The 72,089-nt window shown below is 39.1% G+C and overlaps 3 protein-coding genes and 1 non-coding gene across 4 annotated transcripts; 2 read left to right on the top strand and 2 right to left on the bottom strand.

Annotated features, from left to right (window-relative positions):
* The first annotated feature begins 16,145 nt into the window (after positions 1-16,145).
* Positions 16,146-18,774, top strand: ACRALDRAFT_1041022 (uncharacterized protein). Its single transcript, XM_071015206.1, has 3 exons — positions 16,146-16,449; positions 16,506-16,673; positions 16,738-18,774. Exons 1-3 carry the CDS (start codon positions 16,332-16,334, stop codon positions 18,603-18,605), a joined length of 2,154 nt encoding a protein of 717 aa, XP_070878270.1. The 5' UTR covers positions 16,146-16,331; the 3' UTR covers positions 18,606-18,774.
* Positions 18,775-25,108: 6,334 nt separating this feature from the next.
* ACRALDRAFT_2018162 (uncharacterized protein) lies at positions 25,109-33,796 on the bottom strand (the record flags this gene model as incomplete). Its single annotated transcript, XM_071019924.1, has 3 exons — positions 25,109-25,119; positions 32,855-33,069; positions 33,744-33,796. The coding sequence occupies 3 exons, from the start codon at positions 33,794-33,796 to the stop codon at positions 25,109-25,111; spliced, it is 279 nt and encodes a 92-aa protein (XP_070878269.1).
* Positions 33,797-41,946: 8,150 nt separating this feature from the next.
* On the bottom strand, positions 41,947-43,900 carry ACRALDRAFT_1069314 (uncharacterized protein; the record flags this gene model as incomplete). The annotated part of the gene is made up of 6 exons (XM_071017657.1): positions 41,947-42,171; positions 42,299-42,350; positions 42,400-42,704; positions 42,758-42,844; positions 42,879-42,897; positions 43,884-43,900. The coding sequence occupies 6 exons, from the start codon at positions 43,898-43,900 to the stop codon at positions 41,947-41,949; spliced, it is 705 nt and encodes a 234-aa protein (XP_070878268.1).
* A 5,606-nt stretch (positions 43,901-49,506) lies between these two features.
* On the top strand, positions 49,507-49,581 carry ACRALDRAFT_t89. Its single transcript has one exon. It is a non-coding gene; the product is annotated as a tRNA-OTHER (tRNA).
* The last annotated feature ends 22,508 nt before the right edge of the window (positions 49,582-72,089 follow it).

Genomic DNA, 72,089 nt, shown 5'->3' with positions numbered 1-72,089 from the left:
GCCAGCGATCTATAAGCTAAATTTTAGATAGTGTTTCCATTCTGCTTCGGTAGGCACTACTAGGATAATAGTACTGCTATTAAATAAAGGGCTTAGGCGGCCTAGCCACCGAGGCTAGCCTACGACCTTAATAGGGTTAAAGGTCGTAATTTCGGTGGCTATATAAGCTAGGCCTCGGCCTAGGCCGGAACGGAGGCCCTAATTCTAGGGGGCGTTAGAAGGGTCCTATTCTTTGAAAGGGTAGACCGGGACGTGTTTAATAACTAGTTTAAACTAGCGTTAGTGGGTTAAGGGGCCTAAAAAGGCAGGTCCTTTAGCTCTTTAAACCACTGATTTTATGATTCTAGGAGCTATTTGGCAGTATATTTCGGGCCTGGAGTTAGGATAAGATTCCCCTTAGTCGAAGAACTAACTACTACGACTATAGGGGTTTTTAAGACCTTATTAATCCTATTTCGTAGCTTAAGAGGGTCGATTTCCCCGAGGGATTATCCTTTTGTAGGCTAGAGCACTACTCTTCGCATCTTTTTCGGGTCTTTTAGAGTAGTAGGGGGGGGAGGGGCAGGCCCTGTAGAGCCCGTAGGCCCTATAGGGCCTGTGGCTCCCGAGGGGACTTAAGCTCCTTTAGCGGCAGCCTGACTATAAAGGGGCTGCTGCTACTACTACTAGTACTGTTATTCTATAAGTTTACGAATAGCCTAAGCTAGTTCGTTAACCTTCTATTTAAATGCGGAGGTAATAGGGGCCACGGGGGGTACGGGACCAGTAGGGGTTCCTTCAATAGTGGCTTTAAGCTCCATAAAAAGGGCCTTAATCGGGGGGACGGCGTCGAGGCTATAGGCCTGCTAAACCAGCTAAAGAGCCTGCTAGAGAAGTCCTTTAACCTAGGCCTTACTAGCCAAACTAGTCGACTTCTAGGGCAGAGGGGGGAATTCTTTAGCAGGTCTTTACGTCTTTTTAGCTTAGGCAGAGCTAATTAGACCCTGTTTTTTAGTAGGTTTAGTAGGGGGGGCCCTGGAAGGGGTCTTAAAAGGGGCCCCTAGAGGGGGACCTAGGCAGGCTTTTAACCTGCGAATCGTCGGCTATATACCGGTTTATACAGGTCCTAGAGGAGGCTCTAGGCGTAGGGCTTATAGAGGCACTATAGTCCCGTTTAGAGGCTTATATAGGTGTTTTATAGCGGGCTATTTTATTAAAATCGTTATCGGAATCGGTATCTTCTATAGTTATATCGCCTTCCCCGTCCTTAGCGGTTTTAGGAAAAGTGAGGTTATATAGGGCCGGGTCCGCGGGGGTCGAATTCGTGGGTTCGGGGCCGCCGCGGCGGCTAGGGCGGCCGGGTCGGTCTTATTATATTAGAATCGAGCGTTATGTTAACTTAGTTATTTATATACGCTACTACGGCTATACGCGTGGCTTAGTAGGTGCCTCGGTGTAAGGCTGGGTGGTCTGTCTATACGGGCTATTTAGAAGGCCCGCGCTCTGATTGGGCGGCGGGTACACGGGCCACCTTAGAATTTTGGGGCGGCTTTGGGTGCGCACCACGCTGCGTTTTCGCATCTATTTTGCGGCATAACAACTGCTTGCGTACGGCGAAGCGGTGCGTGCGCGTAACGGGCTCGAAAAGAGCACTTAAACGATACTAATATCGGGCGTTTTGGGGCGTTTACGCAGAAAAGGTGGGTCTAGCTCGTGGAGGTGGAAGAGTATATAGTAAAAGCTATTATAATAGCTTACTATAAGACTAGGCTTTAGAAATAGCACGCTAAGTCCCGGCTATACTGGTATAAAGCGGCTATATAAAAGAAGCTCGGATTTAGTTAGAGAGAACCGAAAGAACTAACCCTCCCCTAAAAGACCCTAATATGCCTTATCTAAGCAAGGATAGAACACGGGGACTTTAAAGAATACTATTAAAGGTTTTATTATAATAGCTATATAGTCTATTACGGCTATGACTATATAAAGACCCAGGAACACTTCGCCTACTACTATAAGGTTAGAAACTCCCGTAGATAGCCAGATAAACTCTAGCACTATAATAATAAGAGGCAAACTCGCCGCTTTAACCCCTAGGAGAACCTTATAAAGATCCTAATAAATAGCATAGCCTTCGCTATACTAACGGATATAATAGGCTTCCTTAATAGGATCTACCTGATTCCTTTAAGCAGAAGGAGCACTAGCTAGAAGGTGGACGGTGAGTAGTGGACGGTGGCATAACCATAGGCGCGCAGACCCCCGAGGGTGCACGGCGAGATATAGGTACTTTCTTTTATCTTATATACTCTCTTTAATAATATAGTATAGATAGTATCGGTTATTATATTTTAGGGGGCATAGAGTTAAGCAATTAGCACTATACGGCCTGGGTATAGATATATAGATATCTTACCGCCTAATATCCTGATAGCGGGACGCGGCGCCAGCTTTCGCTGGCCGCCGCCAAGGCGTTAAATAGAAACACACACATATACACACACACCGGGTAACGCCGGCCTATTATAGCTAGGTAAGCCCCGCTTATTACCGCTAGGCATAGCACTAACCCTATTATTACGGTATGTATAGCCCCTATTATAAAGGGTACCGTTATAGCGGGTCGGGAAATTAGCGGTTAGGCGGTATAGTCTATACACGCTATAGAAGTGACTAAGAGACGAGAGGATTAGGTGACTATTTATAGGGAATTAACGTAACGGTCGAACCGTGAAACACAAATACCGGTATAGATAACGACCGGTAAAACTATATAATAGAGTATATACTGATATAGTACAATATCTATATCTGTATCTTAATTTTCGACTATAACCTTTCTTTTAGCTTATATTCTATATATTCTATATATAACGAAGTATCTATAATAATTATAGGCTTAACTAGAACGACCGTAAGTCCTACTATTCCGACCGTAATTAGTGGGTCTTAGTGGATCCGCGCGATAACGCAAAGTACTGGACATACTAAGCCAGGTGGCTACTTACTGCTTTATACAACTATCTCTATTTCGTCGTATAACGTACCTAGTAGGTAAGGTATTTAGTTCACGTCTTCCATCCCCCCATCAATATATTCATTTCACCGCCCTAAATCCTGATATTACTTATAAGAAATTCGTTAGACCGTGCGCCTGGTTCCCCTACCTAGCATATTATACCTATATACTTAGGAAAGTTATAATGGTTAATAAGATAAGGGAAGCAACACAATAGGCGGTACCTATATACCTATAGTGATTGTATATACCTACTCGACTTCTATATATAAATTAGGTATAATACCTAGGGAGGTCGGGCGTCACGTTATTAGCCTACTAATTACGGTTATAGTAGTAGAGCTTATAGTCGTTCTAGTTAAGCCTATAATAATTATTAAGTTTATAGTACCTAGTACGGCACTATAGACATAAGTCACAGAACTTAGCGGTGAAATTAGTAGAAAACGGCCGACCGTAGGTACCTATACTAAATAAATAGGGTAAAGATATTCCGACTAGGACAATGAGATATTAAGGCCCGTTATTCCGACTATAGCACTTGGTTATTCCGACTGTAGTTCCAATCAGACCCAATCTTCCTACTACCTTATCAATCTATATCTCTAATCTACGTCGTCAATCTACGTCGTCAATCTACGTCGTTAATCTACGTCGTCAATCTATGTCGTTAATCTACGTCGTCAATCTACGTCGTTAATCTACGTCGTTAATCTACGTCGTTAATCTACGTCGTTAATCTACGTCGTTAATCTACGGAATAGGAGGCGGCGCGTTCGTTATCTTATTATAGGAATAAGATAGCCGTGAGCGTGGGCGTGGGCGGCGTGGACGTGGATATACATGGACGTGGAAGAGGACGAGGCGTTACTATTACTGCTGCTATTAGCTTCGATCGAACTGATGAGCTTGTCCATTAATACAACGCAATTGATCCGAGCGATCAAATTGATTAACTTTAATATTCAAGGACGTTAGAGACCGTAACTACGAAGTACTGTATTAGTATTCCGAAGGGTCTGTCTATATTACATATATAAACTATAGTCGGAATAACCAAGTAGTATAGTCAGAATAACGGGTCTCTAGATATTCCGACTAGGGCCCTACTAATAACGCCTAACGCCAGGTATAATAACTTCCTCTTAAGTACCAGTATTTACAGCCGCCCTGTCTAGTATTTACAGCCCTCTTTATCCTATTTCGGAAGGTTACGCGAGCCCGCGTAGTAGTCTGTATACGCCACTATCTTGGCTATAGATATCGCGTACCGGGTACGTACCCCAGATCACGATAAAATCTTCATAGTGTTAAGACTGCCGCTATTTACTATGACTTATCTCGAATGCTCTATACTATAAAATCACTGCTATTATTCGATTATTTTTATTATCTTTAAGTATCTTAGAATACCCGATATTCTTTACCTATCCGAGGGCTAAAAAGAGGGTAGAAGAGTAGTAGAAAAGGGTGGTGGAAAAGGGTGGTGGAAAAGGGTGGTGGAAAAGGGTGGTGGAAAAGGGTGGTGGAAAAGAGGGCGGAAAAGGTTTTCTTATAAGGCCACGTAATTAGTCACGTAATTAGTCACGTAATTAGTCATGTAACTCCTTATATACCGTATTATATTATATTAAGATATATATATTATTAGCTCTTAGTTATATAACTAGTTATATAACTGATTACGTAACTAATTACGTAACTAATTGCGTGACTAATTACGTGACTGATTATATAACTGATTACGTGGCTTTATAAGAAAAAGCTTTCCGCCCTCTTTTCCACTACTCTTTTCTACCCTTTTCCACTATCCTTTTCCACCCTTTTCCACTACCCTTTTCCACTACCCTTTTCTACTACTCTCTTCTACCTCTAGGTAAATATAATATATTCGTATCGTCTATAGGTTTATATATAAAAGGTTATTATAAGTACTTAATTTATAGTTATAAATATTAGATATAAGATTAGGTAAGAAAGTCCTATCCTAATATATACGTACCAGTACGCGATATCTGCAGCTTAGTAGCGTATACAGACTACTACGCGGGAGTACCGGTATTTATACGCCCCCGGTTCACTATTTATTGTCCACTTAATCCATTTTTAGAAGGTTACGCGACCGCGTGCATAAGTAAGATCTTGGCCGTATATGCTGCGTACCTGTACCTCACGACAAGCCTTAATCTCTGCAATCAAAACCAGATATCTTAAGCCACTAAATTAATACTGTTTCTGCCTCTGTATTTATTAACCCTAAGGTATTAAGAATATATAATATCCTTACGCTAAGTACCTTATTATATATCACGTAATCCTAATACCCTAGTTAAGTAACCTTATTATATACTATATAATCCTAATACCCTAGTTACGTAATCTTATTATACACTACCTAATCCTAATACCCTAGTTATATAACCTTATTATATACTATATAATCCTAATACCCTAGTCAGGTAACCTTATCACACACCACCTAATCCTAATACCCTAGTTATATAACCTTATTATATATATTATATAATCCTAATACCCTGGTCACGTGACCTTATTACACACACCATGTAATCCTGATTACCTACTTTAACGTGTACAGGTACGTAACATTTAGAGCCAAGATCTTACTTATACACGCGCTCGCGTTACCTTCTTATTTAGGGTTAAGTGGACAGCAAATACCGAACAGGGGGCGTATAAATACCGGTACTCACTACGCGGGCTCGCGTAACCTTTCGAAATAGGATAGAGAGGGCTGTAAATACCAGACAGAGCGGCTGTAAATAGTAGTACTAACTCCTTCCCCTTATGCCTAGATACTTCCGGACACGTATATAGTTAATTAAGGGTATCGTGGCAACGATTAATTAAGCGTCTTGTCGTAACGATTAATTAAGTGTATCCTCGCTATAATTAATTAAGTGTATTATCGTAACGATTAATTAAACGTATCGTCGTAACGATTAATTAAGTATATCGTCGCTATAATTAATTAAGTATATCGTTGCTATAATCGATTCAGTGTATTATCGCTATAATTAATTAAGTATATCGTCGCTATAAGCGATTAAGCATATCGTCACTACGATTAATTAAGTATATCGTTACTACGATTAATTAAGTGTATCGTTATTATAATTAATTAAGTGTATCGTCTATCGTCGCTATAATCGATTAAGTGTATTATCGGTATCGTCGCTACGGTTATTTTTATATACAAGTGTCTGGGTATAATCGGAATAAGCTAGCGGGTATTACCGGCTATTAATATAGGACCCTAGTCGGAATATCCGATTACCTTTGTCGGAATATCCTTACCTAATAAATAACTACCTTTAAGATAGGTTAGACTTAGCGTATATAAGATACTTACTTACTATTAGTACTACTATCCTACTAGCTTTACTATTCTAATAGAAATAGTTAGTATATTATATACTAGTTAGTTCTTTTATAGGCCTTAAATAACTAATACTATATACTATAGTGTATAACAGGGTACCTTTAATAGATACTGTTTTATACTAGTTACTATAGACTTTACTGCTTAGAATCACTATGTTAATATAACTGACGATTTTAATATAATACTAACCTATAATAGTAAGCGCGCTGCTTATGATATCGACTTTCTAGCTATATAATAACCAGCTACCCCCTTATATCCATGATCGTCAGTATAAGAATACACTGTCCAGGAGCCCCCCTCCCGGGTAGGTACCTAGTTATAATGGTCGAACGTGGCCTAAGTCCACTTTTCCTTGCCATTTTCTGTTCGAGGCTGAGAAAAGCTATGCTAATCGTGGCCGTGATAATATTGTTATTATAGAAGGGAAAATCCCCCCCTAAAACTATAGAAGGTAAACGCCTATCTAGTGGCCTGCCTTAGGCGGGTCACGTGACCCGCCTAATAACCTGCCTGACTTCCTGCTGGTTCGACCCGAACCACTAAATCCAGGTATCGCGGCTTATAGACAACCATATCTAACACCTATGGCTTTTCTGTATCCTCCTTTATACCAATATTAACTCGTTTAGGCTTCCCCTTCCCGATTATCCTTCTTCTTCCTCTTCCAGGTATCTTAAATAATACGCTAGGGACGCCCTTAAATCCATTATTCTTAGTTCCTCCCGCAAATACGGTTTCACGGTCTTTAAGTTAACCCTATCCGCTATAACATCGTTATCGTGGTCGATCAGGTATAGTGGTCTTAGAATAACCGGCTTTAAGTAGTCGATATGTATTTTCCTATAACGGTTTATAGGGATATCACCCACGGGCCCGTCTAGTCGATTCGTCACTATCCAGGAGATATCCGATACCTGATATCGTAACCTATACGGGCCTCTCTATATTAGCTCGAACTTCGATATAGATTTACCCTGCTTATCCGTAAACTCCTATATATATATTCCCTTGTATATCCGGCGTATCTTTATAGTATGGAGGACCTTATCACTTTCCGATATACGAGTCTCGAATCGGTGCACCCGGCTTTGTCTTTCCTCTCGATTCTTAATAACTATATCCAAAGCCGCGTGATAATAAAACCCGTCCAGGTCTAAGGCGGTCTTAATAGGGTCGTCGATCTTAATAATAGTTAGTAGGGGTTTTTCGTGTACGTAGATGTTATATAATATAGTTATTAACGTAGGCAACCCGTTATCCCTTATTTCCTAAGCCTGTTCTATATTATCTTCCTCGCCCACCGCGTTATCGCCTAATAATAGCGAGAAACCCAGTATCGCCTATACTAGCGTTATCCTAATCGTAGACAGGAATCGGGAATTAAGCTTCTACGCGATATTCGGGATCTTAAGATACCACCTAGAGATATCTCTACGCGAACGTCTATCTAGTGATTTCGCTACTATATACTTATAAAGTTATATCTTTACTAGCTTCACTACACTCTTAGGCAAACCGGTGGAATTTAGGTGCGATATAGGCCCGAAAATAATATAGGACCTATGATATTTAGAAACTGCGTCGATAATGATATTTTTAAAGTAGGAACCGTTATCGTAATAAAAGAATCTTAGCCAGCTAAAAATTAGTGCTATATAGGTCTGTAAAGCTTAGTATACTAAAAACGTATCCGCGACCTGGGTTAGGATAAGAATTATAAAACGGGTCAGGTAATTAATTAACACTAAGACGTATCGATATCCTTTAGCTAAAGGTGGCGTTATCGGCCCTATAAAATCCATTCCCACTAGTTCGAAAGGATAAGCGACCGTGATCTTTCCTGGCGGCAGCTTAGGAACTCTGGGTATAGTTTATTAGTATACTACGCATAAACGAATATAGTCCGTTAAATCTTTTACCCGGTCGGGCCAGAAATATCTGCCCTTTAAGTTTACTAATATAATCTTAATACCGTAATATCCGCTATTATCGTGAAACCTTTACAGAATCGGCACCACCTCCCTAGAGGCTGTACATCTAGCCAGGGATTTATCTATTTTAATTTTATATAGTAGAATGCCGTAGATACGGTACTTACTGCTAATATATATAAGGACACGGAATATCTTCTTCTAACGGTATATTAGGGTTAAAAGCATTTCTGGACCGATAATAATCCTTCGAATCACCTGCCCGTACTATTTATCTAAGTCTAAGTCTCTTAATAAGTATCTTAGTAGTTCGTTCCTTATTTCCGGGGGCATATCTATACACGAATCTATTAGCATTAATAGCACCGATCTCTTCTATAAACCACTTAATATAGCGGGTATCGTGTTATAGCATAGCGCCGGTATTAGGTCGATATCGACCTGACCCCGACCTCCCTATTTCCTGCCTAACTTTATACTAGACTCGACCCGAGTCGATATTAACTCGAGTCTGGCTAGCATGATTATATTAAGCCATCTATCTTTTATTAAGAACTCGGGTGCCTATCGTCTTTATAGCGGCCTAGGATTATCCTGGACCCGTAAGGGTATACGGCTTAGCCCGTCTATAATCTTAATAACCTTCTAAGTGTTTAGTCTATAAACGTATACGTAGTCGAATTCCGTTAGTTTCTTAATCCACTTCTATAGCTTTCTATAAACTTCTATTAGCTTATTTATCGACTATGCTAGGCTAAGATAGTCCGTGTAAACCATAATAGGATATAGGCTTAAGATAGTTAGCTATTATATCTCTTATAGCGCTCTTAACATAGCCAGGGTTTCCTTTTCTAGGACCGAATATCTTCGCTCGGCCTTATTAAGTCTAAAGGACATAAACTAAACGGTTCTTATAGCCGCCTAGTTTTTATCAATAATTTAGGTTCTAGCAGGATATTCGTCTCCCTCCAGTTATATAAGAACCGCACCTAATCCGTGATCGGATATATCGGCGGATATATAAAACTGTATACCGTCTGCTACACTAAAAACGGTATTAGTCTAAATAGCTTTATAAAGTTTATCTAAGGCTTCCGCCTATTCCTATCCCTATATCGCTTTAGGCTTACGGATATATTCCTTTTTCACGCTCGGTTTTCCTAAAGGTATAAGTATAGGCCGGAACTCCTAAAACGCTGCCTTAATAATATCTTTAAGGCTTACTCTCCCGGGAATATACTTACGGAACGGAGGGGAACACTATAATAGAGGTTAGATCTCCTCCTATAAGCGGGGAGGGTTATTACGAAAACGTTATATAAAATCTATAAATTTATCGCGGTATTTATATCCAGGCCGTATACGTCCGTTATAAATATAAGTTCCTACTAGGTCTAGGTGGTCTATAAAGAAGTGATACTTCTTCGTTAATAACCCGATCGGTCACTACACGACGCGCGGAAAATAATATACCCAGAGGTACAGAAAGTATATAGAAAAGTCTACGCTGCTTATATTATAGTCGTCGATATATAAAAAGAGGTTTATATCTAGTTCGCGTATATAACCCAGGATAGATAGATAATAGGTCCCTAGGATAAAGGTTCCCTCCCCGTTATTAAGGAAGTCGCTAAAGATAAGGTCTCCGAATCTGGTATAGGTGCTAGGTAAACCGGACAAACCTTATAGTATACGTGTATAATACTAAGCCCTATTCGGACCTATCACTATAAAGAGCTTCTAGGATATTTCCTTAAGCTAGATTCCCTAAAAGCCGTTTAACGTATCGTAACTCGAATACACAGTTAGTCTTCCCTAGTAAACTAAATCCATATCGGTTTCTAAATTATAATAAGGGTAAGCTGGTCTCTCTAAAGCCTGGTTAATAATCCGAAAATCATAGACGACTCGAAGAACTTCCTTTTCCCCGGGTTTAGGTTTATTTCTAGGTTTTAGCGGGTATAGGGTTAGGGCCACCTAGGGCGCCCGAAACGCCTTAATAAGGATACCCGCCCGCTCTATTTCGGGCATAGCAACCTTAGCAAAGTCCCTCTATCGTCTACCGTACCTCTATTACCGCCATCGAGCTAGGGGCGTCTTACCGTCCTTAATCTTAACTTAATACGCGATTCGTTAAGTGACTTTAATATCTTCTATTATCGTAGTAAATATATCCCGGTACGTGTATAGGAGGACCTTTACCAGGTCCCTCTTCTTAGGTATATTCGCTATATTCCTAATCGTGATATTAGTCGAGTTAAACCAGGCATACACCTCGGATAGTAATGTATCGGATAGATTACGGAATATATAAAGGAAATTAAACCATAAAGGGTACCCCTTAATTTACTTAAAAACGCTAGAAATCGGCTTTTCCGGTTAGGGTATAGGATTCTAGCACGAATACTCTAGCGATAACGCCGGAATACTCGATAAGGCTATAGGCAGGAGGACTTCTCTCCACTACTCCGATAAAAGATTATCCTACTATTCGCTTAGTTCCTCGGGGTCGTTATCTAACTCGCCCTCCTATATATTATCTATACCCGGGTTATCTCTTACTAATTCCCGCACCTAAGTAGCGTATACCGCGGTATTATATATAGATAGGGACCCTAATATAACTTTCTCTCTTAGTTAAGACGGTATAAGGTCGGGTAGGTATTCTTCGATATATTTATCGTTCTAAGGTGTACTAGAACTATTATCTTAGGCGATTTTACTCCTACGAGTTCCCTAGTCCTAGGCCAAGGTAAAAGGGCGTGGAAAAGATATCTCCTCCTCTCCTGCTATTCTGCTAATACTATAAACTTACGGGATAGTCTAGGAAACGCGTATACTATTAATCTAGTGGTTTAACTAACGGGTAATACTAGGGATATCTTAGGGATAAGGAGTGGTTCCCTAGGGTTCGCCTAGAATAATTCTCTTATCGCTAACGGTTTCCGATAAGGGTAACCGTTCCTCTAAACGGGTTCTCCGTGGTAGAGTGACTTCCTATTCGCTATTAGGCGAGTACACGCCCCCGTCTAATATAACGCGTTTATAATCTTCCGAAATAAACGTGAATAATAAGAAAAGAATATCGAAATATAAATAACGATATTATTAATTTACTATTAATAGTGTCTCTCGTAAAGGAAGGTGATAATAATCTTTTTCTTAATAAAAACTGGTTACTATAATAATAGTTAATAATAATAATTAAGAATAGAAAAAGGTTATGTGTTATAAAGAAGAGAAAAACAAAAGACCGGAAAACTCCCTCTAAAGGCTTTGGTAAATAGAAGATATCTCCTACCCTACCTAAAAGATATCTCCTAGGCAGGTGACCCGTGACCTTCCTTCCTTCCTTCCGTTTTATAAACAGATACTTCTTTCCACGTCTAAAATATTCCCTAGTAGTAAAACTCCGATATACCTCATCCTAACTCGTTTACCTATATCCATATCCATTTTTCCTTACCTATATCTATCTTCTCTTCACTTCCCTATATCAGGCATTTCCTGCCTAACTTTAATACTTATCCGATAGTCTCGCCGCTATCTTCTCCCTGCCTACCACTAATATATCCTCTAGTCGGCGTAGGATCTCGTTATCCTATTCGTCTCTAGAATTATCCGTGTTATTATCGATAAGTTCCTCGATATCGTTTAGATACGGTGGTAAGATTAAGGCGTTCTTTTTATTAGAGCGGACCGTATAGTACCGGGGGCTAGGGTAAAAAGGCACCTTTTCGGAGTATCCATTAAGTCCCGTTACTATAAGACTCTCTTCCTGATAATCCACCACCGCCTATACCCGCCTATACTATTATTTACCTAAGAGGTTATACTATTCCTTAGAATCCCCTAGGATAAACGTCTAGATTATAAAAAGCACCCCTCTAACCACTAGCTTAAGGAGGTAGTAGTCAGAAACAGGTAGAATTTCGTTATCAGCTAAGCGTATAATGCATAGGGTTTCTAACTTATAGACAGGGAATAAATAATATCGAATAAAACGCCGGCTCGCTACCTTTATAGTAGACCCAGAATCCAGAAGTACTATATCCGAATAGATATCTTTTACCCGGGCGAAAATATAAGATAATATATTCGGTATATATATATCTAACCTAAAGGCTATATCCTTATAAGGATAGGGGATATCGCCGTCCTCTTTCTTAAGGGTTATATATATAACGCGTCCGACTAGTTATATATTTAGATTATACACCGCTTCGATCGCCGATAACATATAGGTGGCGCGTTTCTTCTTAGCGGCTTATACCCTATTCGCCTCCCCTCTACCGTCGGTCTTAGAAAGTTCTGCCTAGATAATATAATAAAGTTCGGCTCGTATTAATAACGAAGCCTGGAATAGCTATATTAAATTCATAGAAACGGTTTAGGTTATAAGAAAATTAGTTATAAAAAACGGAGTCGTCCCCGTTATTTTTATACCACGAATTAGCTTAAGGCCTCTAAACTTCTTAATATCCTTATATTTATCCTCGTTCACGTTATATTAATCCTCCACTTTAACCACGGATAATATAGGATATTTACGTGATCTTAGTTAGGCTTATAGCCGGCTTAAAGGTAGGATATCTGTGTTTACCTTAGGTTTAGGAGGGTAAGCTCTAATAGGTTCTGCCCGCGGGTCCTAGTGGATATCGGGGGTTATCGACTCTAGTTTACGTTATCTCTTAGCTACTATAACGGCTTCTAAGATACTTCCCTCCCGGAGATTCGGGAATCAACCTAAGAGTTCGCGTAATTCTTACTCCTGCTATAATACTAATAGTATCCCCTTCTTTTCTGTCTATCTATCTTTAAAAGTTAACTTAGCGATATACTACGGCGGTGGAATATCTCTAACCCTTTCCGAAGTCACCGCCTAGTAGATATATATACTAATGCTATTACCGGCGTTACTACTCCCTACTTCCTCGGGCATAGCCCTTAATAACTCCTCGTGTATCCGATTAATATTATAAAGGATAGTATATATAGGTATAGGCGCCTACGTATCCGACTATATAGGTTTAGTATTAGTAGGATTCTTTTCACCTTATTTTTATTCTCGTAACTCCTTATCCCGGGCAGCCAGTATCTTATCCTTACATGCTTCCTAGGTCTCGCGTCTTTATCTTTATTACTCGTGTAAACCCCGGGCTAGGCAATCCTTAATAAGATAACCCTAATTACCGTACCTAAAACAGAATACTCGCTTTATATTAGGCGTGTATAGTGGTAAGGGTCGATACTAATTAGATAAAGACGACGATAACTTATATAGGTCGAATAACCTACCGTTAGCTAGTTATAAACTATGCTCCGCTAAACGACTCACGATATACTCTATCTAATATTCCTAAGTTTCCCTTATGTTACTTAGGCTCTTTAAGGCTTAGGCACTTAGTATACCGATATCGATAACGCCTAAGGCCCCGCGTCTTATTATTAGTTTAGATATATCGTGGTAATCTTATACCGTTCCGATAATTAGGTTTTTAATATCCTTAAAAGTGACCGTTTTCTTAAAGACGCTATTCTTTATTAGACCCGTGGCAGTTAGTAAATCCTTAACACGTATACGAACGGCCTAATCCACCTCGCTATCCATTATATATTTAAAGAATCTTCGTATAAGTAGTTAGCGGATATCCTCTAATATATATTACTCGTTTAAACGTATAGCCCGCTTAATATATTCCACTAACTACTCCTTATTCTTTCGCTAAAATAAGGATACTTCTAGGATAATATCCCCCTTTTCCTGGTCGTTATTATCCTCGAATTCTTTAAGGAACTTTGTCTTAACTTTATCCTAAGAAGACCGATCCTCCTTTCCTAGGCGTTTCCACTAAGATAGTGCGCGCCTAACCAGATTCGTGCGTATTAACCTTACCCTTATCCGTTCCTTAGTATCCTCCGGGATACCCGTCCTTATAAGGACCATAGCGTCCTTAATATCGTTAATAAACTCCGATACTAAGTATTCTCCGTCCACTAATAGAAACTTACCTATAGCATTTACCCCCGATATAGCCTGTATCGTTATAGTAGGCGGGATAATAACGGGTATACTAGTGGTTTAGGTGCTTAGTTCCTAGGCGTTTATCTTAGAGTAAACAGAGGATAGGGATTCTGAATATTCTATAGAGGTAGACTAAGTAGGAGAAGGTTATCAAAGTATAAATAAGTCTAGTAAAGGTTACGGAATAGATATAACTAGCCTTATAAAAGCTAGTATACTAGATACGATAAAAGATAGTAGTTTACGGGTTAGCTTTTATAGTAACAGGATCTTTAATAACGAAAACCGGTTCCCTAGTATAGAGTAGGAAAATAATAATTACTTACGGTAAGAGGATAACTTCTAACCTGATATTAAGCTAGGATATATAAGTAAAGAGAAATATTCAGGATAATATTACGTTCTTAAGTGGTTTTTTATGATATTTTCCGTGTTATTTAAGGCTAGTTATCTGCTATATTATAATAGGGATAAAGGAAGATAACTCGTAATTCCGGGGGTCTTATCCTTAAAAGTTTTCTTCTCCTCCTAGCGGGGTAAACCTATCGTAAATATCTCCTTCTCCGATCTCCTTGAGTCTGCTTATAATTCTTACTACTTCCTCGCCGCGTTATAATTAAACCTTTTTTCGGGGGTACCGGCGATATCACTAGTACCTCCCTTAATACTATAAAAATAAGGTTCCTATATACCTTTACCTATAGTAGGAGTATCTAATCTTACCTTGTACCGACTCTAAGTTAGCGTAGCTTACGCGTCGCACCCTCCTAGGACGTGCCTATATCCTAGAATAGAACTTCCGGTTTTTGGTTTTTAATTACTTTAGCCCTTTTCGATCCTATTAATTATTTCCTTTTTAGGCTTTCCGTAATACCGGATCGATATCGACCCACGAACTCCGTTATATCTAGTCGGGGATCCTTAACGAGTATACCTCCTCTTTCCTCGGACACGCTTATATATCTTCTAGTATCTCCTATTCCCACCTATATTATTATCTCTTGGCGGATTAGTATCCGTATATCTCTGCCTGCCTCCCCCCCCCTTTATAGTTCGGTCGTCTAGCTAATACGTGGTCGGGGATATATTACTATAGGATAGGGATATAGTAAGGACGAAAGCCCTGGGCGTGTATTACGCCTTCCGTGTATATATATTAGGTTTAAATCGTTTCGGGTATTATATTAGGTGTTAGTTAGGTGTTAGTAATGATATCGCCGCCTCTTAGTCTCTTATAAGATTCCTCCAGGTCTCCCTAGGACGTTATCGTGATATTATTCTTAGTCGGTGGAATCTTAGGTATCTAATTGCCACCTCCTATTAGGCAAACCCCTTCCAGCAGGACGCGTATTCTTCTACTAGGTACTTCGTCCTAAGGTCTTTCCTCCTTATAGGCGCGTTATCTTATATATATCGATAATAAACCTTAGTGTATTTCCTTTCTCTTGCAGATATCTACGGGCTCTTTTCTCGGTGTCGGATTACCCTTAATAGGCCGTATATTCGTAAAGCTTCTAATAATAAAAATAAAGGATAGAAATATCGGGATTAGCTAGAATAGAATAGCTATAGCCTCCCCCGAGTCACTATTAAGAAAAGCTATGCTAATCGTGGCCGTGATAATATTATTATTATAAAAGGGAAAATCCCCCCCTAAAACTGTAGAAGGTAAACGCCTATCTAGTGGCCTGCCTTGGGCGGGTCACGTGACCCGCCTAACAAGGCCCATGCAATATATTCGTATACACTCAGCCGTAATGTTCTGTAATTGTGGGCATAGGTGTCGAATTTCACGGAATACATTTCTGCACACCTAATCTGGAAAGCTCAGAAGTCGCCCACAGCTATTCCGGCCACAACACAACCGTGGACTAGGCATCGCGTTTATCCTCGAGGCAATATTAATTACCAACCATGCGGCGACGTTCTAACTTTCCGGCTCACTGATCCTACCACGGAAAAGCAATCATGTCCGAACTTGAGGGAGTCTCATCCGCTCCGGCCATCCCCAATGCTCGTATTCAAATCCTTGAACAAGCTTCCGAAGGCAGGAACAAAATTCAACATGCGATATCTGCTTGGAGAAGTATGTGTTATCGGTTGGTTGCCACACTCTATGCTTCTTCCACTGACTTAACTTAGGCATCGATTACACTACCCTCATGTCAGAATTGGATAACACAGCCACCGAGGTCGTCTCGTGTCAGCGAAACTCTATTGTTCAACGGAGGGACCTGGCGCAAAAAACCAAGCAATTTCGCAAGCTTGATGATGCCTCCAAATTGGCTGAAATTAAGGGCCTTCTCAAAGGTATATACCACTTTCCGGAATATCAAAAACCCATGGCTTACCACGGCTGACGGGATTTACGTAGCCTACCAGTCGTTCATCGATCTCCTGACGAACCACGCCAAATCCGTCAACTCTATGTTCCTTAAGGCCTATGCATGCTTGTCAGAAGCGCCAGACCCGTACCCACTCTTAGAGGCTTCGCTGGACTCCATGATAGCCTCGGAGGATACGTTGCCCAAGATGGCCAAGGAAAATGAGAGACTGCAACAGTCCATCAACAAACTAAGCACCCAGCTCGAAATTACCGAGATGGGACTGCAAGCGGAAGTTACCGCCCGAAATGAGTTAGAAGACGCCTTCGCGAAGCGAGTGACGGATGTCGAGTCATCCTGGATGGCCGTCCTGAATGAAAAACAGGATAACTGGACAGCAAAAGAAAAGGCCCTTGAAGAGAAAGTAGACAATCAAGAGCGACTTCTTAAAGGAGTCAAGGCTAGCTATGAGGTGAACCAGAGGCTTGGTCAGTCCATTGATGAGGATCAACCCAGTCCGAGGGGCTACGTTGTAAATGCCGAGACTGAGATGCTTCACGCTCATCTGGAGCGCACGAGCGCCAGGGTAGCCGAGCTAGAAGCACGGAACGAGAACTTACGTCTTGACCTTGCGAGGACCAAGACCCGTGTCTCCGCGCGGACCACCGCCTTAGGCGATGATCCAACTTACGTACGCATGCGATCAGAGAACTCATCGCTGATCCGAAAACTTGATGCCTCCAGGAAGGAAAAGGAGGGACTGAAACGCGATCTTGATATGCGCCTGGGATTGTTGGCGAGAGACGCTGTGCTACTCAAGGAAGAAAAGGATGGGCTCAAGGCGAAGCTGCGGAAGTGGAGCGACTACGACGAGATTAAGCAGGAACTAGATGTTCTTAAGAGTATCGAGTTCGCTACAGGCGAAGATGATCACGTCCTTATTGGAAAGGATGACGTCGGAAAGGTTACCAAGACTGAAGAGGACAGTTTGGAAAATCTGCTTCTCGCCCGCAACAAAAAGCTAGGTGATGAACTGACCATTCTTCGTGTCTCTCACCAAGATCTCCAGGTGAAGCTTGAAGAGCTCCAGGAGGATTTGTCTCAGACGAATGCTGACTTGGAACGAACGCGACTCCTCAATGAGAAGTTGGAGAGCGATTTGGAGAACCTTCAAGCTGAGTTATCCAATGGATTCCCGTCTGGTGCGTCAATGGCGATGAGCCGTTACGCCCCTTCCCCGCCATCTGGCAAGAAAGGGGCCAGGACATCACCCACGTCTTCCATAATTAGTGGCATTGATACCCGGTTCTCAGGTGGAGAGCCTGTAGGTAACGGTGCGGGAATACTTCCTATGGTCACTGCTCAGCGCGACCGTTTTAGGAAGAAGAATGCACAATTGGAAGGGGACTTGTCCGAGTGCCATCGCACGGTGTCCCAACTGAGGCAGCAAATTGTTGCACTTCAAAAAGACAACCTAAATTTATACGAGAGGGCGAGGTACGTGTCGACGTACAACAGGACCGGGCCGTCATCATCATCATCATCGACTGCATTTAGATCGAATCAAAACCCCTCGACCGTGGCCATGGGGCCCTCAACTGACGCAGGCGTGGGGATGGAGAGGTACCAACAGGCATACGAGGCCAACATTTCCCCATTCGCGCAGTTCCGCGGTCGCGAATCGGCAAGGGCGTATAAGCGGATGAGCTTACCTGAACGAATCGTGTATACGATGACGCGAATGGTGCTCGCGTCCCGCACCAGTCGGAACTTGTTCGCAACCTATTGTTTAGCCTTGCATGTGTTGGTTTTTATATCGATGTACTGGCTTGCTACCATCGACATTGCGCATCATATCACTAGCTTGGGCGGTGCTGCTTCTGCTGGGGCAGCCGTAGCAGGACTACCTAGTCAATAATGGCGCCCATATATTATCTCAGTGAGCTTGGGCTTCCCTGAGGTGGTACAGTACGGGTATATAATAAGGTTCGAATTATTCCGACTATTATTTAGTTATTCCGACTATAGTTCCTATTAGACCCTAATCTTCCTATAAATCTATATAATAATTAATATTATTATCTATCTATATCGTTAATCTTTATTACTAATCTATATTATAAATACTATCTATAATTATTTATTTATTTATTATCTTACTCCGCTATCCTTCTACTACCTAGGTAGTCTAGGAGCCAGAAATTCTAACTATACGGCCCTTTTTTAATACCTATATAGGGGAAAACCATCGTATAAGACTTAGGGAACTGGTATAAGACTTAGATAAAAACCTCTATACTCTCCTCTTTTAAGAATTAGTGCCTTATACGGGGCTGTGGCGGCCCCGGTACTAACTTATCTACTAGTACGAACTGCGCGGCTTCTATACTAGAAAGCCTATAACGTTGCCCGTAGCGGCTTTAAAGCCGACTTCGTATAGTGAGTAAGCAAAAGTGGCGATTAGGCGACCTATATCTAAATGTTATCACGAGAACCTTATTTTAACTCTTTAAATACGAATATAAATAACTTTACGAATACTACTTATAAAATTTCGGAAAAATCAGATTTATAGAGGGGAATAACCGTACAAAAGGAATATCTAGTTATATCTTTTCAATACTTTGTGTACCACGCCCCAGCCGCGATATAAGCCTTAACCCTTCGCGGCATCGATTCAATTAGAGCCTATAAAAGCTCCTCTTTAAAATCGTTCCATACCTCCTCCGCGGCCCGGCAGAGTAATTCGTATAAGGTTATCGTAAAGCCTATCTTTACTAGAGTAGGATTCCGTAAAACGATCCTCTCTTTTAGTATTTTCTATAGGTTTTTAATAGGATTAAGATCAGGTAAATACGGCGGCTAATCCAGAATAGTAACCTTATTCTCTAGACCCTATAGCAGTAACTAATTTTAAACGAGGCGCGCCTTATATATAGCAGCGTTATCTTAAACGAATATACTGCCTGGTTCGTATATCGTAGGAAGCGCTTCTTTAAGCGTGCGCTTAATAACGGCTGCCGTAACGCCTCTACGCGGCGTATCAGGGTCCCCGTAAAGGGCGATTAATTCGGTGCGTTTATTATACGAAAAGCCGGCCTAGAATATCTATAAATAGCGCGTAGGCTTTATTACGAGGCTAGATAATATTATATTAAAGTCGCTTTCCCTATAAATTTATTAGTAAAGGTATAACGTATCGATAAAGTTAATTTATAGCATGGCAGAAAACCCATTTCTGCCTCTGCCCTTCTCCACGCGCGACTATGGTTTTATCCGAAAAGATAACCCGTTTCTACTAGTCCAGGGGTTTAGGGGCTGGCGTAGGCACCACTCTAAACGTATTTGCGCGTGCCTTAGGGTCAGGGTCGGCCGGCGTAGCGCGCGGGAGTGCTGGAAGCCCTATAAACAAAGGTATCGTATAATAGGGTGTTTTAAGCAGGCAAGGAAGGCCTAGCTTAAGCTTTAATTTAGTAGGTGATATAAAAGGGTTAATACCGATAGTATATAGGATACGTCTTTTTTTATACGTATTAAGGGCCTAGGGGCGGCCAGACCATGGTTTTAATCGAGCTGATATTTATAATTCGTAGCGGCGCGCGATGCTAGATACTAACCCTAGACATATATTGAATTTGATCCCTAACTCCCTTTGACTAAGCCCACTAAAATAGGCGTGCGTAATAGGGGTCCGTTTATAAGGCGAAGACTCGACGCGCGGCGTAATTAGGGGTATTTTCTGATTTTTAACGAATTTTTAAAGTTAAAGGGTTAATGGTGTTAAAGGAGGAAAACGCGCTGTAACGCGGTAGTAGGGTATTTATAATTGCCACTTTTGCTTACCCACTATACTTCGATTAACAGCGCATGCCTGATTATTCTCTTTTTATTTTTATACGCCCCGTGTGCCCTAGGGCTAGCGAGCCCCTACGGGCCTACTACGGGCTAGTATATGCGCTTCCTAGGGTGTAAAAGCTTCTAAGCTTCTCCTACTCTCTATATATAGCTATAGGTAGGGCTACCGTAGGTTATATACCTTCGTAAACGCTTATATAATAGCGTAAGAGGTTGCCTCTATATCGTGGAAGTAACGTGGCGTATTTTATTTATACCCTTAGGGATAGCGCGGTACCGTTTTCTTGTTTTTCTATAGTAAGGCGACTAACTCCCCCGTAGCACCTATTATCGACTAGCGAAGCCGGGCGGAAGGTGGATGTAAGCGGCCCCCTATTTAACCCTTATCTACGTGCTAAGGCAGATAAGGGCCCCTAAGAATAGGTTCCGAGTAGCGTAAAAAAGAAAAGGTGTTCCTTTTTATATACGCCTCTAGGCTGGTTCGAACTAACCTACCTTACCGGGAGAATAGGGTGTAAAGGTACAGTTATAGAACAGCTGTTAATAGCTGCTAGCCACTGGTGGACGATTGCGTTATTATGTAACTTGGCAACCACTAGTATAATTATCTGCCGTTGTATAGCGGTATAGTAAAAAATACCTTTTTAGATGTTACTCTATAGTGGGTGATATGGCTTAGGCCTTAAGTATGGGAATTAGACGACTGCTTAATAATTATTAGATTTATAGTAGTATAGCATTATCTACCCGTAGCTTGTATCCTTAAAGTTATCTATTCGATCTTTATAACTATTATAATTCTTATAACTATTATATTTTTAAGCGAATTCTCTAGATTGTAGATTATATATTATAACTGTAGATTGTAGATTGTAGATTGTACTAAGTATATTGTAGATCGATCAAGCCTCCGGAATAGGAAGCTTGATTTTGTTTTCTATTTTCTTTTCTAGTTACAACGGCAGAAAACTCCACAACGATTAACCTATCCAGCAACTATTATTTTAATAGTTGCGATAAATCTTTTAGCAATACTTGCCAGCCTGTATAACTATGAAGAACTGTATCTTCCCCCTATATCTTCCTGGTAAGGTAGTTACTAATACCTAACAATCCTTAGCTTAGTTACACATACTCTTATTAGTAAGTAAGACCGTTATAGATATTAGTCTACGGTTCTATAAAGCTCTGCGAGCTTACACTTTTGCTAATATATCTTTACTTCTTATAAATCTGTTCGTACACGTCTATAATACTATAAACACGGGATTTCCGTATAGTAAATAGGAGTAACTGAATTATGCTATCGTTCGCTATATACTATACTCTAACCCCTTACTTTTCTTTCGACCCCGCCGCCGTCGACGAGTATCCTGCTCGCATACACCCCGGATTCCTCTCGGACCCTAATAGAAGAACCGTATAAACACTCTATAAAATCTGCAGTCACTTACCGAAACGCCGGTAAGTAGTAGATTAACCTTATAAAATAACAGAACGTCTCCACCGTTTTATTTATATCCTTATACAGTAACACCTTACTAATATCTAATATTATCACGCCGTAATAGACTTATATTTCTACCACTTTTCCTTTATTTTTATTCCCTCCCTCTCGATAACCTTATTTTATGATCGATTACGTTATCTATATATAGGTACACCTTTTATATAATCTTACTATAGCCACCTTCTACATTATCTATATAGCCATAAACCTTACCCCTCTTATAAAATACGAACTCTATATATCCGCCACTTATCTCCTACTCTATTAAGACTTTATAACGCCAGCATCTTTATTATAAATAGAACCACTAATAACTACCGAGAAAGAATTATTCTCTATCCATAAGTTTATCTAAGCGTACCCAGAGTGGGTAGCCTAATACAATATACCCGACGGAGCTATCATAATCCGTAGACAGGAAGGATTAACTCTATATAATAAGGCTATAAGAGAACATCGCGATACACATCAGATAGCCAGATATAATAATAGAAGTTCACCCATAGATAACAGACCAACCTTCCCACTATAGTAGGAGATAGATAACTAGGCGGTAAAGGCAACTCTCATAGCCATACTCAGAGACTTAAATATCAGTAAAAGCCAAAGCTATAGCAGAACTCACTCCTATTAGAATAGCCAGAACCCCCTATATAGCATGTAAGGCAGGTAAATAGTCGATCGTTTTAAATAGCAGTCTTCGGTTAAGAACAGGCTACACACCGTTAATAGTTAATTAATATCTCTAAATATTAACCCTCCCCGTAGACCCCTATTCGAGGAGTTATATATATAGTAACCGGCTAGCTAAGACTCTACGGCACTAACTTTATGGACCCTAGAGGATAGTTACTCACCACCCTACACTTCTTAGGAACCCTTAGTAGCCTAGGAACCGCTATTACGCGAGCTAGCCAGAATAGACACTAATAGACAGGCACGCGCCTCTAGCTCTGGCATATAAAGCCAGGGAAATTGGTAGCAATAATAGGATTAACGATAATAGATAACCCTATAAACCTCTCCGTAGCTACCTATAAATCCCGTAACAGTTATACTTATATAGGATTAATTCTAATAAATAATAAGTCTTTTCGCTATAAGAGCGGTAACTATTACCAAGGCAGTAAGCGGACATAGAAATAGAAATAATAATAATAATACCGCCTAGAGTAATAATAGCTAGCAGGGATTCCGCTATAAACTAATAATAATCGGACTTTTTAGCCCTCCTAAATATATATAGCTAAGCTCTACTCCCTAGTCTATTTCCGGTAATAAATTACTCTGGTATAACGTCGAACTTTTTATTAAGAATATTAAGGAATAGGTACCCACTCCCGACATAGCAAAGGAAGCCCGTATTAACCTATATACGCTATTCGTAGACGAAGCCGCCTCCTAGTAGCTAACTAGCTTTATAACCACGCAACGCAGTAAGGTACGTCGTTCTTTAAACGGATAGTATACGGCACTTCGTAGATACTAGTAAAGTAATCTAGAGATAGTAGCGGTAAAGATAATAAACCTACGGTTTATAGCTAGAGATATCGTTAACGGGAAAGCCTTCGCCGAATAGGCGAACCACCTTACTTAACTATACAGAGCTTCTAGAGTTAACTCCTAAACTAACCTAGATATATAATAAGAGATCTAGAACCGGATCGATCTATCGCTATAAGAAATCTATATATAGCCCGATATAAACAGATATCTAGACGAATTTATTAGATAGATCGAAGACTAGATTACTAATCGATAGCCTTTACTTAGATACTAACTATAGCACGGTATATTCCGAGTAGACTAGCTAGGACCCTTATCGACTTAGTGGACCGTAACCGGTAATAACGTCCCTATATAGACGGTCCCCGAGAACCGCTTAATTATATATACGGTAAAGGTAACCCCTATAGATAATATAAATAAAGCTAACGAGTATATAAACTAGGGATGCTAGGGCGGAGGGCTTAAAAAAAGTCGATTTAATAATAGCGGAAACCGATTTAGTAACTATAGCGGCTTCGGAAAAGGCCGACTATAGGTAAATAATTTTAGTAATTATAATAGAGTTTTCTAGAATCGTTAAGGCAGTAATAACCGCGGCAATCGTGGTCGCGGGGGCTATTAATTCCGTAAAGGCGGATACTGGTTCCGCGAAGAACGTTACCCGTATTAATAACGTATACGATAATAGGTAAGAAGTAATAGTAATTATAACCACTAAGTAGTGTATATAGCGGAGGACGATCCCGGTAAAGATACCGATAAAAAGGACTTATATAAAAAGGGTTACGTTCTTATTAATAAAGTACTTAGCGAAGGCGAGGAGATATATATTTATAAGATTAATAAAGAGGACTTAGCCGATAATAAAATTAACGTTTATTATTCTTATTTTATAGGCCAGATCGGCTAACCTCGCGTAAATAGCTAATAAACGTATAAACGTAAGTTAGAAGGGAACTATTACACGCTAATAATAGACCCTATAAACTCCCGCTATACCTTAGTCGCCTAAGCCACCGATACACTAATATAGAAAATACGATACCTACTTCATTAGTAATATATAGCTATTCCAATACGTGTTCTTGAACAGCTATACAGAGGCAAAGCCTAAAGGATAGGGACTTTATAAAGCCCTTATTCTTCTAGTAACGACTAGGCTAATAATACTAAAGGGACCGGAGACACTATCCGAGTCAGGGATCTATATAGACGACCTAATACTAGAACCACTAGATAAACCCAGATCTATATAGAGGACCCACTATAATCCACCGATATATAGCACGGATCCGAAGCTATATATATATAGTTAACTAATAAGGAGGCTAAGTCGATACTAGCTGATATAGAGCCACTAAGACTACCTAAGCCCGATAAGCTTAGCTATCACTTTATATTAAAGATATATAAGATTATTAACGTATAGGCGTTAGCTAAACCTGGATTTAAGCGACACACACACTAGAGGATAGCGGTTAAGTTTATACTGGATAATAAAACTATAGAAGTCTATATAGACTCCGGATATACCTTAATCCTAGTTATTAGAAACTAGCTAGCGGAACACAGAAAGAATATCTAATACAGGAAAGCCGTAAAGCCAAAGCTAAGAAAGGGATTTACGGGAATAATCTAAGTATAGGAGGTAGCCACTTTCGACTTTTATATAAGCGGCTATATCCGAGACACCCTAGTTATAAGTCACTTTATAATTATAGCCTAGGTGATTAACGAACTAAAGCTAAATATACTGCTTAGAGGAACCTTTTTAAAGACGTTTAGCGTTAATATCCTATATATCTGCGGCACCCTAAGGATAGCAGGATATTATAGTATACGAATCCTAATTATCGGGTATCGTACAAAGCCTATAGGCAGATACTAACGCCGAGTTATAATAGCGCAGACTATTATAGTGCCGCTATATATAGCTATATTTATGCCTATATAGTATATAAACTTACCTAAGGACTATGAATTTGACCTTAATCTAGATCCGAAACACGATACGATACGATACCATATATCTACGATATATCTACGATATAAATACCCCTAAGGTAGTGTATTATATAAATAATTCGGATCAACTAAAAGTCCTATGTAGAAATAAAGGAATAGGCCAACTAATAGACTTATAGAACGATAAGGAAGTTAAAGAAGTTAACTAGATAAACGCTTATACGTTAATAGCAGTGGACAATTACGGAGAGTTTAAGGACTCTAAGTTAGTACGCTAATTACTAAGAGCCACCCCCGAGGAACTCGTGCAGATTATAGTAGACGATATAATAAAGAACGGTAAATACGATAAACTAAGAGTAGATAGAGAAAAGCATAGCGATATAAAGACCGAATGGCCGGAAGACGTACCTAAGATTATAATAAAGGACGGCGTGTATATATATACTATAAACTTACTAAAGGCTCGGGAAATCGTTAAGTTATTAGAATCCTTTAATATATAGCGCGATAAAGTAATTATACCTTTACCTCCTAATAAACGGATACGGGTCGCTTTAGTCGACGGTTAGTAAAAGATAAACTTATACTCGAGGCCTTGTTAACTTAGCGGAGAAGATTATAGCCTACTCGACGATAAGTTCGACGGGATATATAAAGTCTGATATATAGTATAGCAGAAGCTACCGACTCCTTTCGCTTTCCTAGTATCTATAGTATAGTGTATAGCATAAAAGCTAAAAAGGGCAGACTAGTTATAGGCCTGCGGAAGCTTAACGCCGCTGTTCTGCCGGATATATATCCGATCCTATTATAGGATAAAGTTATTTAGTATCTATAGGGAAAGAAGTGGTTTAGCGTTTTTAACGCTAGCTTATTTTTCTATTAGCTGCTAGTAAAGGCAGAGTATAAAAAGAGGATAATAATCGTGTCCCCTAAAGGCTTAGAGCGCCCGAAAATAATACTAATAGGCTTTCGTAACTCACTACCGTTTATATAACAGTTTATAAACCAGAGACTATTTAAGTATCGTCACTTTTATAAGGCGTATATTAACGATATTATTATTTTCTTAGACACTTTCGAGGAGTATATAGAATATCTTAGGACTATACTAAAACTATTCGAAGATATTCAGCTATCACTATCCCCGGTAAAATCGTTTTATACGTATATTTCGGTGCGATTACTCAGTCTTAAGGTGGACGGCTTAGGTTTATATACTATATCCGATTACATTAAAGCTCTATGGTAAATTAAAATACCCGAAAAGCTTAGCGATTTAAAGATATACGTTCGCAAAGTGGGATTTTTACGGCGATTTATCTAGTGGTTCCGGGCTAAGGTTGAGCCTTTATAGCGACGGAAAACGACTATACTTAATAACGTAAAAGAGACTAAATAGACTACTGTATACGCACCTAAGCATTTAAGGCAGAAATAGATAGGTAAGTTAACTTATAAACCTATAGATAATAAACGACAGGTTTTTAAAATTATATAAAAGTAAGTTATAAAGGAAATAAGGTTATATCACTATATCCCCGATAAAACTATTTTCCTAAACCTAGACGCTAGTATAAACGGTCTAAGAGTATTCCTCTTTTATCCAGTAAAGCCGTAGGATAATAGTAAAATCCTAGTTAATACTATTTATCCGATACTTTTCGTCTTAAGGAAGCTAATAATAGCGGAATCGCGATATAAAGCAACAGAGCTAGAGATCTACGCCCTGGTCTAGGCTTTTTAAATACTCCGAACACGTTTATAATCCTGCTATAAGCCTATAGTGGTTCTTACTAATTATTAAGTAACTAAGGGAATAGTTAGATAAATATCTTTAAAAACGATAAACGTTAATAAACTAAACCCGCGCCTAATAACGGCGTCTATTGCTCTTAGTTAATTTCGCCTAGATATCTATTATATCCTGGGATAGTAAAACATAGTATTAAACGTATTATCCCGACTACTAATAGTAAACGATAAGGACTCTAAAGCACTAATAGGAACTAAAAAAGCGAAGAGAACGGATAAGAAGAAATAAGCTTATAATAGGGAATTAGACAATATATAAGCCGAATATAACGAAGTATTAGTAGTATATATAGCTATTTCGGACCTAAGGCTGCTAATAGACATAGACGAATACTCTTTGATATATATAGTAGTGGATTACGCGATACTAGATAATTTAAAGAGGGAGTTTTAATAGGTATATCAGGAGGATCCGAAATATAAAGCTATAATCGATAAAGTTAACACGAGACAGACTAATAGACGAACTTCTAGTAGCAGACTAATAAGACCCCTGCTAACCCGGCTTAAAAACAGACTATTATATATACTCGGAGAAGCAAATTAACTAAGGTTAGTGGTGCCCCGTAAACTTTTTAAAAGGTTCTATAAATAGTATATAATAGTAATTACTACTTCGGTAAAAAATAAATAATACACGCCAAAAACAACTTTAGCTTTAAAAGTAAAGTACGCGCCGTGGTAGACTAGATAAAACACTACCTAGTATACCTAAAGAATATTATAGATCGATACAAGCCGCTTAAAAAGCTATAACCGATCCCGCCGCCGATAACACCTTTCTTTATAATCACGATCGACTTTATAGTCGGTTTGCCTTTTACCGTATACTAATAACCTTTCTAGAGAATTAAAGATAAACTAGTAAATAGACTCGATACCTGACTTATAGTCACCTATAAGACTAGTAAAAAACGATTCTTATTCCCGGATATTCGATATACACGGTTAAGGATTTGGCGGAACTATTACTTCGAATACTCTAGCTAATAGATTAGGGCTTACTAATAAGGATTATATCTAATAAAGATCATAAATTTATATCCGAATTCTGGCGCGAGTTATTTAAGGCACTAGGAGTGCTACTAGTAATCTCGATAGCATAGTATATATAAACTAACGGATTATCTAAGTAAAAGAACTAGTTAATAGAAATTACTTTACGGTATTATACTTCTATAAGCGATATTCTATAGCTAAATATCATTCTAGTAGTATAATACGCCCTAAATTAAGCGTATACCGAAACGTTTAATACCTTACTAAACGAATTCCTGCTTAGATTCCGTCCTTAGACGGTAGTAGACCTAATAGTCGGCACGGGCGTTCTATAAACGTATAACAGGGAATAGACTAAGTGTATTAGATAAGTATACTAATAAAAGGCAGAGCACCTAGTAGTAATTACGATAGCCGATATAAAATAACGATATAATATAACGCGATAGCCGTATAGCTTTAATGTAGAAGACTCGGTTTACCTACGATTATATAAAGGATATAAGCTGCCCGGATATATAAAGGATTTAAGAAAATAGTTATAGTAGAGAGTTAGACCGTTTTTTATTATTAGGGTAATTAATCTATTAGTATATAAACTAGACTTTCCCCGGTTATAAAGAATTTATAGAGTGGTATCGATTATACAGCTAATACCGGCGCTAATAGAAGACCCTTTAAGCAGGGAGCGGATAAAGCCAGGGTCTATAGTGGTTAACGGAGATAATAATAAGTAAAGGTCCTATAAGATTAAAAGACTATAAAGGGGATAAGTAATAAGATCTAGAGGGCGTCTATAAACGGAGTATCTAGTTAAATAGAAAGGTTAGCCGGTATAATACGATAAGTGATACCTATAATAGCTACTTATAAAGAACGCGAGCGATATAGTTTACGACTTTAAAAGGCAGAATCCGATTATAATAGCAGAACTAGCAGGCTAGACGATAAGTAACGATAAGATAGAAAAGAGGATAGTCGAAGCTAGTAGATAAGGATATTAAAGGTATATCGAATTATTACTACTACACGGCCAATATAGGGATAACAAAGAATATTATAAGATAAGCTCCGAAGGAATTAACTAAAAGAAAACGAAATCTAATATAAGGAGGCTAAGCACTCTTAACGATAAAAAAAACTCCTTTTCCCCCTTTCTCTCCTTTCCCTTACCCCTTACTTACCCCCTTTTTACCTTATATATATCCCTTTATAGTTAGACCCACTCCCTTATATAAAAAGCCAAAAGAACGACTTACACGAAGATAAACGTAATTATATCCCCTATAAGAAAGACTATATAAACGGAAGAAAGCACGCGAAATAACTTACCGTTTCCGTAAAGAAGGCGTAATTAAATATCTCTTATATTAATTTCTATTCTCGCTTAACCCAGCTATACTTAGAATAGAGTATAAGAGTATAACTTCCCCTAACCTAAAGCTTTAACGATAGCTTATACCTCTTACCCAAGTTCTCGGGATTCTATAGTACCAGACACACTTTAATTGCCTTTATATCGATAATAAGCGATATTCCAGCCTTCTATAAACGAATATACTAACTATAGCGTCCCGAACACGGCTAACCCTATAATCTAAGATAGCGAAGAGGGATATCTTAGCGAACCTTAGTAAACGGTGGTTTATTTTTAATAAGACTAAGGAAAATATTAAGCTATTCCATAACGTCTCGAAATATCTTTATAAAGACTACCGCTTATACGAGTAGTTTTATAACGTCCTGCTATTTTTATCCGCAGAATAGAGACGAAATAATTAGGAAAGGAAGGTAACTATAATATTCTATACGAGTTAAATAATTATAGTGGGTAGCACTAATAAGAAGATAGATAACTTTAATAAATTTATCGGTAAATATAATATAAGCCCTTACCTATTCAAGGCCTAGCAGGCCGTATATTATATTTGGATTAACGGGGCAAAGCGCTAAATAAAGAACTAATAGAACGAGTAGAACGCCGTGAAGAAACGTATACGAGACGATAACTATCTTCCGGAGCATAAAAACACCCTATAGCTTTTCGAAAGAGCGCTGGCTAACACTAAGACTTTTGGATATTAGGAGGACCCCGAGTCTATAATGGATTCCTAGGACGGTAGCTCGGTAAAGCATAATAGATTCCAGACTATAGACCACTTAAACTTTATAATATCAGATAGCAGCGTCTATTTATACGGAGATAATAACTTTAGCCCGTGTAACGGTAATAGCGATAACGGCCCTAATAATATAAACACGATTACTGAGGCCGAATAATTATAGATAATAACGCCCGATTTAACGATTAGCCTATAACCGGACCCTTAATAGTAATAAACCCCTAAACCTTAATTAAGCGTGGTTATATAACTATCCGCCGGTATAGCCGCTATATAGCAGATAGCCGACTTAGGTTAGACATAATAGATAAATAGCGATAACCGAGTAAAGCAGATATTCGCTAATTAGTGGTTTACTATTATATAGGCGGGGGGAGTAATCGATTAATATATAGCGGTAAAAGTCAATTAATTATTAGGATCGATATTCTTTAACTATATAGATCTTATAGTTAGGCTTAAGAATAAATTAGTAGCCGGAAGATTATCCGTTAAGCACTATATTCTCGTACTAGCACTTAGAGATAAAGGGACTATCGGGCCGGATTAGCTAAGTATAATAAATTAAGATATTATCATTAAGTATATTATAGAATAGCAATAGAAGGGCGAGCACGATAAATAACGGAAGCGACTAGTATCCCCTAGCGATCTATAAGAATTTATGGATTCGAACCCTAGAAAGAAAAAGAAAACGGCCGCTAATCCTAACACTATTATCGCCCCCGCGGCATAACTGCTAAGCGTTACTACTGCTTAGACTAGTACGATAACTTAGCTAGCGGCAAATCTCGTAATAACGGATGAGATAAAAGCTATAGACGTAAGATTAAATAACTATATTAAGCGCCTTAAGAGGATAATAGACGATAGAGCTAAAGACTTCGATAATAGGCTCACGTAATAGACGGACGACTTTTAGAAATAACTTAATTATAGGGCTAATATAATACTAAAACGGTAGGAGAGAAATTACACGAGGATTAATAAGCTAGAGTATAATAATAGGAAGTAGTAAACGGAAATATAATAAATCGATAAGAAAGTCGACGATAGTTAAGCGACAATGAATTCTAGTATTAACGCGCTAGAGACGTAAATCAGAACCCTATAAAAGGAGATCGCCTAACTAAAGAAGAATACTACGGCGCTAAAGCATAAGAAATCGGTGTACCCGAAATCGACTTAGCTAACCTCGACGTAACTATAACTATAGGCACTATGGCCGAAGTTAGCGAAGCTATAATCGGCGTAATAGTAGCCGTTATCTTCGTAAATATAAGCCCCCTCTATATCGCGATAAAACTCCTAATCCATAGACTAGCTAGAGGATTCTGAATAATTCCAATAACACATCGCGACGAATGCCGCGAATACGAGGAGCGTAGATTAATTATATGTCCCCGAGGTATCGAAGAAAAGAAAAAAATAGAAAAAAAAACATAACGATTTTGCTTTAATAACAAACATCTATTCGACTTTTATTACTAGCGCGGAGAAAAAATAAGCGCGGAATACGAAAGAGTATAGTGGTAATCGGGATAATTCCTTTACGGAGGAGGGTACTTAATACGTAATAATCCTTACCTTAGTCATACACACTCTTTTTAGTTACTAGGACTATTATAGATATTAGTCGGCGGTCCTATACAGCTCTACGAGCTCACACTTTTACTAATATATCTTTACTTCTTATAAATCTGTTCGCATATATCTATGATACCACAAACGCGGGATTTCCGTATAGCACTTATCTTAATTACATACTAGGTATACCACTACTATACTATTAAGACATTATTTATATAAATACTTACTATTATTAATTTCTATTATCAGTTTATAGTATAAATGTATAATAATATCAGTATAGCTTTCCCTAACCTTATTATACGAAGTAAGAATAAGCTAGCCGTAGTTGTATACATATAGGTATAGTAGGTACAGTAGAGGTAAAGAAGAAATTTACTACTACTATTACTATTACTATTACTATTACTATTACTATTACTATTACTATTACTATTACTATTACTATTACTATTACTATTACTATTACTATTACTATTACTATTACTATTACTATTACTATTACTATTACTATTACTATTACTATTACTATTACTATTACTATTACTATTACTATTACTATTACTATTACTATTACTATTACTATTACTATTACTATTACTATTACTATTACTATTACTATTACTATTACTATTACTATTACTATTACTATTACTATTACTATTAGCTTTGATTATACTTATTCCAGTATAAGAAAGATATAATATATAACTTATATTTATTACAGATTATATAAAGATATAAATCAATATTCTTAATTATTACTATTATTATTATTATTACTATTATTATTATTACTATTATTATTATTATTATTATTATTATTATTATTATTATTATTATTATTATTATTATTATTATTATTATTATTATTATTATTATTATTATTATTATTATTATTATTATTATTATTATTATTATTATTATTATTATTATTATTATTATTATTATTATTATTATTATTATTATTATTATTATTATTATTATTATTATTATTATTATTATTATTATTACTATTATTGCCTCTTATATTAGAATGTAGACCTAGACTCTATAGTATATCTTTATGTAGATTATAAAGATAGATTCCTTCTTTAAAAGCTTCTATAAGAGCTATATATTCGGCCTCTATTATTAATAAAGCAAGGACTTTTTATTTAGTTAAGGTCTAACTAACGGAGTTATTTCCTATATAGTAAATATATCCTAAAGTTATGGTTCTATCTTCGATTATATCTAAAACGCTGGTATCAGAATAACTATAAATACTAAGGTCTTATTTATTATAGTTATAACCGATATTAGGATATATATTTATATAAACCCAGATTTAATTTAACGCAGTAAAGTAGTCTTACGAGGGATTACTTATATAGCGCCGCTATAGCGTATTAGTAGTGCCCTGGTATATAACCACGAGGCGGTTAGGTCGGTTTAAATCCGGCTAGGGGCACGCGTAAAATTTTTTATATTACCCGGCCCTATTCGCGGGTAGCCCTTATCTATCTTAGTAAGCACGATAAGGGTTAAATAGGGGGGGCCCGATAGCCCTACTACCCAGCTTATAGCTAGTCGATAATAGGCGCCGGTAACTCTGCCGCTAAGGCCGACACGCCCGTATCGTTAACTAGGGCAGGTAGGCCCTACTGTAAACAGGGCCGTAGCGGATTAGTTACCCGTTACGTACACAGAGACGATACCGCGCTCCGGAGCACGCAAAAATATCCCGGCGGGACCCATATAAAACGTGGGAGCTACGAACTGTACGTTATACTACGTATAAGGCTATCTATAGATAACTTAAAAAGCTTAAACGTGGATCCAGGATACGTTAAATCCCAAAGATAGGGTTACTGGCTTAGGATAGAATTAATTACTAAGGGTCTATCTTAGTAATTAATAAATAAAAGGATAACAGGGACTAGGACGAAGGAGTGTGGAGCCTATATTAGTAGCTTCGTAATACGAACAGTGTCTAATATAGCGGCCGCGTATATGGAACGAATTTTATTATTATAAGGGGGAAGGGGTTTTTATCCGAAGAGGTTTTCCCCCCTTCTAAATCTAAGAGGGACTATTACCCAGAAGGCTAGCCTAGTATTAGCTAAGCGATAACAGAGTAATAATGAATCAATAAATAAAATACTTATTTTTAATAGATTAGGCTACGAGTAGTAGGCTGTATGCGCGGAAGAGAGGAAAATCAAGCAAAAGCTGTTGAATTCGTAGAATCATAGGATTACTGCTTGTTTCACTTATGTGTAAAGAACTGACTTCTGGGATTTCTTCCTGGATGCGGGGCTGGCAAAAGACCCTGAAAGATTGGGTGGCGACTGTTACGTCAATAGCCTACGCGACGGTTATCAGACCACGTTATTAGCTTAAGTAATAACCAAGATATCGTATTTACGATACCTAGTATATTTATATACCATATATTATAAGCCAAGTATATATACACGTATAATACGTATAGTCTTCTAGTATAGGTTAAGCTGGTTATAAAGTAGACGTATAGGTAGACGTCTAGTTATATAGCTATAACTATATACTGTTTATTTTGACTTAGATATTATACTTATTATTATTATAATTATTACTTATTATAAGTATAATATCAACACTTATATAGCGATAATACTAGTTAACTGCGTACGTTATATCTGGTTTTGAATATAAGGCTAGATATAACAAAGCCCTGATTTCCTATTAGGATGTATTTAAATTATTAATTGTTGCTTATTCAGGATTTGGTACTAGGCCCTTCTTGTGTATATAAGGGGTGTTAACCCTTTTTAGACTTAGTTTATTATACCTTTTAAGTATCTTATTAGTATAAGGTAACTGACATATAGAAAGAGTCTTATTTTCTTTATTTATATTTATTATATAGTCTAGAAAGGTATTTATTTCACCTAAGTCTTTAAGTATAATATATTTAGATATCTCCTTAAAGAAATAGTCTAAAGTATTCTTAGAAGGGCTTAGAGCCACTATATTGTTAACGTGGCATGGAAGAATAGCTCGTTCTTCTATTCTAGTATTATTATTAGTATTATATTTATATTTATAAAAAGTAAAAAGTCCCTTATCGTATTCGGAGACACGGCAACTTAGTTTAGATAATATCTTAACCAGGTAGTTATACCAGAGTCTAGGACTTTGTTTTAACCCGTACAAAGCTTTATTAAGCTTATAGAGTATTATATTACTTTTATTATTATTATTTTCTAAGCTGTCTTCTTTCTCGAAGCCTATAGGTTATATGGCGTATATCAGGGTACCTATATCGGCATGAACGAACGCGTTTTTGACGTCGAACTGCCTGAGCTTCTAGCTATGTGATACACCTAGTATTAAAGCTAGTCTATAGCTTTCTGGCCGGCAAGTAGTCAAAAAGGTTTCTAGATAATTAAGACCTAGAACCTGATTAAACCCCTGAATGACCCACCAAGCCTTATATTGAATAGCTTCGCCAGAGCTATTATATTTGATTTTGAAGACCTAACGATCTCCCAGTACGTGGTAGTCTGCTTTTATTTTATTATGATTATTAGGCGTATTCTTTATACTTATTAAGTCCTAGGTCTTTCTCTTTTCGAGTTCTGATATTTCTGCTACTATCGCGTCTATCTATTTATCTTTATCTAGATATTTTATAGCCTGTTTATAGGTATCTGGTTCGTTAATCGAACTTATAGTTAAAAGAAATAGTGAATTTTCTTAAAACAATAGGTTTCTAAGTATAGTATCTTTTATATAATATAGTAAGTGCGCACTATTATTATAGGATATTAAATCCTTATAGTCCGGTTTTAAAGGTTCTAAAGGTATTTGGACTTCTAGCCTGGTACTTTAGCTACTGTTACTATTATTAGCCGGGCTATAGTTATTATTATTATTATTATTATTATTATTATTATTATTATTATTATTATGATTATTATTATTATTAATAGCTAGAACTTTATAGCCCGTTGCCCGTGGACGAAGACTCTTACGTCTATTATTATTATTATATAACTAAATGGGTTATATAAATACAGTTATACAGATATAGCTACACAGCGCGGACTTAGCACTCCGAGCTCCTAGGCTATTAGTCACTAGAGCAGGTGTGGCTTATAGATGAAACAGGCTACTGGAAGGAGATTCCTATTAGTTGTATATAGCCGAGGCATAGCCTATATATAGCTTAGCCTCCTACGAGCCTAAGGTATAGAATTAAAGTAATCTATTATATCTTTATAGCTCGGTTTAGTTAATTATAGCTTTATATTATAGTTATAAGCCCGGGTAGTAGTAGTATACTAGTAGCTGCTACTACTCGTAAAGACCGTTCCGAGTTATAATTTCTTAGTCTCTTTTCTATAGTCATTTTATCCCCTATCCACTTCTATCATATATCACCTATTCCCCTATACCTGCACCTCGCTTACTTTTCCGTTTTCGAGTATTATAGCCTATACCCTACAGATCGACTACGCGGTTAACGCTTCGGATATACCTAAGCTTATATATTAGAATTATAAGATCGACGGGTACTTTATAGTTAGAGGCGCGGCTTATATACTAGAAATATAGTATATAATCGATCCGGATACGCCTAATTAGTTTACCGATATCCTACTAGAGCTTAAACCTATTTCTAAGCACTAGATCGGCGAGCGCCTTATAGTCTGTAGCGGCGAGACCGTCACGCTACTATCCGATAATAATATTAAAAGCAGCTCTGCTTAAGGCGCTATACTCCTTAGATTTAAAGAGAAAGGAATACTAACCCCTTATTAGGAAGCTCGAAACGATCCTATCTCTGATCCGGAAGACTATTAACGTAGCCGGCTTTAAGATAGCTTTCTCTAAAGCTATCTCGGTAACACGGGCAGAGCCGCCTATATCCACGGTCCGTAAAGGTCGCTACTCTATTCCCTAGCTACTTAAAGCTCTTAAGGACGCCTACGCTCCTAGTAAGCTCGCTATCCTTTCGACTATCCAGAACGATTATCGATCCATTCTACGCGACGCCTAATACCGAAATACTAAGCCGGAGGTTTAGTACGAAGCTTAGATCCGTTAATTATCGCGCGCTAAAAACCAGAGATAGAAGGAGGTGGACGAGATTTTAGTAATCTACGAGTTTATACTAGCTATATATCGCTTTATACTCCTAGTAGTCCTCTACTAAGTTACTTAAATTAGGCGATTATTATAGGAAGAATATCTAGCCCGAGATCCTTAATTATAGCTAGTCCTTTATCGATTTTATCCAAGACTTAAAGATAAACGCCTATAGCGGCTTAGCTATATATACTATGCTTAGCGGCCGTTCCGATTAACTAAAGGATAGTAGTTAAGGGGATCGGCCATACTATAAATACCCCTATTAGCGCTCTTATTACTAAAAGCCCGTGTTTTATAATTATTTAAAATACGCGCTTATTAGTAGTAGCCCGGATTTAAAGCTTAAGCTGGATAAGGCCCGGTACGATAAGATCCGAGCAGAATACTAAAAGTTATATTAGAAGCCGCTCCGTGAAAACCTAGTAAAGTTAGGTTAGACTATTAGAGCTGATTCGTTAAAAAGCAGTAGCTCTCCCGCCTATCTAGGTTATATTATCGCGGTCACTCTAGATCCCGATATAATCTATAAAGAGTATTAAGCTATATAGATTTTTACTACTATAATGCCTAGCTTATATCCGCTCTTAAAGAGTACCTTACTTAATAACTACGGAGCTACCTATTTAGTAAACTCGCTTAACCTCCTTAAACCCGGTGTGTTCGTCCCGTTTAATAGCGAATATATTAAAGCCGGCACGACTTTCTTTCCGATCTTAGGCTATAGTACCCGAGTACTTTAAGGGATTTTTAACGGCGTTAAAGGAGCTTTAAAGGTGGATTTAACGCTAAAGAAGGTGGCTGTTATTAAGGGGTTTTATACGAATATAGTTTCAGAGGCTCTACTATAAAAGGTTAGGATTTAGGTCTAAGGCTACGATTACTCTTTATACTACGGGACTCCTAAAAAGAGCGAGATTTTATTAAAGATAAGCTATCGACATAACCTTACCTTCCTTAAATATAAGCCCCTTTCTTCGTACTTCTTTTCTTCCTATTTAGGCCCTAAAAGCTAGGGGGTAATTCCGATCCATATAGACCTTATCTAGCTACTTATAGTAATAGCTTACCGATTAAGGCCACGCTTTTATCCTTTTTACGACCCTTTATATCCTTATATTAATATCGAGAATCTATAGTATCTTAGGGCAGGTTATCTTAGCCTGGAGGCGCTCCGTGCGCTAGTTGGGAATACCCGAAACGTATAGATTTCTAAAACCGAGCGGCGTAACTATAAGACTTACTAGATAACCTACTAAACTCGGGTTATCTTACGCCGGAAGTTAGAGAATCGCTTACCACGCCCCTTTTAGCGTGTCTTATAGGATATTAAAGACTTTCTAAGCGGCTATAACGGCGATAGGTAGGCCGTCTTCCTTAGGGATAAATATAGCGGGTAGACCTTCGTTATAACGTTACCGTGTAAGATAGCAGATAAGGTGTTCCGCGTTCTTTTTAGCTTTAAGAGGTGGGTTAAGAGATAGTTCTAGGTAACGATTTATAAACTACGCTTTAATAACGAACCTAGCCTGCTATCTTTAAGTAAAAAAGTCGCGTTAAAGGTATTAGAGCGGAGTAGAGGGTATAGACCTAGACACGACGCCCCCTTATACTAACAAACCGAATAGCGGTATTAAATACCTTATTAAGGAGATTACGGATAAGATAAACGCTATACTTAACGGCGCTAGGCGCCTAGCAAAGGTATAGCCGGAAGCGTTAAAAGTAGTAGTATACCTATATAATATAAGCCCGTTATAGCGGCTTAAGTAGAATTCCCTAGTCAAATTCCTTTATAACTAGTTTGGGTATAAGGCTCCGATTCCGAGTAGAGAGTATACTACCGACCTATAACCGGATTAGAGCGGCGTCCACGCTTATAGGTGCCGCGTATATCCTCTAATCCGCGATAAGGAGGCAGGAAGAGATAAAAGAAGATTTAAGGTTAGCCCTAGGGCTTATATCGGGTATCTTATAGGCTATATAGCTTATAATATTTACCGGATTTAGGTCCCGCTATTAGATAAGGTGATTTCTATACGTAACGTGAGTTTTAATAAGCAGATCTTCTATAAGTAAGCTATAAAACGCTTAGAGGCGCTGCCCGTAAAGGAGATTTCTAAGTGGATCGTGTAAATTAAGGAGGAAGACTCGTTAGATAATTATTAGATCGTATAGGTGGACCCTTCTAGTATTTCCGAGTCCTATTCTACGAGCTTAGGGGTACTAGATATACACGTATAGGTAGCTCTATCCGGAAAATAAAGCGACTTAGCTATTATTAAGAGTAGTTTATCTATTACCTAGTATATACTAACCTAGTTTAGCTTTTAGACCCCTAGACCTTCCCCGAAACCAGCGTGATTCTAGGAAGTCGGAAGTAGCTTATCTATAGCTACGGCGAGCGGTTCTAACTCCCTAAGGTCCCGATCCTATAGGCTCCTATAGTCCCGACGCCGTATATATTAGACACAGGCCTTTCTCCTAAACCCTATCCAGACTATTATAAGCCAGAACTAGCTCCTAAACCGATTTTAAAGCTAGACTTATAAGTTCATAGGCCTTATTTTCCTAATAAGGTAGTATCTAAGCCGAGTTTTAAATAGGAGGAGCGCCCGACCCCTTTAAGTAAGTTAATTACCTTTATAGCTCCGACGTCCTTATCCACCGCGAAACGGCGGGCGGCACCTTAGCCGCGGCTTAGCGCTCCCCCGCGTAAAAGTTCTAGAATCGCGTAGCTAAGGGCTAAGGGTAAAGCTAAAAGGATAGATCTATAGACTTATATAATAGAACTAAACGAGGATCTAGTCCTCGCGGATAATAGCACTTTTTTACTTTTCCTATACCTAATTAGCTTAGAGAGGAAATTATAGCTAATCCCGCTAGCGTTCTAACGCTTTATTTAGTATTTTTAGCGGCTACTAAGGGTAAATAGGCAGAGGCTTTTTTATCTTTACTAAAGCCTAAGAGCGATAACCCTATATATCGTGATAACCTTAAGCCTCGGCTAAGGCACTAAAAAGACCTTTACTTATATCTTATAGGCTTATAATTTAAGGAAGCAGCTTATCGGGAGGTGAATAAGCTACTTAAAAAGAAGATATGGCGCGAGATCCCATGGAATAATGCTAATATAAGGCCGATTCCCCTAATATAGGTGTTTATATACGTTTTCGATAAGGAGGGTATTTTAGAGCTATATAAATCGCGCCTTATTATTTAAGGAGACCTATAGGTAAGCTCTACGATTAAGAGTACCTATACTACTATAGTCGCGTCCTATTCTTTCCGCGTAGTACTAGCCCTTATAGTATAGTTTAATCTAGAAATTAAGTAGTTCGATATTATTAACGCTTTTATTAACGCCGAAAGAAGTAAAGACGGCGAGCCTATTATTTATTAGCTGCCGGATAGCTTTAAGAAGCCTAAGACTAGCTTAAAGCTCGATAAAGACTTATACGGCCTATACGATTCCCCTCTTCGATAGTATAACGACCTTATTGCTACGCTTAAATCTATTAGTTTAGTTTATAATAAGGAGGAACCGTGCCTATTCTTTTTAGAAGCTCGCGATGCCTTTATAGTGTTCTTTATAGACGATATTCTATTCCTTTACTATTAGGACTGCCTACACGTAGCTCTTAAAGCTATTAAGGGATTAAAAAATAAATACAAGCTCTTTAAGAAGGGGGACGTAGAGTGGTTTCTGAGTATACGTCTTATCCGAGACTAACCTAACTAAAAGATTATCCTATCCCACGAATCCTATATTAAAAAGATCGTAGCTCGCTATAACTAGGTAGATCAGAATATATATCCTAGTATACTAATCCCTGCTACTAAGCTTATAAAGCGCGAGGATAAGGCGATACTTTAGGAGATTAAGGTATTTTAGGAAAAGGTCGGCTCTCCGCTTTATATAGCAGTGATATTATAGCTAGATATTGCGTTTATTGCTTCCTCGCTCTCTAGGTTCCTAACTAACCCTTTAAAAGAGTATTAAGACGCTATAGAATAAGCGATCCGTCATTTATATATAACACGGGACTTAATAATTTAGTACGGTACGGATTCGAGCTACGTAACGTAGGCTATAGTGATTATAAGCGACGTATCCTTTACTAATAACCTCGAAACCCGGTGTTCCTTATAAGGCTATCTTATTAGCCTATTTAGCGGTTTAGTGGTTTAGAAAGCCTTAAGATAATCGACTATCCCGATATCTTTAACGGAAGCTAAGCTGCTTGCTTTATAGGAAACTATAAAAAAGATTATAAGCTTACAACGGCTGTTTACGGAAATACAGTTTAACCCCGGGACCCCCTAGGAGATAGCCTGCGATAACTACTAGACGATTCGACTAATAGTAGAAGAGCGCGCCGGAATTAAGACCAGGCTTTACTACGTTAATATTCAGAGCTTATAGATGGGTTAAGAGTATAAAAAGGGAGCTTTTTAAATGGTCTATTTACTAACCGCCGAGATACCGGTAGACGGGTTTATAAAGGCACTAAGTCGTTAAAAGTTCGAGTAATTTAAAGCATATCTTAACCTAGTTAGCGGGCGATAATTAAAAATTCAGAGTAGTATAGTAATGAATAGGAATTTATCGGCCGAAGCTAGAAAAAACGATAGCTAAACTACTCTAATAATACTTAAATAATACTATCACTACCTCCTTTAATAGCAACCTTAATGCCCTTAGGGGCAGCACTAACACTAACGGCCTTTTTAGCCTGCACCTCCTGTCCTCTAGCTTAGTTCTGCTTATTCTAAGAGAAGAGGGTGATATTACGAGGCGACGCCTCGCGCTTTTCTTGGCCCTCTCGAGCCTTATCTACTATACCGAAAATATCCTTAATAGCGGTTATTAGATAGTACTTAATCCGTTCTTTCGAATCCGCGCTAGAGGCCGTAGCCATACTAGCTCCTAGAGCGACGGGAGCCCGGTAGGCCGGCTTAAAAATCTCGGGGTGCTCGGGGTATTTAGGTAGATCCTAAAAAAGGCGTAGGATAGGGCGTAGACGGTTAAGAAGCTATGAAAGTTAGAAGATAAGCTACTTAACTATAGTCTAGGAACGAAGTTATACTATTATTAACGCCGACGTTAACTTCTTTAGCTACCTCCTTTTCGGCGATAGCGGCGCGGCGGGCGATAAGGACTATAACCGAGGGGCTATACTTGTTAGCTTCTGCGTAGCTTAACTTAATAAAATAACGCTTACTATGAGTAGTACTTATGCCCGCCTAAGAAGCACTTCTTATAGCGCTTAGTGATGCTATAAACCGAGACACACCGGACGAAATTATTACGCCCGGCAATCCAGGCCTTAACGCAGCCTTCGTAGAGGGTATTAAATTTTTCTCCTATAAAGTCGGGAGGCGGGTTTTTAGCAGAAAAACGCTCCTTAGGAGCGGCTGCCGAGCTGCCCGAGCCCTCGGCGGTAACGTTAGGGGTGGCGGTGGTGGTAGCGGTATCGGCGGCGGCGGCGGTATTAGCGGTATCTTTAGCGGCCTTACGTGTATTCTTCTATAGCTTGTTTAGTAAAGAATACTCGTCTCTCCTATTAACGATTAATTCACTTTAACGGGTTTAGTAACCCGACCTGCCTTAACGGCAGTTTTCTGAGTGGCGGCCTTCTTAGCCAGAATATTATTCTTCTTAGGAGCCTATTCCTATTAGCACTTATATAGCTCTTCTAACCGTTTTCGAGCTCGGCTTACTGTAGTAAGGGAATAGAAGGAAAAAATAAAAGCTGAAAGGATAAAAAAATCGTTAAAATCGTTAAAATCGTTAAAATCGTTAAAATCGTTAAAAATCGTTAATAAGAAAGTTGTTTAACTAAAAGAACTCGATTTTGGCCGCCGGGCTACGAAAATTATATATAGCGAGCTGCCTGCTAACCTCTACCTTGTATTGCTCTTAGGTTATTATTCTAGGCTGCCTGTTTGCTTTATTCTAACTATCCCTTTCTATTTGTTTTATATTATTTTTATATCTCTTGTAAACCTGTTTTCCTTTATGGTTTTCTATTAAACGGCTCTTTAAAGCTATTTTGACTATAGTTTGATTCCAGCCTAGGCGTATTCCGAGTGTTTTTTAATAAACAGCTCGAAATAGGGGGTGTGTTATATGACTAAATGGGTTATATAAATATAGTTATACCGATACGGCTACACAGCGCGGACTTGGGACTCTGAGCTCCTGAGCTATTAGTTACTAGAGTAGGTGTGGCTTGTAGATAAAACAGGCTACTAGAAGGGTATTCCTATTAGTTGTATATAGCCGAGGCATAGCCTATATATAGCTTAGCCTCCTACGAGCCTGAGGTGTGGAACCAAGGCAATCTATTATATCTCTATAGCTCGGTTCGGTTAATCACAGCTTCACGTCATAGTTAGTATCATTCTCTTCTTTAGGTTAAATAGACTTAACAAAACGTTTCGAAACGCGCGAAGGAATACTTTATGAAAATTAACGGGTATTTTTACTAAAAGTGATTCCTTTATTATACTTAACGGGTTGATAAGGCCCGTGGCTAGAGACCTGATTATATGCCCGAGCATTTATATAAGGAGGGAGGTTATTATTATTATTTTTAGGCGTATAGTTATTATTATAGTTATCTAAAGAAGAGTAAAGAAACTAATTTTCTAAGACATAAACGTCTCGAAACCAACTAGTCTTTGTAGTTACTGGGTTACAAACCTTATAGTTATAGTCATTGAAACCTATTAAAGCACCTCGAAGTGGCCTTGTATCTAGTTTCTTTATATTCGGGTCGTTGCTTTTATAATAAATAATAGAACCCTAAACTCGTATATTATTAATATTAGGTTTCTGACCTTATAAAAGCTTATAGGGACTCTTATATTTAAGAGCTAAGTTGGGTGATCTGTTGTATATATAAATAGCTAAGAGAACAGTTTTACCCTCAAGGTATCGAGGCAGCCCTAAGTGGAAAAGAAGAGCTCGAACCTTTTCTAGTATAGTTCTTATAACTCGTTTAACAGAGCCTTAAGCTTTATGAGTGTACGGTGGCTTTATATTATGCTTTACACCTGCAAAGAGGCGTTGAAAAGAGGCGTTATTGAATTCTTTTCCACCGTCTATATCTACTTCTTTAATAAAGAAGTGATATTTATTATTATTATTATTATTGTTATTTTGTACCTAAGCTTTCCACTCTTTTATAGCTGTAATTACCGTCGTTTCAGACTTATCTAAGAGTAGTTATGCCTATAGGAACCGGGTGGAACGGTTTAGTATAAATAAAATCTAACGCTTTTTATTATAAGAAAGAGATTCGATCGGTCTGTAAAGATCTATATAAACCTTTTCTAAATAGCAAAAGTCTTTATATTTATTAACTGAATCTTTATTTATAAGTGTAATAGACTTACTTCTCTGACAGGTATTATAGCTCTGTATTTTAGTTAGCTCTTTATTGGTTATATGATAATCTTTTTAAAGAGTATTAGTATAAAGACTTTTTAAAGTAACAGGGTTAATATAACCTATCCTGTTATGCTATAGCGGTAAGTCTTTAGTTATTGAAGTAGTCCTTCGATGATTATTACAGTCTCTTTGTTTATAAAGCTCTTCTTAAGGTTAAAGAGGTTAAGGTTTCTGTATTATATTATTTATATTATTTCTTTATTGAGGTTTAACTAACCCCTTTATTATATTTCTTTGTTTATTTAGTTTCTTTAAAACCTGGTCTTGAAACCTCTAAAACCTCTTTATTCTAGTTAAGTCTTAGCACTATTCTTTAGGTAAAATACCTCTTTATAACAGTTTCTTTATGTTTTCTCTAGTATTTATTATATTCATTTTCTGAGACTTAACCCCCCCGTACGATAGTGCCAGTGCTATAGCCCAGTATAGCCCGCTATAAAGCAGAGCCATTATATAAAGAAAGAGGGGCTCTTTATTATTAAATAATAAGAGCTTTTGGTTTCTAGTAAGACCGCGAGGTTTACTATGAAGACGAGAGAGACTGATAATATTCGTGCCTATTTCCGGTATATAAAGACACTCTTTTAAAAGCAGAAGCTTTCTAGTATCCCTGGATTTTATTACGCAGTCTCCTTCAGCTTATGTCTTTATTTCCTTTACCTAACCCTAACAAATAGTTCTCTTTTTAGTATTATAAGTAGAAAACAGTCTTTTATTTATAATAATATACCCCGTAGCCCCGCTATCTACATAGAAATTTAGAACCAATTTAATACTATTTTCTGCTAATATTTTATAAAGCCTTTGCACTAACTAATTTATATTAAGGTTAGTATTTTTATTCTCTTTATTATTAACTTTAGAAGAGATAATAAATACCTAATCTATATCTATTAGATCCTTTATAAAAGGATTCGGACGGTCTAGAAAAGGAAACGGAGGAGGGAGGACGTCTTTAAAGATAACGCCGGCCTCTTCGTCTTTATTATCGTGTTTCTATTCGTTTTCCTTTTCTTTTTCTTACGGCTAATCCTGTAATTAATTCTGCTAATCTATAATCATATTAACCGTAGTAGACTCGTCGTTCTCCGCTTCTAAAAACGTATCTAAGGCGTGCTATTCCTTAGCCTTTAGTACGAGGTTTATTATACGTTTCTCTCTTCGAGAGAGACTCGTCTTTCCTCCTTTCTTTTCCTTATTCTTTCGAGAGGACTAGGATTTATTTACTCCATTCTAGGTATTTCTCCTTAATCCTGAATAATCCCTTATTACCTAGTTCTTAGGTGCGTTTTTAGGATAGAGAAAATAACAGCTAGTCGGCGTATAGCCAGGCTTTTTACAGTTCTTATAGAATAAACCCCTCGTTTTCTTCCAGGGCTTCTTATTCTTCCATAACTTTACACCTTATTTAAGGAGAGTATTCGATAGATAATCAACCTTTCTTAAAACGTCTATTAAGTCCGCTATTAATTTATCCAGTATATAATAAGAAATATCGTGACGGGGAGCTTAAGTTATTTACCCTACTTTAGAATCGTACCTCCCGTCGAGACTATTAAGAATCCAGGCAAAGACCACCTTATTAGAAAAGGATATACCTCGTTGAGTTAAGGTAAGCAGTCTCTCTTATATTTTATAAAATACGCTCCGAGATTAGAGAATATCAAAGCCGAGAGGTTAAAAAAAGAAGTCAGGACGCTATAGTTAGCCTGGAATCGCTTTGCTTTATATAAATCCTTTAGTTTATCCTATACTTTAGAAGCTTCGTTTATTCCTTAAACCCGGGTTAAGGAACCGTCTAAAAAAGCAGAGAGTATATCTCTAGCTGTCTTCAGCGACTTTTCCTTCTATTCTATAAAAGGATTTACTAGAAGGGGCTTTATAACGTCTTTAATATATTTTCCTTCACGAGCGAAGTAAGCGTGTATTTCTATAATCTAGTTTCAATAGTCTATACGGCCCTAAAGCTTCCGGACTAAAATCTCTTTGCTAGTCTTTTATTAAGCTATTTTTAAGTAGCAGAACGATATTCTTTATTATTTATATAAGTCAGCCTTAACTAAGTTATTTAACGATTCGTTTTTATTATTTTTATTCGTTTTCCTTTATTTCTTTTGCCTTTATTTCTTTTTCTTTATTACGTTATCGGTAAAGGATGAAAGTAAAGAATACTAAGCTAAAGGTCTGATTCTGATTAGCCTAGCTTTAAAAAGTGGGTCCAAAAGTGGGTCTAAACGGTAAAGCTATTTATAGATCTCGCGGCATAAAGAAAAGCGATACTTGTACTAAGCGAATAACAGGATTTCCACGGGCAGACTTTTTGCTAAAAGCTTATATACCACGTTATAATATCCTATTATTATAAGCAGCGCAGTAGGTTAAGTGGCTTAATTATTATAGCTGTTATTCGTGGATACATAATAGCTCTTATATTTAATCTATATATTCGTTGTTTTGCTTCTTTTTTATACAGTCTCTTTATAAATAAAGAAACAGTATATCGGATCATAACAAAGCGTCTTATTCCGATTATATAGTTCTTCCCGATCAGGAAGAGCTTGCTTGGCATAGCTCTTGGCCATCGTATTAGGAAGAACAAAGAGCTTTAAACCGCGGTATCGATACAAACAGTTCGATTCGATTAGCTATCTTCGGGATATAAAGGAATTTTGTATGGTTGGAGATAAGGATCTACGACTAGGGGAGGATAAAGGGACGGCCTGACTAGGCAAAAATAGCCTAGAAAGGCAGGAGTCTTTTTAGTATTTCGAGTAGAGTACAAGGGTAGAAAAGAGTAGATTTCCTTCTTTACTAACCCGGGCTTATAACCTTTTAAGAAATTAGGGTACGAGTAGTAGGCTATACGCACGGAAGAGAGGAATATTAAGTAAATAACTATTAAATTCGTAGATCCGTAGGATCACTGCTTATTTCACGAACGTGTAAAGAACCGACTTCTGGGATTTCTTCCTGAATACGGGGCTGGTAAAAGACCCTAAAAGATTAGGTGGCGACTATTACGTTAATAGCCTATGTGACGGTTATTGCGCCACGTTATTAGCTTAAGTAATAGCTAAGATATCGTATTTACGATACCTAATATATTTATATAATATACATCATAAGCTAAGTATATATACATGTATAATAAGTATAGTATTATAGTATATATTAAGCTGGTTATAAAGTAGACGTCTAATTATATAGCTATACCTATATACCGTTTATTTTAATCTAGATATTATACGTATTATATATATAATTATTACTTATTATATATAATATTAATATAGTATATTAGTTCCGTTAGTCTTATAATAAAGAGCTTATATACTAGCTCCAGTACCTTTACCGATTCCGTGGCACCGGTTCCGAAGAGTCCTCCCCTGGACGTTACCGTTAATGGCGTTATTCTGCTATAAAGCTTTTATACTAGCTTTATTATACCCGTGGATTCTGCTAAGGTAAAGAGCTCCTATGCTAGCTCCCCTGCCTTTACTGATTCCGTGGCACTAGCTCCAAAGAGCCCCCCTATTAATTCTATAGATAAGAAGACGCCTACCGTTCCTATAATTAAAAGGAGTCCTCCTATAGACTCCGCTATTCCTGTTATTCTACTATAAAGCTCCTATACTAGCTTTACTACGCCTATAGACTCTACTGTTACCGCTAATTAGCCTGCCTTTTATCGCCTACTAACCTGTATTCCTACCTGGCTCTAGGCTAAGAAAAGAATATAAAGGCAGAGGTTAATAACTTTTATTTATTTATTTATTACTTTGTACTCCGCTATCCTATATAGACTAGGAGCCAGAATTCTAACTATACTATCCTTCTCCGATGCCCATAGGGGCGAAAACCGTAGTATAAGACTTAGGGAACTAGTATAAGACTTAAATAAAAACCCCTATACTCTCCTCTTTTAAGGATTAGTGCCTTATACGGTTGCTATAGCGGCCCCGGTAGTAACTTAATTACTAATACGAAACTCGTGGCTTTGGTACTAAGAACCTACAACGTGGCCCGTAGCGGCTTTTAAAGCCGACTATATACTCGATTTTAACGGCTCGCGCGCGGTTATCTCTATTTATTTTATACGCCTTCCGTGTACCCTAGGGCTAACCCCTATAGGCCCACTTATAGGCGACTTATATAGTGTATATACGCTTCCTAGGGTTAAAGCTCCTAAGCTTCCCTTACTCTTTTTATAGCTATAGGTAAAGCTAACACGTGCTACGTGCCTACGCAGAACACTTATATAATAGCGTAAGAGGCTGCCTCCGTATCGTGGAAGAGACGCCGCGTCTTTTACTCACGCGCTTAGGGACAGCGCGATACCGTCTTCTTATTTTCTATAGTAGGGCGACTAACTCCCCTATAGCACCTATTAACGACTAGCGAAGCCGGGCGGAAGGTGGGTCTAACAGGCCCTCTATTAAACCCTTATCGTATATACTAAGGCAGATAAGGGCCCCTAGAATAGGATCCGAGTAGCGTAAAAAAGGAAAAGGGGTTCCTCTTTTGACGTGCGCCTCCAGTCAGATTCGAACCGACCTGGTTATTAACCGTGTACCAGGTAAACCACTACTATACTATAAAGGCTCTTAAATAATAAAATCTTTATAGAAACCGATTATTTAGGGTTTATATTAGGGGACACTTTAACCTAAGAGAATAAATAAGGACGCTATTATATAATAGCCTATTACTCGCGGCGATTTCTAGGAGCCGAGTATAACTACCCGATTTATAATAAGGGAATACTAGCGACTATAGGCTATATAACGTACTAAAGAGCTAAGCTCCTAAGTTATAGTCGCTTTATAATTCTATTTAACTATAAGATACTAAAATACTTTATAATAAAAAGGAAGCCTCTATAGTATAGTGGTAGTATACCTGGTATATAGTCGAGGTAACTGGGTTAGTTCGAATCCGGCTAGAGGCGCACGTAAAAAGGAACCTCTTTTCCTTTTTACCCTACTCGGAACCTATTCTTAGGGGCTCTTGTCTGCCTTAGCACGTAGATAAGGGTTAAACAGGGGGCCTATTAAACCCACCTTCCGCCCGGCTTCGTTAGTCGATAATAGGTGCTATAGGGGAGTTAGTCGCCCTACTATAGAAAATAAAAAGACGGTATCGCGCTATCCCTAAGCGCGTGAGTAAAATACGCGGAGTCTTTTCTATAATACAGCGGCAGCCTTGTACGCCATTATATAAGCGTTCTGCGTAGGCACGTAGCCTATATAAGTCCTACTCCTAGCTATATAAAAGCAGGGAAGCTTAGGAGCTTGGAGCCCTAGGAAGCGTATATATAAGCCGCCCGTAGTAAGCCCGCAGGGGTTGGCCTTAAAGTATACAGGGCGTATAAAAACCAAAAAGAGGATAACCATACGCGCGCCGTTAATCGAGCACTAGTCGGCTTTAAAGCCGCTACGGGCAACGATATAGGCTTCCTAGTATAAAAGCCGGGAGTTTCGTACTAATCGATAGGTTAGTACCGGGGCCGCTATGGTCCCGCAGAGACACTAATTCTTAAAAGAGGGGAGCTTAGGGGTTTGTATCTACGTCTTATACTAGTTCTCTAAGTCTTATACTACGGTTTCCCCCTCTATAGGCATCAGATAAGGACCGTATAGTTAGAACTCTGGCTCCTAGACTACCTAGGTAGAAAAAGGATAGCGGAGTAAGAATAATAAATAAATAAATAAATAAAAACAATACTTAATAAAAGATAAAGTCAATAGGCCGGTAAGCTAGCTTAATACGACTTTATACTAGAATACCGTAAGGGTACCAGTAACTATACTAGTAATATCCTTTTACGAAGAGAATAAGATAAACTAAAAGACTTCTCGGATAAATAAGAGTAAGCCCGGTATATATAATTAATTCTAGAAACCTTAATCTCGATAAAGATCCGCCTTCTTCGCGAGAGCCTATATATATTCAAAGCCGATAATAAGCTATAAAGACTATAGGACTCTATAACAAAGGAAGACGACTAGTACCGCTTGGCTATCTAAGCCGTATCCGGAGGCGATTAATAATTCCCTCTCTTTATTAAGTCTGCGAGCCTAGATCGTAGAGTATAGAACTCCCTTATAAGGACTGTCAATATTCCGAGACCGCCTATAGATGCCACGAGCCTAAAAAAGAAGTATACTACGAACTTAAGTAATTTAGGCTATACACGACTCCACGATTAGAGGCCACCTAGGGTAGGAGAATATAATCGCTTTTATAACGAGACGCGTCTTTTAGCTAGGGATAAGTAGAGATATACGTAGATTTATATGGAATTACGATATCCATAACTAAAGCTATATATAAAGGAATGCTAGATAAGGACTCTTAAAGCTATTACCCGCCCCTAATCGAATAAGAAGCGATGTATTAATAGACTTTATAACGGATCTCCTATCCGCCGGAGAGAAGCAGTACAGGAATATATAGGTTGTAACAGACCGACTAATACAGGCTATTACCCTTAAAGCGATAGATTCTATAAAAAGAGAAGCCTTTACTGAATAGTTCCTATATTACTATTTTCGATTCTATAGTATATCTCGCTTAATCGTAAGCGATAAAGGCTATACCTAAATATATCGCTTTTAGCGATAGTTTAATAAACTAGCTAGGATCGAATAACGATTAAGTATAGCCTACTACCTCTAGACTAATAGCGCTACTAAATAGGCTAATTAAAAGGTATAAGCGTATCTCCGAGCTTTTCTTCACTGCGCCTGAGACGATTAGGATAGGTTATTGCCCATAGTATAACTAGCATTAAATAACCGAGAGAGCTTGACTATAAAGATAAGCCCGTTCCTTTCGGAATACGGATACTATATTAACCCGATCTAGATCCATAAAGAACTAAGTAACGACGCTTAGGAGTTTACCGCCTATAACTTACTCCGCCGTCTCTAAGAGGCCACGGAGTTAGCTTAAGCCACGATAATAGCCACGTAATTATAAGAAAAAGAGTCCGCGAATAAACGTTATATTCCCGTAGAACGGTTCTAAGAGGGCCACCTTATATGGCTCTTACTCGTAAACTACTCTACCCCGCGGCTATAATATAAACTAAGCCAGTTATAATGGAAGTATAGAGTAACTAGAGTTATTAACCTATATATAGTAGGGCTAGATATACCCTTAAACGTATACCCAAGGTTCTATATAAATCTATTACGATATATAAGCAAAGACCTATTACCTAGTTAGGTCCTACACGACCCTTAACTAGGCCCGATCTGTGACGGCCTAAAGGGAAATAATAGATAATAAAGGAGATTCTATATGTTAGAAATAGAAAAGTAGGTAAAGGCGTGATAAAAGAGGCGTTTATAAAGTACGAAGGATACGCCTAAATATCCTAGGAGCTAACGGAGTCCCTATAAAAGCTAAGCGCCTTAGATTATTACGAAGAGACGTACCGCCCCATTAAGACTAATAATAGACCCTATAAACGTTATAAGAAGAAGAAGAGTTATAAAGAAGGTTATAAGGGTTAAATCAACGTTAGGATAATAGTAAAACCGCCTATATTAATTAATTAGGGGCGGATAAGCCCTACCCCTAGTTACAAGGGTAGAAGTCGCACACACTCTTCTATCTCTACCAGCTAGACCCACCTTTTCCGCGCAAACGCCCCAAAACGCCCGATATTAGTATCGTTCAATTGCTCTTTTCGAGCCCGCTGCGCGCACGCCGTTATTATAGCGTAAAATAGGTGCGAAAACGCAGCGTGGTATGCACGTAAAGCGGCCTAAAGATTTTAAGGTGGCCCGTGCGCCCACTAGCCAATCAGAGCCCGGGCTCTCTAAACAGGCCGTATAGACCACCTAGCCTTATACTAAGCCACCTACTAAGCCACGCGTATAGTTATAGTAGCGTATATAAACGATAAAGTTAATATAACGCCCGATTCTAATATAATAAGACTAACCCGGCCGCCCTAGCCGCCGCGGTAGCCCCGAACCCCTGAATCCGACCCCTTTATACCCGGCCTTACCTAGCCCCACTTTTCCTAAAACGGCTAGGGACAGGGAAGGGGATATAACTATAGAAGACGCCGATTCCGATAACGATTCTAATAAAATAGCCTGCTATAAAACGCCTATATAAGCCTCTAAACAGGACTATAGTGCCTCTATAAGCCCTACGCCTAGAGCACCCTCCAGGACCCGTATAAACCGGTATATAGCCGACGATTCGGAGGTCGAAAGCCTCCCTGGGTCCCCCTCTAGGGGCCCCCTTTAGGACCCCTTCTAGGCCCCCCCTGCTAAACCTGCTAAAAAGCAGGGTCTAATTAGCTCTGCCTAGGCTAAAAAGACCCAGAGACCTGCTAAAGAATTCCCCCCTTTACCCTAAAAGTCGACTAGTTCGGCTAGTAAGGCCCAGGTTAACGGACTTCTTTAGCAGGCTCTTTAGCTAGGTTAGCAGGCCTATAGCCTTAACGCAGCCCCCCCGATTAAGGCCCTTCTTATAGGGCTTAAATCTATTACCGAAGGAACCCCTACGGATCCTATCCCCCCGTGGCACCTATTACCCCTTGACTTAAACAGAAGGTTAACGAAGTAGCTTAGGCTATTTAAAAACTTATAGAATAATAGTAGTAGTAGCCGTAGCCCCTTTATAGCCAGGCTGCCGCTAAAGGAGCTTAAGCCCCCTCGGGAGCCATAGGCCCTATAGGGCCTACGGGCTCTATAGGGCCCGCTCCTCCCCCCTTACTCTAAGAAATCCGAAAAAGATCCGAAGAGTAGTGCTCTAGCCTACTAAAGGATAATCCCTCGGGGAAATCGACCCTCTTACGCTACGAAATAGAATTAATAAGGTTTTAAAAACCCCTGCTATCGTAGTAGTCAGCTCTTGGACTAAGGAAAACCTTATTCTAACCCTAGGCCCGAAAGACTCTGCCGAATAGCTCTTAGAATTATAAAATCAGTGGTTTAAAAAGCTAGAAGACCTGGGTTTTTATACACCCTAACCTACTAGCGACTAGTTTAAACTAGTCGTTAAACAGGTCCCGGTCCACCCTTTCGAAAAATAAGACCCTTCTAACGCCCCCTAGGATCAGGGCCTCCACTACGGCCTAGGCCGAGGCCTAGCTAATATAGCCACTAAAATAACGACCTTTAACCCTACTAAGGTCGTAGGCCAGCCTTAGTGGCTAGGCCGCCCTGACCCCCTGTTTAATAGGGGTACGGTTAGTCCGACTAGGGCACTTGTTTATTCCGACTAGGGCAGTACTAACAACACCTGACGCCAGCCGCCACGACTTCTTTTTGTACCTAGATACTTATGGACACATAGTAAGCGTATCGTCGTTACGATCAATTGAGTGTATCGTCGGGACCGTCGCTACGATTAATTAAGCGTATCGTCGGGACCGTCGCTATAATCGATTAAGCGTATCGTCGGTACGATTAATTGGGTATATCGTCGGGACCGTCGCTATGATCGATTAAGCGTATCGTCGTTACGATTAAATTAATTAAGTGTATCGTCGGTATCGCCTCTACGATTAATTAAGTGTATCGTCGTTACGATTAATTAAGCGGATATCTTATAGTATATGAAAGTATCTAGGTACCAGCGGAACGCGCGGGCGGGTGTCACCGGCTGTTAATATAGGACCCTAGTCGGAATAACTAAGTGCCCTAATCGGACTAACCGTACCCTTTAATAGCGGCACTATTATCCTAGTAATACCTACTAAAGCAGAGTATAAGCATTACCGAAAATTTAGCCTATAGATTGCTAGCCAACGCCTTAAGGTCTATAAATATAGACCTATAACCCCGAAAACTTAGCGCTCTAAGTGCTAGAAATTTGCCTATACTAAAGGCACCTATAAGACCGAAACGACTTATTTTATCTGCGCCGGTAACTATAAGCATTATAACGAACACTACTATAACCGTTATAAAGAATAGGGTATCTGTGTCTAGACTAAATACCACTACTATAACTATCACGGCGACTACCCCCCGGATAGCCCGGATTATAAGGTTATTCGAGCTATTAAAGCCTAACTATTCCTATACATAGTGGATTTTCTAGCTCGGAAAAAAGCTCGAAAAACGGGCTACTCTTTATCTAATATAATGCTAATAAATAATAACCGGCCCACGAATCGATTATAGAATACGCTTTAGAGGCTTCGACTAATATAGTCCTAATTTAAGAACCCTACTGCTTTTCAAAGCCGGAAGGCTAGGTGATTAAAAACCACTCGGCCTTTTATACCGCCCCCTTACCTTCTACACCTCCTAGGTCTTCCCCCTTAGGCCTAGGGTGCTAGCATATATTAGAAAGACTAGTAATATCGACTTTTCCCTTTAAAACAACCTCCTCGACGACCTAGACGCTTAGATTATAAAGGTCTACCTCCCCTAAACCTTCTATATCCTATACGTCTATAATTAAGAAGAGCTCGACCCCTCGAAGAGTACTAGGGGCCCCCGTCCCGTTTTAAGCACCGCGGGCCCTCCTAGACCGCTTATAACGCCTCCGGTCCCCCTGGCACCCCCTTAACCTCCCCCCCCTTTATAGGCTTTATAGCCCGGCCCTAGATAGAAGAAAGAGTTCTATAGAGCCTCTTAATCCCTGGGCCCGCCCTTATTATGGGGGACTTTAATAGGAACTACTAGTAGTGGAACAGGGCTGCGTCGAATCAGGATACTATTAAGGCCCAGCCTTTAGTAGACTAGTTAGATAGCCTCGGAGCTACCTGTTTAGTGGACCCTAAAGAGGTTAACCTGTATAGAGGGACCCTAATTAGTGATAATTTACGCCGGGAGTCAGTTATAGACTTAGCTGTCTATACACCCGGCTTTTACCGCCTCCACTTTAATAGCTAGAGGTATATCGATAACACCACCTCCGACTACCGCGCTATCCTTATCTCGGTAGCTGTTTTAGGTCCTGAAGGCCCTATAAACAAGGCTATCCTACCAGTCTATAACTATCAATTAGCGGACTGGGACCTGTTCTCTAGGTCTCTAAAAGACCTAGAGCCCTAACTAACCCTTTAGTTATAGCAGGCGATCGACGCTATAGACTAGGACTCTATAGGTCGCCACCTCTTAAGCTCTATTACTATAGCCCTGGAGTCTTCTACCCCCAGACTTAAAATAGTAGAGCGTTCGAAACCGTGGTGGACTAAAGAGCTTAAGACCCTACGAAAAGAGAGTAATAGGATCTTTAGGGTTTTTAAGCAAGACGCAAAAAGGGGGCCTAGGCCCCTCGGCTTGCCCCCATTAAAGCCGCCTAGAAAGCAGCCCGGAACGCCTACTATTATGCTTTAAAAACAGTAAAGACCGACCACTAGGAGGCCTTCCTAACCCAGGCCGAAGGTAACGAGACTTTTAAGGCGTATAGCTATATAAAAAGCAGCCTTAACGCCAAAATACCCCCTATTCAGGGACTAGAAGGCCCGAAAGCCTATACCTTCGAGGATAAGTGTGATACACTCCTAAGGACCCTGTTTCCTACCCCTGTGGCCACCGAGGCCACCGAGGCCACTAAGGCCACCGCCATTAACGCCCCTAAAGCCCCTGTTCCTACAGGCCCTTTAGGGGACCTAGGCCCCTCCCGCCCCTCTAGAGCGCCCCAGAACCTAACTAGTTTAGGTAGTAAGGACTCTAGAAGGCCCTGCGAGTGGCCTAGCCTGCAGGCTATGAAACTATAACGTGCTATCTTTAGAGCCGCTATAGGCAAGGCACCCGGCCCGGATCGTATAGGCTTAAAACCCATCTAATAAGCCTATAATACGATACCGGGGGTCTTCCTATAAGCCTATTCAGCTCTTTCTTTAGTAGGTTATTACCCTACCTACTAAAAAGAGGCCCTTAGTGCTAATCTGCCTAAGCCAGGGAAAAAGAACTATTTAAATCCTAAGTCTTATAGGATTATAGCCCTTCTAAAATGCTTAGGTAAAGTACTAGAAAGGGTTATAGCTGCTAGACTCGCCTTCCTTACGAATTCACGTCACGACCTTCTACACCCTAGTCAAATAAGGGGTAGAAAACAACGCTTAGCTATCGATATAGCCCTTCTTTTACTAAATTATATCTGAAAATAACGGAAAAACAGAAAAACTTAGTTGTTTCGACTCTGTTTTTGGATATTAAAGGCGCCTTCGAGCACGTCGCCAGGCCATAGCTCCTCCGCACCCTATAACAGCTTTAACTGCCCCCGAACTTAGTTGGGTAGGTCGCCTCCTTTATAGAAAATAGGCGTATCTAGCTAGCGTTCGAGGGGCAGGTCTAGTAGCCTACCCCTCTAAATATAGGGCTCCTATAAGGCTCCCCCATATCTCCTATACTCTTCCTAATATAAATTAGGGGAGGTATAGTGGATAAGAGGTTCCGGGCCTATAGCTCTCCTATATAGATGATATTTAGCTATCCGTAGCTTCTAAATCAGCTAGTAGGAACTATAGGGCCCTAGAGTTAGCAGCTAACGCCCTTTTTAGCGCCGCCGAAAGTAACTAGGTCCTCTTCGACGCGTAAAAAATAAAGCTTATTTATTTCTATAATAAACGCTCTATTGTCAGCGATTTAGCTACTATAGCCGGGTATAAAATTAGACCTATTAAAAGGGCTATTAGGTGGCTTAGGGTCTGCTTCGACTCTAAGCTATCCTTTAAACCCCACGTTAAAAAACGGTTAAACTTAGCCACTAGCGCCTTAAATCGTCTATAAAGGCTTGCTAGCTCCGAGAAGGGCCTGTCTTTTAAGGCCCTACGGCAGCTATATATAGCCTGTGTATCCACTATAGCTGACTTCAGCTTATAGCTCTAGTAGGACCCCGGGTCCTAAAAAACCTACCTAGTAGACCGACTAGAACGCCTATAATACGGCGCTCTAGTTAGGGCCCTAGGTGCCTTTAGGGGCTCTCCCCTCCGCCCCTTAAAACCAGAAGCCGCTGTCCCGCGGGCCCGGGTCCGGTTAAATAGATCTAATAGGCTCTACGCCTTTAGGGTCTTAAAATTCCTACCGAACCACCCGGTAAAAAAGGAGTTTCTGGATAGCGTCCGTGATAAATTAAGCAACGACGATAACAACCTCGCCCTCCTCTAGTCCCTATAGCCCTCCACATAGCTCTATAAGCTAGGGGGGAACTACCGGCTTTAGTAGGGTCCTCCTGTAATATAGAGGCCCCGTCTACAAAGTAGGAGGCCCCCTGGGCCTTAGCACCTTAAGCAGACCTATACCCCTATTTTCCCGGCCCTATAGCGCTGCAGCCCTCTATAAAAGACCCCACCGACTCTAAATCAGCCCACCTTAAAGCTCTAACGGAAATCTAGTCCCTCGGCAGCTAGGTATCTGTTTTCTACACCGACGGCTCCTAAGGCCAGCCTATAGGCCACTCTATAAGCCCCCCCGGGCCCTATAACGCCTAAACAGGCGGCGGCCGCTATTATATAGTAGTTACCCGCTAATAGGCCCTATAAACCCCTAGGAATTAACCTAGGCCCCTCTACCGAAGTCGCTAACGCTAAACTATACGCTATAGTTTAGGCCTTAGATACTACCCTAAAATAGTCTTCTAGGTCCCTAGAGTGCTATATTTTCACTAATTCATAGGCGGCTATTCAGAAGCTTTAGGGCCCCTCGTAGTAGGCTATACCTACTAAAAGCCATATCTCCCGCCTTAAATAACAAGGGACCTTAGTGTTTATCTAGTAGGTCCCGGCTTATATAGGGATAAAGGGCAACGAACTAGCAGATAAGGTAGCTAAACGGGCTCTAGACCCGGGGAAAGCCACTAATTCTATAAAGCTAGTTACCCTTAGTCACCTAAAACGCCGGGCAAACGCAGCTACGATAGCTAACTTGAAATCCGTTTAGGCTGCTAAAGAAGAGGCGGAAAAAAGAGGTAAAACAGTCTGGCTAGGCCGCCTATACAGACGCCTAGTCCAGAATAACCTACGTTTCTCTCGAAAGCCCCTGTATTTACAGGGCCCGCGGTGGCTTTACTCAGCCTATATCTAGTTAAAAACTGGATTCGGCTACCTAAGACCCCACTAAAAACGGGCCCAAAACTGCTCTATAGACCGCTATTCCTGCCAGGGCTCCCCGGTCCAGGATACAGCGCACCTGATTTTATACTGCCCTATCTATAGGGCAGAAAGAGGCGCCCTGCAGGAAGCCCTAGCAGGCCTGCCGGTGACTCTACCACTGTTATTAAGTACTAAAAAAGGAATATAAGGCGTATAGGCCTTCCTTTTCGCTACTAAGATAGCTATGGCAGAGTGGTTTAAGGGGCAAATTACTATGGATTCTTTATAACGGTCACGGAGAGATGGAACGGAAGAGGAAGATCTAGAGGAAAAGAGACAGTTTGAATTGTGGAAGACTATAAAGACTGCAGAAGTAAGATACAGAGAGAGAAAAAGGAAAGGAAGAGTGAGGCGGGCAGCCTGGTATATATAACCCTTTCCTACAGTTTATTCAAGCTACTGATTTATTATCAAGACCCTAGAAGTATAGGCGAGGGTCCATGGGTTCCTGCAGAGCTCGGGAGGTTCGTGGGTTCCCCCGAAGGTCCTGAAGGTCCGTGGGTCCACCTAAAGGTCTATAGGTCCACCTAAAGTTATATGAGTCTCCCCAAAGGTCCGTGGGCCTACCTGGAGGTCCGTGGGTCCACCTGGGGTCCCGGAGGACTCAGGAAGTCCCTGGGGGACTCGGGAGGTCCCTGGGGGACTTAGGAAGTCCCTGACTTACAGGGAGTTTCGTATAATGTACTATACCATATATAGATATATTCATTTTCTGGGTATAGTATTAATAACCCCCCGTAAGCTGACTCCTATATAATAGGTGCAGCTTAGCTAGTTATATTCCAGTCTATATTTTTAAAGCGAGGAGAAAAAAAGGAAAACCTCTATCTTTATTATAGTATAAAGGAAAAATTAAAACCCCTTTTTATTGTAAGAAAGCCTGTCTATAGGTAAAAAACCTAGTATTTGAGTTCTTTGATTTCTTTATAAGATGGTAGATTTTATTCGGGTAGTGTATCGTCTTTATAACCTAGGTTCATATAGCCGCAGAGTGTATTATATATCTCTTTTAGTAACCCTTCAGTCATTATATCGGATATATTATATTTAGTGTTTATATACACTACCTTTATGTTATTTTCCTGTAGTTGTTGTCTACAGAAGTGAAACTGTCTATCGATATGCTTTACTCTTTTATGAAATTCCGGGTTTTCAGCGACTATTTTAGCACTCTCGCTGTTTATAAGAATAGTAGGAATCCTCGGTTTATTATTACTGAATTTTATATTAAGCTTATGTATGAGTTCAGTATACAGAGTATGCATATAGATTCCTTCTTTTATAGCCTCGGTCAGAGCCATATATTCGACTTTCATTATTAATAAAGCAACGACTTTCTGTTTCGATAAGGTCCAGGTAATAGGATTATTTATTCCTACGCAGTATATATATCCTAAGGTAGACGTTCTATCTTTAAGAATATCTAAAAAGCTAGCGTCTAAGTAACCGTATATATGTAGGTTATTTCTTTCATAGTTATATAGAAGACCTATATTAGGGTATGTGTTTATATAGGCCCAAACTCTATTAAACGCTATAAAGTGTTCCTCTAAGGGATTACTTATATATCGGGCACACTTATTAACAGCATAGGTTATATCGGGCCTAGAGTAAAGAGCTAGATATAGTAAAGCTCCGACTCCTTATTAATATTTCTTTATGTCTTCTTTTAACGCCTGTTCAGGGTTTAGTATTAGGACCTGTTTATAAATATATAGGGTATCTATCTTTTCAAGAGCTCGTTTATCATGCCTTTCTAGTATTTTATTTGTATATAGTAGTTGGCTTATAGAGAGTGTCTTTTTAGTTGTATTTATATTTATTTCGTTGCCTAGAAAGGTATATACTTTACCTAAGTCTTTTAGTAAAATATCTTTGGATATCTCTTTATAGAAGTGGTCTATTATGGTATCGAAAGGACTTATAACCACGATATTATCTAAGTGGCAGAGGAATATAGCTCGGTCTCCTTTATTATAATATATAAAGAGTCCTTTATTAAACTCGGAGACTATATAGCCTAGTGTAGTTAAGCTTTTAACTAGGAAGTTATACCAGAGTCTAGGGCTCTATTTTAGGCCGTATAAAGCTGTATTTAGCTTATAGATAGTTATACTATTGCCTTCTTATTTTTAAAACCCCTTAGTTCAACGGTATATATCAGAGTATCTGTATCCGTATATACGAAAGCGTTCGTTACGTCGAACTATCTGAATTTCCAGCCTAAGGAAACGCCTAATAGGAAGGCAAGTCTATATGTTTCGGGTCTATAGGTTATAGAAAAGGTTTCTAAGTAATCGATTCCGAGTACTTAGTTAAAGCCTTATATAACCTATCTTGCTTTATATTTTATTAGTTCTCCTTTATTATTTAGTTTTATTCTATAAGCCTATCATCTACCTAAGACGTTATACTTTTCCTTTATCTTATTAAGGGGCGTATCCTTTATAGTTATTAAATCCCAGGTCTTTCTTTTTGCTAGTTCTATTATTTCTGCTATTATAGCGTTGATCTATTATAATTTATCTAAGCTTTGCATGGCCTTTTTATAGGTAGCTGGTTCTAATAGAGAGTTTGTAGTTAAGAGGTAGTAAGGCTTTATTTGAAACTATAGGTTTCCGAGAGTAGTATCTTCTATTAAATATAATAAGCGCTTATTATTTTTATTATCGACTAATATATAGTCTTTAAAAGCTGACTTCGGTTTCGAGGGTATTTTCACTTATATACTAGAGTGGCTAGTGTTTTCAGGTCTATTACGAGTATTTATATCTAAGTTATTATAACCTATTACTGCTCGTAGAGTCCTTAGTCTATTTTATGGGCTATTATTATTTTCTTCTTTAGTTTGGATAGACTTAAAAGGTCATTTTAAGACCTATTATTATATAGCTTTGTCTAGAAACTAATAACGCTCTAGGTTAGAAACCTGTTCTTCTTAAAAAGGGATATTACTAGTATTTAGGTCTAAATAAGAGTGTATAAACTGATTTTTAAGTATATATACGGCTATAAACCAACCGATCCTTGCTAAGACTAGGTTATATATCTTATAGTTATAATCGTTAAAGCCAATAAGGGCGCCACAAATAGCTCTACTATCTAATTTCTTCTGATTTGGGTCGTTATTTTTATAGTAGGCTATAGAGCCCTAGGCCCGAATATAGTTTATATTCGGTTTTTTCTTTTTAACTATCTTAAGAGGGGTCTTAAAACCTATAGCTAAATTTAGAGTCCTGTTATATATATACTACTAATTACATAGCATCGCCCTAAGGGTGTCTAGGTAGTCCTAAGTGGAAAAGCAGGCTACGAACCTTTCCTATTATAGTTCCAATAGCTTATTCGATTAAGCCTTAAGTCTAATAGATATATAGTGGTTGTATATTATGTTTTACGCCTTAGAAGAGACGCTTAAAGGAGGCGTTTATAAACTCCTTTCCACCGTCTATATATACTTCTTTTATTTTATATCGTAGTTATTATTTTCTACTAGTATTTTCCACTCTTTTATAGCTAGAACAACGGTTGCTTCTGATTTATTAGGCAGTACTTTAGCCCAGAGGAACTAGGTGGAACGGTGTCACGGGTTAACCTCTTAAAAGTGTAGTTCCGGCATAAGGCCGGAACCGCTAATCAGCACGTAGATCCGATACTCGGACCTCGCGCTGCCCTTACCGCGGATTCGTATAAACCTAGTAAATCCTGCACTTCTTTATAGACCTTTTCCTTTCCCTTCCTTAATTCTAGCTAATATAATTATTCGGCCTTACTTAGTACGATTAACCTATAACTAGCCGCTTATATAGCTAGAATTCAGCGAACCCTATATACTATATTAGTATAAAGCCAGATACGAACGCGCCGTTAGGCGGCGGTGGTCCTATAAACCCCGCTAAGCTAGCTAAGTGGATAGATAGAAGGATCACCGAAGCTATTAATATAACGCTTAGTCCCTTATAAGAATAGATAGCTTAATAATAAGAGCTACTCTAATAACTTACGAATAGCCTCGCGAATATCCAGGCCCCGTAATAACCTACCCCTAACCTCGCGCCCCCCTTAGAGGGAGCCCCTATAAACACGCTTACCGAGTTAGTAGTAGGTCCTTTAACCCCGGCGACCTCTACTCCCCCTTAGATTATAATCCTATAGGAACTAAGTAAACTATGCCCGCTATACACTAAGCCCCTGCTATACCCCGCGAAGTTTAGTAAAAGATAAATAGAGTACGCTACCTAGTCGTAGCAGATACGCGATAAGCTCCTGCTAGATAAGCACTTATTTAATAACTAAGCCGAAATATAGTATTATATTAACTTATACTTAGAAAGGAGTGCCTAGTAAGTGGTGTCCGCCTTTTACGCCGCTAGGGGCCTAAGAGGTACCCGTGACCTAGAGTTATTCCTTACCTACCTAGACCGTATATATAAGGACCAGAACGAATAGCCCCGCGCGGCCCTCGCGCTACGTTCCCTTAAATAACGCGAAAAGCAAACCTTTTTATAGTTCCTACTAAAATTCGAAAAATAGATCGCCTAAGTAGGTGGTAGCGAGTAGGTAGACTTAGCGAAGATCACTTTCCTAGAGGGAGCCCTAAGCCAGAAGTTACGTAGCGCCCTAGTTACTATAAAGTTACCCCACGACTATATAAGCTAGGTTATCGAGGTCTAGAGTATTACCTAGAAGCTAGAAGGTTTACGCCTAACTAGCCGGAATACTTATATCCCGAACTAAACCCGGAACTAAAAGACCGATACCGATAAAGACGTTATAATAGGCGGGATTAATTAGGTCCGGCCCGATACGATTATAGACTAACCTCGCGATAACCGGGAGTGCTAGGGTTATAGGAAGAAGGGATATATCCGTATAAACTATAAGTCCCGGGATAAGGGCTTAAAGGCTAAGGGCGCCCGCGTAGCGAAGGTCTAGGCCGAAGATAGCGATATTATTACGAGCTCGGATAGTTCGGATAACGAAGAGTCGGGAAAAGAATAGCTCTAATATAAAAATAGGCGTTAAAGCCGATAGCCGCCCTATAGCAGGAGTAGAAGGCGTTTAAATACCTAGCTAGCGGCGACTTAGCCTTAATATTAACGCGAGTAAATAAAAGATATATATATACTCTTATAGATACGGGTTATAACTACTATAATACTATAAATAAACGCTTTACTTAAAGACTTTAGTTACTATTAGTCGATAAGAGGAAACGACTACTAAAAGGATTCTCGGATACGTCTAAGCCGACTACTAGCGCTAGGATCGCCGTGTTCGAGCTTAAGATTAGCGGCTATATATAATAAGTCTTCGCTTATATAGTGGAAGGACTAGACTAGGATATATTCCTAGGAAAACCGTGGCTAGAATATAATAATATCACGTATTACGCGAAGAATTATAGGCTATACTATAGAGTCGCCGATATTAACCTACGACTAGTAGGCAAGGAAGAACCTATTAATATACGAGCTATCCGCGAAGTAAGGCTAGTCTCGGGTTTAGTATTTATAGCTATAATATAACGGATAAGAAGGGGGTTAAAGGGAAAAGTAAGGGATAAGTTTAATGCCTTAATCCGTGCTATTAGTATACGGGATATCGATAAGGCCCTTTATAAAAAGGAATTAGTGGACCCTCGGGACTATATCCCTACGAATATACTATAAGAGTTCGGCGACCTCTTTACGCCTAATAAGGCTAACGACTTACCCCCTTACTAGCTAGGCGTCGACCACGAAATCACCTTAAAGCGAGGTCCCGATAGATTCGAGCCGACCCTGCTATAGGGGCCCCTTTATAGTATATTAAGGGAAGAGCTGCTAGTGCTCCGGAAGACGCTTAATAACCTAATAGATAAGGGCTTTATACGAGCTAGTAGCTCGGCTATAGCTACGCCGGTCCTATTCGTAAAAAGACTAGGGGGCGGGTTACGCTTTTATTACGACTATAAAGCCTTAAACGCGATTACCTAGTAAGATCGCTACCCCCTCCCACTAATCACTAAGACCCTACGTAACCTAGCTAGTGCTAAGTGGTTTACGAAGCTTAATATAGTCGCCGCCTTCTATAAGATCCGTATAGGTCCCGGACATAAGAGTAAGACTGCTTTTAGGACGCGCTTCGGTCTCTTTAAGTAGCTAGTATACCCCTTTAGACTAAGCGGCGAACCCGCTACCTTTTAACGCTATATTAACTAAACGCTATAGGAGTTCCTTAACGACTTTATTATTATATATATCGACGATATCCTAATCTACTCTAGTAGATCTTATAAGGACCACGAAGCGAAGGTTAGGCTAGTATTATATAGGCTTATAGATACTAGCCTAAACCTAGACCTAGCTAAGTACGAGTTTAGCGTAATAATAGTAAAATATCTAGGCTTTATTATTATAATAGATAAGGGAGTGTTTTACGATCCCGAAAAGTTAAAGGCTATCCGCGACTAGGAGGCCCCTACCTCGGTAAAAGGAGTATAAAGTTTCTTAGGATTCGCGAACTACTACCGGATATTTATTTACGACTTCGCGGGTATTATAGCCCCCCTCTTAGTATTAATAAAAAAGGATCGGCTCTTTAAGTAGGGGGCCGAGGAAGACGCCGCCTTTAAGGAGCTTAAACGACTTTTCTAGATAGAACCCGTTTTATAGTTATAGAACCTAGACTATAAGACTATATTAGAGACTAACTATTCGGGCTATACGCTAGGTGGTATCCTATCCTAGGTAAATAAACTAGGATATTACTACGTCGTCGCGTATTACTCGCGTAAGCTTACCCTAGCGGAGTATAATTATCCTATTCACGATAAGGAGATATTAGTAATTATAAGCTATATACTCGCCTAAAAGGTAGAACTAACTAGCTATAAGTAATTCACGATATTATCGGACTATAAGGCCCTTAAGTACTTTATAACTAAACGGTCCCTTACTAAAAGATAAAGTCGCTAGGCTAGCGAATTAGCCTAGTTTAACTTTATATTAGAGTACCGGTAAGGTATTAAGAACTTCGTAGCGGATACGCTCTCCCGTCGCGAACAGGACGCCCCGAAGGATAGCTTAAACGACTAGGAATAGGGACGGGTAATTTAACTAATACCCGACTCCGCGATCCTAAAAACGACCCCTAAGCCGATTATATAAAGGACGATATCCGTTAAGCGTGTATTTATAATAAATAAAGACCTTTAACGACTTTAAGATAAAACTATAGCGACTAACCCGTAGTACTAAGGTATCCTCGCCGCGATTACTATAAGAGCTTATAGCTTTAACTTATCCCTCGGACTATAACTATAAATAGCGGAATACTCTTTTAACCCCGTAGGATATATAACCTTCTAGTATCGCCTTTAGGTCCCGAGCTTAGGAGAAGACTCGCCGCTAAGAGGACGCTTAGTATAGGCGATCCACGACTCCGCTATTAGCGGTTACCCGGGTAAGGAGAATATAATCGCTATAATAGCCTAATAATTCTTTTAGCCTAGTATAAATAAGGATATACGGAAGTTTGTTTATAATTATAACCCTTATAACAGAGGTAACTAGTAGCGGAATATAAAGCGCGGACTATTAAAACCACTACCTATACCGGAGCGAATCCGTAGCTACCTCGCCAAAGACTTTATAACGGACCTACTACCTATTAGCGAGAGCGGAGCGCGCTACCTATAAGTAATCACGGACCAGTTAATAAAGTTAGTAACATTAAAAGCTATAGAAATAATAAAAGTAAAAGCCTACGCGGAACGCTTCCTAACCTATTATTTTAGGTTTTACGGTATACCCCTCTTAATTATTAGTAACCGGGGCTTAAACTAGACCGGGAGGTTCTAGCGATACTTCTATAAGCTTATAAAGATTAAGTAGCGACTTAGTATAGCCTATTACCCCTAAACCGATAAAGGGCCTAAGAGGCTAAATTAAGATATCTAGGCTTACCTTTATACCTTTATATACTACTCCTAGGACGACTAGGGTCGCTTACTACCCGCCGCGCAGTTATCGCTTAATAGCAGGAAGAGCTCCACGACTTAGCTAAGCCCCTTCTTCTTAGAATACGGGTTCTATATTAACCCTATCTAAATCCACGACCCGATACCCGTATACTTAAAGGAAGCCGCCGCTTATAACCTACTAAATCGTTTATAGGGAGCTATAGAGTTCGTATAAATAGCTATAGCCTCGAAGTAACTATAAGATAAGGAGTCCGCGAATAAATAGCGACTCCTAGCTAAACGCTATAAGGTAAGAGACCTCGCCTAGCTCTTTATAGCTAACTACTCCACGCCTAGACCTTCGAAGAAGCTAAGCTAGCTATATTAAAAGTATAGAGTAATAAAAGTAATTAACTTATATATTATCGAATTAGATATACCTTCGGGGATATATCCCCGCTTCTATATCGATATCCTAAAATAAGCTAACCGCGACCCCCTTCCTAGATAAGTTATAACCGACTTATAGCCCGAACTAATCCGGGACGCCCTTTACGGCGACGAAAAGTAAGAGGTAGAAAGTATCTTATACGTATAGAATAAGCGGCGAGGTCGCGGCGTATACCGTAAAGTATTAGTGCGCTAGGTAGGATACGTAGAACCCACTTAGGAACCGTTAGACGCTATAAAAGACACTATAGCGTTAGACGTTTTTAAAGTAAAATATAGCCTAGCCGATATAAATAACGGGCCTCTATAAGACTACGTTATAAGGAATACGCGAAGATAAGGAGACCCTAGTATAAGGGGAGTATAACCTATAGTCGTAAGTTAATTAAAGGGGGGGAATTTACTAGCCCTTTTACCGGTTTCTAAGGAGATAAATAGTGCCTCTATAAAGGACTTTAGTTAGCGGTATTATTACCCGAACCGCCCTTACTGCTATTATTACTACCGCTAATAGCCGGATTACTACCTCCCTAAAGGGCGGCGAGAATACCCTTTAGGAGGCGCGTTATCGCGGCGCCCTAGCCTTAAACCTCTTAGCGGAGGGCCTTTACCTTATAACGGAGACCCTTACTATTATTAATAGGGGCGGAGGCGGCGTTAATAATAGTAATAGCGGCGTTAGCGGTAATAGTAACGGTGGTGGCGGGGGGTTCCTTGGATAATAAAGTATAATAATCGCTATAAGCTAATTTAAAGGCCTCGCGGAGCTAAACCGGAGTTAGCGGCGATTCTAAGGAAGGTTCGGGAATATTTATATTATCGTTATCCGGATTATCGCGTATAGCGCGACCCGTAGCCGCTATAAGACGGATAAACTAGGCGGTACCGGGAAGGAGCTAAGGAAGTTAGTTACGACTACTTAGCTTATAGATTATAAGGAACTTATAGGGCGGTAGGCGTAGGATCCGATAACGTACTCGTAATACTTAGGCTTTTTATAGGCGGCGCCGGGCCCGGACTAGTTATAATATATTAAGTTAAATTTTATTTTATTACCCGTGATATAATCGGCGTATAGGCGGTAAAAGTCGTTATAGTAACGACTAGGGGGGTGGCTTAGTCCGCGCTACCGCTTATTAGGCGTGGTAGGCTACCGGAGCGTTAATAGGGCCCTTATAGCGAAGTATAGATTATAGTCGTATACCTTTTTTTTACCTAGGCGTTTACCGGGGTTCGTTATCTTAGCGAAGGCCTTATCGATAACCTCCTTAACGGAGGGAGAAGGAGGGATAAAGGGGGAGGCGGTGATATCGCTAGCGGCAGGAGGTTCTTCGGTAATACCTTTACGGGTATAGCGGGCGTTATAGCGGGGTACGGATATCTAGATATACTCTATTAGCTATAACCTAACCGGATTAGCGAGAGGACTTATTAGGAGACTTATAATAATAGATTAAATAGTTAGAAGGATGTTTTATTAAATTAATAAGATAACGGCGAATATAAGACGATTATACTATGAGTTAGCAGAGAATAATATAGCCCTAAGCATGGAATAAGCGATAAAGCTTATTACTAAAACGACGTTATAGGCTTATAAAGGAAGAATTAACTATAAATAAAAAACCGGGCAAAGCTACGCTTATACTATAATATCGAACTACGGAATATAATAAAAGCCTATAAAGCTATTTATTATAATAGTTTATAAATAAAAAGGAAGGAGTAACCGGGTATTTTTAATATAAAGGGTAAGCGCTTAGCGTGGCGCGAAACGCTAATAACCTAAGAGCGAAGTCGCTATAAACGCCGCGCGACTCGAATATACCTAATATAAAGGAGGATACTCGCCTCCCTCGCGACGCGTCTAGATAGAATAGGTTTAGCGCCTAGTTATTACGGCCCTGGAGGGGGGGGGAGGGGGGTAATATCACGGGTTAACCCCTTAAAAGTATAGTTCCGGTATAAGGCCGGAACCGCTAATTAGTACGTAGATCCGACGCTTAGACCTCGCGCTGCCCTTACCGCGGATTCGTATAAACCTAGTAAATCCTATACTTCTCTATAGAGCTTTTCCTTTCCCTTCCTTAATTCTAGCTAATATAATTATTCGGCCTTACTTAGTGCGATTAACCTATAACCAGCCGTTTATAAATAGTATATAATTAGTAGGATCCAGCGCTTCTTATTATAAGTTATTAGTTCTATTAGGCCGTAGAGGTCTATATATACCTTTTTAAGGTAGGAGAAGTCTTTATATTTATTCACTAAATCTTTATTAGCTAGTATAATAGCCTTACCACGGCGGCAGGTATTATAGCTGTTTATATCTATGATTTCTTATTCTGATACCTTAAAGTCTTTAAAGAGAGCGGTATTATTATATAGGCTTTTTAGGGCTATAGGGTTTATATAACCTATTCTGTTATGCCATAGCTATATAGTCTCTTTTATTTTTATAGCTCTTTTCTTATTATTCCTGTCTCTTTGTTTCTAGAGGTTATAATTTCTTTATAGGTTTCTTTATTCCCACTTTTGAAGATAACTGGCCTAGCTGCAGCCTAGTAGAGTCCTCTAAAGAGTCTAGCTCTTATATATATATAGAGGGACTCTTTTATTATTTTGTTTTTCAAAAGAATAAGCTGTTTATTACTAGATAAACCTCTGACTTTGCTATTAAGGTTTAGGGGACTTATTATATTAGTTCCTAGTTCAGGAATATAGAGGCATTCTTTTAGAAATACTGTTTTTCTAGTATATTTAAACTTTATAATATAGTTTCCTACGCCTATTATCTTTATTATATTTGCTTTTCCCTAACTAGCGAGCCTGGTAGTGGTTTTATATATAGAGAGGAGAGATTTATTTGTTATTATATAGGAGGTACCTCCGCGATCTATACAACAATTTAAGTCCAAACTAAACCTATTCTCTATCTGAATCCTGAACATCCTTTTAACTATCCCACCTATATTCAGGTTAGTATTTAAAGTATTCTAGGAATTTTAGGTTATTATATTTACGTCTTTAACCTTTATTATATCCTTAGCTTCCGGGTTTGGGAGGATGTCTTCGAACATAATCGATTTATCTTCTTCTTCTTCGGGTTCTTTAGGTTACTTTTCAAGGATTATATTTATACAATCCTTATTTTTTACGAGCGTCTAAAGCAGTTAGTTCTTTAAGAGAGCCATAATAGCGTCCTCCCTTTTCTTATACTATGGATTTAGGGACCTGGATCTGCCCCTAGAGGAGGAAGAGAAGGACTTAGTGCTCTTAGAGACCCGATCCTACTGCTTTTTTCCGGTATTTTCCTTTATGACCTAGCCCTTAGGAGCCTTATCTGGGTAGAGGAAATAGTAGTTAGAGGAGATATGGCCGGGTTACTTATAGTTCTTATAGAATAGTCCCTTAGTCTTTTTCTAGGGTTTTTTAGACCCTTTAATAAGGAGAGTGTTATTTATTAAGGAACACTCTATTTTCCGGGAGGCGTCTATTAATTTAGTAACGATTTTATTTAGTGTATAACTCTAGATATTATAACGGAGGGACTGGGTGATCTGGTTAGTAATAGAGTTATATCTCTTATCGAGGGCGTTAAGAATCTATATATTAATCACCTTATTAGGAAAGGAAAGCTCCTTTCCTTCTAGAGCTATTAGATTTTCTTAAACCTTATATAGGAAGTATTCGAGGGTTTTATAGTTTAAGGGGGAATTATTAAAAAAGGTTCCTAGGGTATTAAAATTAGCTTAGAAGCCTTTCCTTTTATATAGGCTGTTTAGCTTCTCTAGACTCTATAGGCTATATCTAGCCCTTAGACCTAAGCGAGGGGTCTTTTAGAAAGGGTAGAGAGTGTTTTACTAGTAGCCTTTAGAGAGTCTTGCTTCTGCTTCTAAGAGGGATTCTATAGAGGTTTAGTTATATCGTTTGGGAATTTCCCTTTATAGGCAAAAAAGGCGTGTATAGATATCCTCTAGAAAGGAAATTCGGCACTGCTTTATAGTTTCTTAACTGTGGGGATAATATCCTTACTAGTTATCTTCCTAGCTTTAAAACGGTGGTCTTTTTGCTAGTATTAGAAGGGGGAAGTAGAATTACCCGATTTCTGGTTCTTATTACCCGAGGGGTTGGATATAGGGGTGAAAAGTGGGTCTGAAGCGGGGAAAGATGGGGCTATATAGTAGTATAGTTCATGGATATTAAAAAAGCGGAGCCGTTTCTTATATATCACGAAGGAGAGAGTAGCCTTTTCTAGAGACTAGGGTTTATAAGCTATATAATATTATAGCCTTTATAGGGGTGTGGTGGGGCGGTATAGCTGGTGTGCAGGGGGTATAGATACTAAGACTTGACTATTCGGAACGGGGTCCTGTTATAATATTTTTCCGTTTGTTCGGAAAAAAGGGAAAAGGGGAAAAGGGGTGGCCTTAGCTGGAGGCGGCCTAAAGGGGGCTTTGGAAGTGGACTTGGTTGGAGGCGGCCTGAAGAGGGCTTTGGAGGTGCATTTATTTAAAGGCGGCCTGAAGAAGGCTTTAGAGGTGGATTTTAGGGTAGAGATTGCCTTAAAGGGACCTTAAGGGTAGAAGAAGGAGGGAATCTAGAAATTCCTTTGCTTTTCCGGGCTTATAACCTTTATAACGGTCATAGAGAGATAGAACGGAAGAGGAAGATCTAGAGGAAAAGAGGTAGTTGGAATTATAGAAGACTATAAAGACTATAGAAGTAAGCAGAGAGAGAGAAAGGAAAGGAAGAGGGAAGCGGGCAGCCTAGTATATATAACCCTTTCCTATAGTTGATTTAAGCTACTAATTTAGTATCCAGACCCTAGAAGTATAGGCGAGTGCTACGCACTACTATCCGGCACTATATCAGGACCCAAAACCATATAGTTCTAGATTAGTGCCAACACTATACAGGCACTAAACCCGTATAGCGCTGGATTAGTGCTAGCCCTATACTGGCACTAAATCAGTATAGCGCT

The sequence above is a fragment of the Sodiomyces alcalophilus genome (assembly GCF_042370955.1).
Source record: "Sodiomyces alcalophilus JCM 7366 unplaced genomic scaffold ACRALscaffold_2, whole genome shotgun sequence".
NCBI lineage: Eukaryota > Fungi > Ascomycota > Sordariomycetes > Glomerellales > Plectosphaerellaceae > Sodiomyces > Sodiomyces alcalophilus.
This window is presented reverse-complemented; position numbering and strand designations above follow the sequence as displayed.

Excerpts from the sequence above, each read along its gene's own strand:
- ACRALDRAFT_1041022 (XM_071015206.1), top strand. The coding sequence starts at position 16,332 with ATGTCCGAACTTGAGGGAGTCTCATCCGCTCCGGCCATCCCCAATGCT. Across the intron at positions 16,450-16,505 it reads TGCGATATCTGCTTGGAGAA|GCATCGATTACACTACCCTC; the intron begins GTATGTGTTATC and ends GACTTAACTTAG. Across the intron at positions 16,674-16,737 it reads AATTAAGGGCCTTCTCAAAG|CCTACCAGTCGTTCATCGAT; the intron begins GTATATACCACT and ends GGATTTACGTAG.